Source organism: Pelodiscus sinensis, chromosome 2 (assembly GCF_052426305.1).
Source record: "Pelodiscus sinensis isolate ZL-2025 chromosome 2, ASM5242630v1, whole genome shotgun sequence".
Taxonomy (NCBI): domain Eukaryota; kingdom Metazoa; phylum Chordata; order Testudines; family Trionychidae; genus Pelodiscus; species Pelodiscus sinensis.
In genome coordinates, this window is record NC_143053.1 from 87,772,825 (window position 1) to 87,844,913 (window position 72,089).

Consider the following 72,089-nt stretch of genomic DNA (forward strand, 5'->3'; position numbering starts at 1 on the left):
GATTTTAACTTTAATAACTGAATATTAATATTATAGATGGTGTAGGTACCAATGATCATTCTTAAGGTTGCCTAACACTTCCCATTATAAAGCCTTGTTTTCAGTTGTTTATTGCTTTACCAAACATTAACCATTCAGGTTTTAAGGTTTCATGTGCAACGTTAATTCTGTCATTTCTTACTTTTGGCTGCTTGACTTTGTGCCTTAATGTTTTTCACATACTCTTTTTGCTATAATGTAAAACTTACATAGCAGTAGTAATGAAACATTTCAGCTAAGTTAGACCTTATTGTACTAAGCAATGTACAATTGTATAACAAAGAGCTAACAATCTAAGATACAAGATGTGAGAGGTGATGGAATCAAACAAGCAGGATGACCTGGGCAAAAGAGGGCAATAATTACATATACTAGGATGTGCACAGTTATTCACTGGTCACATTGGGTATGTCTAGACTGTGTTGCTATTTCAAGATACCAGAAGTATCCTGAAATAGCAACGCTGCATCCCAAAATGACAGGTGTGCTATTCTGGTATCCCTGTAACACTTGTCCCATGAGGGTTAAGGTATTTGTCGGAATAGTGTCTTATTTTGAAATCTGGCACTGTGTAGACCACGCCAAATTTCAAAATAAGCTCTTCCAACTTAGACTCAGAATAACCTATGCAATTTGCATAGCGCAAATTACATAGCTTATTCTGACAGAAGGGTGCTGTCTTGATGCACCTAAGACTACGTCTACACTGCACATCAATTTCAAAATAAGCTATTCCAGAATTCTTATTCCAAAATAGCTTATTTCTAAATAGCACGTCTGCACTGCAGGGAAGCCTCAACATTAGTCCGAGGCAGGCTTCCCTAATGTAGACGTGCTATCTCTAATTAGAGCCCCCCGAAGGCACTGGGGAGGAATAACTTAGAATGGCCATGGTGAAGGGCTATTTTGAAATAGCAGCAGTGGAGCGACTACACGCGCCTTATTTAAAAATAGCTATTTTGGAATAAACATTCTTTGTAGAATGAGGTTTACAGATTTTGGAATAAGCTGCCCATTATTTCAAAATTGTTTTGAAATAACGGAATTGCTGTGTAGACTCTCGCATAGTTATTTCAGAATAACAGCCGTTATTCTGAAATAACTTTTGCTGTGTAGACACACCCTCAGAGTGATCATAGACTTCCACATGCTAGCCATAATCAAGTTGTAGTCTACTGTATATCCAGGGCCCTTCATTTTCAATTTTTTTAATGTAATTTTTCTAGTGAATTTCTCAGTATTTATGGCCACCACAATGAAAGTAGGTGAAAATCAGTGCAAAAAGCTATTAATAATTTTTCTGGTTAAATACTGGGGTTTATTTTTGGAGACAGAAAGATAGTGGGGAAATATTCAGTAGTTTCAGGTTTTACATTCCATTCATCAATGTGGTGTGCTGCAAAACTAAAAACAGAACTCAAAACACAATGCCACTTCTGAGTTTAAGAAAAGAATAGATCTCTAATCTCCAAAATATCTCCCTTTTCATTTGAATAAACAGTTTATTGTTGTAGACTTGGAACTATTAGAATATCAATATTTACATTTAATAATTGGGCCACACCATTTACAGAGCACACACTCAACTTTATCTTTTTCTCTTGTTTTTGTTTTTAAACATTTTAATACTTCCTTATGTTCTGAAACCCAGTCTTACACAGATTTTTATTTTCTTCCCATTTGAGCGTGTCAAATCTTTAAGCCATTATCTAACAGCTTGAAATGTATGGTGGACATGTTTGGTGGGCATCGATAAGTTCAGCTCTGCCAGGGATGGACAATAATTTTTGGTGGGAGGCCACTCCAAGATCTTGGAAAGTGGTAAGAGACACACTTTTCTGCACAGGGGGTACGGGGTCTAAGATGGAGGTTGGGTACAGAAGCGTGCATGGAGTAGGAGACTGGGGTGCAGGAGACACTGTGAGGTCTGAGAGGAAGTTTGGTTGAAGGAGGTGGTTGTGAGCTGAGTCAAGGGATTGGGGTAGAGGAAGGGAGTCTGGGAGCAGAAGAGTATTCTGGCCAGGGGGTGGGGCTTTAGGTGGGAGTGCAAGATCTGGTAGGGAGTTTTGACCTGGGGAAGGGGGTATAGAGGGTTTGGATGGTAACCTGGGAGAGGGAGCTGGGGTGCAATAGGGGCAGGGGTACCAGAGGCAGGCTTTGGCTGAGAGGCACTTTCCTAAGTGTCTCCTAGCCAGCAGCCCTGCAGCACCCCTTTTTTGTAAAATGTAGGAAATTGTCATTAAAAATCAGTTTAAACTGAAAACGAAGAGGCTTATGTATACATTATGGAAGATGTGAGTTTTGAGCAGGGTCTTGAAGAAGGATGAGGTGACAGCTTTATGGATTTCATGTGGGACCTCTTCCCAGTCATAAGGGGCAGCATGGGAAAAAGCACGAATGTCTTTACAGGCAGCAGGGGTTGGCAAAATTGGTGGAATAAAGGCAGGAATTGACTTTATAATAAGATATTAGGTCTGATAAGGCAGCCTGAGGCTATTAAGCTTAGGTCTTACTTTCAAAGTCAGGATAAGAAAAGTGTTTTTGATGCAATGGGAAGAAGGGGAAGCAATGAGGGATAATTTAGAGGTGAAAGGCTCTGTAATCCATTCCCAATCCCCCAGACTGTATGGAATCAGTACAGAACTAAGTCTAGGTTATATTACAAGGCATACAATTGAGACCAGCATGGAACTATCAGACTAGTTAATTTCCCATTCTGGTATTCATGGTCCACATTTCTATTTCAGTTATGCACTAGGGTAAATCAAGAGTAACTCCATTATCGTCAATTGATTGACGCCGATTTAAGAGCTTGACCCTGAACCATTAAAATTAATGAGTTTTTCCAGTGACTTAATAGGGAGCAAGATCAAGCCCTAACTGAGATCAGAATCTGGACTTGTTTCACATTAAGAAAGATCATTGAGAACACTTAGTGTATCTAAGAAAATAAAAACAAGTTTCTACATGATTTAGAAAGGTGACACCGAGAATTACAAACATCGGAGCACCTGTCTGAGAAAATTCACCTCTGTGATCTGTTTTGTTTCTGAGAGGGATGCTTGAAGAATGATTTTTTCCCACCCTGGCTTTCTTGCTTCAGACCAGGTTCCACTCTCCTTGCTCATGTTGAGTATTGCTTCCAGTGGGGATCCTCACAGAGCATGGCTTCACTCCTCAGTCGGGTTGCTAGCCCTGCCCATATCAACAGCTCTTTGTATATGCCTAATGCTGACCGGCAAAACTATTGGGCTATGTCTACACTGCTGCGATCTTGCACCAGAAGTATGCAAATGAGGCTAAGCGTGGAATATCACCGAGCCTCATTTGCATATCTAATGAGCCGCCATTTTTGCAGATGAGGCTCTTGCACCAGAAGGCGCATCTACACTGCCCCTTCTTGCGCAAGAAAAACCCTCTTGCGCAATGCCGTGATTCCTGAAAATAATCAGTGTAGCAGCATTGTGCAAGAGGGTATTTCTTGCGCAAGAACAGGCAGTGTAGACAGCTCCTTCTGGCGCAAGAACCTCTTCCGCAAAATGGCGGCTCCTTAGATATGCAAATGAGGCTCAGCGATATTCCACGCTTAGCCTCATTTGCATACTTCTGGTGCAAGATTGCACCAGTGTAGACATAGCCTCACTCTTTGACAGTCTCCTGCTTCCTCCACATTCACTGGCCTGGTTTTATTCTGAGGCAGCCAAAGCCGGAGGGAGAGAAAAAGCAAAGCCATCACAATAGTAAATTTTAAAAAATTTACAGAGATCCTGACAACAGGAAGAATTGATTCTCAGCAACTAATGGTGGTTCCTAAGAAAGCAAAGTTAGATGTTCACTCACTTCAGCCTTCTTGGACAGACGAATATGGATTTGTTCAATATAAAGATCATGCTGTTTGTGCTCTATGTTATGAGAGCGTTGTTGAATGACATTTTCAGACAAAGCATGAGAAACGCTGCAAAGATGAGCTGGACAAAGCTGAGTCAATCAAACAGGTCATTATGAGGTACAAAAAGCAAAGCAGTGTTTTCACTAACTTCTCTGTCAATAAAAATCAAGCTACAGAGAGAAGTTACAAAATTGCACATTGTGGTACAAAACATGGAAAGCCATTTACAAATGGAGATGATATAAAAGAGGCTTTTCTCAGTTGTTCGGATGTTTTGTTCAATGGGTCGCCTAATACAGACATAATTATCTCCAGAATAAAAGACTTGACTTTGTCTGCCAGTTCAGTGGTGAGGAGGAGAAGTGAAATGGCAGAAAACATCAATAAACAGCAGACAGTGGCATTAAAACATGCAGTGGTATTTAGTGTTGCGCTTGATGAATGTGTGGACCTAAATGCAGTACCACGGTTAGCAGTTCTTGTGAGTTACTGTCCTCATACAAAGTTTAAGAAGAGCTATGCTTCCTAAATCCCATGCATGGCAAAGCAACAAGAGGAAGATATAGCGAAGATGTTTATTAATAATTTTGAGGAAAGAGCTATTGATATCACAAAAATATTTTCTGTGACAACTGATGGATCATTGAGGATCAAATTGACCACCCGACGATAAACTTTGATTGTATTATTCACCAAGATAATCTTTGTGCCAAGATTTCTAACTCTGAGTTTAAGAATGACTAGAGTAGCGAAGATTGTGAATTTTCTTGTCGCTTGATCTGCCTTGACACATTGGCAGTTTCAAGCCCTGCTGGAAGAAATGGACAATGAATATAAGGACATTCTGCTTCACAGCGATGTTCATTGGTTAAGCCATGGGAAAGTTTTGACATGCTTTGTGGACTGTCGTGATGCAATCAAGATCTTTTTGTCAGAAAAAGGTCAAAACTACCCCAAATGTTTTTAACTGACATCACCACACAGCTAAACAAACTCAACCTCCATCTGCAGGGTGCAGGCCAAACTGTTATGGGTCTTCTTGAAACATGGAAGGCATTTGTTGCAAAACTTTCCGTTTATTCTCGGGACACAGACACCTTGACTTTAAGATGCTGGAAATAGCAGAAAGAACTATTGAAACATCGCACTGTCCTCATTGCTGAGATTAAAATGTACATGCAAGAATTCTCATCAGAATTTTCCATCTGATTTCAAGATTTCCAATATTTTGCCCTGATGTTTTCCTTTCTGATCAAACCTGACAACTTTGTTGCCAGTGACATGGATTCAACAGGGTTTCAGTGGATGGGTGTTGAGGATTTTGAAATGCAGCTCATTGAGTTGCAATGCTCAGACTTATGGATCTCGAAGTTTAGGGATTTGCATCACACACTTGAGGCTACTGAGTCTGATCACAGGGTCTCCATCATGGCCTGTTGGAATTCCTTGCCTGTGAAATTTGACTGCTTGAAGAAAGTGGCATTTTCACTGCTCTCAGCCTTTGGATCTACATACCACTGTGAATAGATGATATGCTGACATATGAAGACAATTCTTTGTCCATCCCAGAGCTGCTTAACGACTGAACACTCAGACATTTGTGTGCTGCTTAAAGTATCAAACTATGAACACAAGATTGGAGAACTCAGCAAGGCAAAGCAAGGCCAAGGATCATACTAAAAGGTAATATCTGCATCTTTATTTATTTACTAATGAAGCTGCTGTATGTAGGACTATTATGGACTTTTAAAAGTATCACCGGCACTTGGACACATACATAGAGGTGAATAAGTCAAATCTCAGCACTCCACCTCTGAAAGGTTGCTGACCCCTGCTCTAGAAAATAGCAACTACCAGGATCAGTCCACCTAGTCTGATGTCTTGTATCTAGCAACGGCCTATAACAGGTCCTCCAGAATAATGGGAAACTCACCACAAAATATCTTCTCAATTAATGCAGAGGGAGGGACGGGAAATCTTCCTAATCTCCATGTATGATTATATACCGTAGCATGATTTGAGCAAAAATTTTGCACTGCACCTATCGTGTGATGTTTTTAAAAAAAGTCTTTGTGCCACAGTGGTGGGGTTGGATATATCCAGGAAACATTCCAGAGCAGATTATAACAGTCCTAAAGAGGGTCACTTTGGAGTATAAACTACTTAGAAATGTGCCTTGAAGCTGTTGTTCAGAGGTGAAATCTTCCAGGTTATGTTACTTTCTGTAGGAACAAGTAGACAACACTGATTTGCCTTTTGCAGTATTACAGCCTATTTAGGGGTTAGCCAAAAAGCATGAGCAGGATGAAGGGGAAAGACAGAAGAAAGGACAGGAAAGAGAGAAGAAATATTTAAGGGTTTGATACTCCTAAAAAGAAAGTGCCCTCATATGTGTAGATCTGAAGGAAGACATCCCTTAATGGAAGCCATAAAATGAAAGATTTTTTTTAAACTGCTATATGAGAAACAAATGTGCCTTTTTAAAATCCCCCCCCCCCTTTCTGGTGTCAGATATAATGCATCAGTCTTTCACTCTACCACATATAATAAACTATATCTAGCTTTTTACATTCACAAACCTATATTTGCACCAGAAGGAAATCAAATGCCAAGAGGCCTATTTTTAACTGATGATACACAACCTTGTTATGTTCAGTTTTCATGTAATTTACACAGAAAAGATTGCAGATCTCACTTCTTTTGGTAATTTTACATTGAACTGGAATTTATTAACACTGACTACTTAGAGTGAAAAAGGGGATGCTTGTCAATACTAAGTCAGGATGGTGAAGATACTGTGGAGTGGTACAGCCCAGAAAAGGGAGAAAGTAATAAGGTAACAACAAAAAGACCATTAAGCAAACATTTGTTCACAAATGAAACCAAATAATCTTTTCACAAAAGTTCAATGATAGTCGATTTGCTCAGACCAAGGTAACAGTTCCTTGGCAAACAACCTTTCACATACCCAATGTCTTTGTACATCCTTGCTGTAATGTTTCATGCACAAATGTGCTTTCTTTTCATAGCTGATGGTTCTGTGTTAGTCCCAACTTCTAATTTTACAGAAGAAAGGCATTTGTGGCACTTTGTGCAGATATTCCCATCTTCAGTTGTGCCTTCCAACTGGTTCCAAAGTATTCCAAGGCACTGATAAAGTTCATGGTTTTGTTCCACATTCATGTGAAGGGCTTCACAATCACAATTCTGGACTAAAGAACAATGGGTCATCATTGTATAATTATTGTCTTCATCAGCAACTTGGAAAAGAGATGACTAAGAGGGTGGGGGAGGATATGCTAGAGTTCCATAACATCATGGCTAGTGTGGAGAAAGTAAATAAGGAAGTGTTATTTACTCCTTCCCATAGCACAAGAACTAGGGGTCACCTAACAAAATTAATTGGTGGGGGTATGTCTACACTACAGCGCTAATTCGAACTAACTTAATTCGAATTACCGCATCCAGATTTAAAAACTAGTTCGAATTAGCGTTATGCTAATTCGAACTAGCGCGTCCACACTGATTGGACGCAGGGGCGCATTTAAGGGCGGCTGAAACCGGTTCTGGCAGGGCATCAGGTCAGCAGTTGCTTTGTGTGGCTGCTGTCTGAGGCTATCTGAGGCTCATGCTTAAAGGGACCCCCCCTGGACAGCTGGTTCTCAGCTTTTCCGCTTGCTTGCCTACCTCGCCGAGGGACAACAAAGTGTTTTTCTCTGCGCCCATCTGTGTCGGTGGTTCCCTTCGGGGATGCTGCCGCAGGTGGCAACATGGAGCCAGAGCTCGCCCTGCAGTTTCTGGTGCAGTTTGTGGACTTGCTGCTGCAAGCCTGCCAGCAATGGCTGGAGGCAGCCTGGCACCACCTGGTGCACGTCAGCCCTCTGCCTCTCCACCTGGCCTCCCTGGGGGCTGTGGAGGAGCCGCAGCAGTGCCCAGATGCCGGCGTGCCCCGCCGCATCTGGCGTCTGGACACCAGCACCAACTGGTGGGACCGCATCATCCTGGAGAGCTGGGGAGACAGGCAGTGGACCCAGAACTTCAGGATGAAGAGGAACACCTTCCTGGAGCTCTGCGAGTGGCTCGCCCCTGCTCTGCGGAGAAGGGACACTTGCATGAAGCGCGCCATCCCCCTCCAGAAGCGTGTGGCCATCACCCTCTGGAAGCTCTCCACGCCGGACAGCTACCGATCTGTCGGGAACCAGTTCGGAGTGGGGAGATCCACCGTCGGAGCAGTGCTCATGCAGGTACAGCACTCGCCGGCCACTGGGCTGGGGGGGAGGAGGGTTGCAAGGAGGGGATGGGCCGCCCCAGGGAAAATGGGGGAGAGGGGAGGAGGAGGCAAAAGTGCCCCGCACCAGAGAGGTCGATCTGTCCCGGCCGTACTACACACCGCCCGGGGGGGTTGCTTCCGGGAGTGGGGCACGGGGCATTGCCAGGGCACGAACACTCCCAGCCACCCTGGTGCCCCAGTGATTCGCACTTTGCTGTGTCTCTCTGCAGGTGGTCAAGGCCATCAACCGGGTGCTGCTCCGCAGGGTGGTCCCCATCCGTGCCCCGGAACACCAGGCCTCCCGGTACGTGAACCGCAAGGGGTACTTCTCCGTGCTCCTGCAGGCCGTGTGTGACCACGAGGGACAGTTCACGGACATTAACGTGGGCTGGTCCGGCAAGGCAGACGACGCCAGGGTGTACCAGAACTCCTCCGTGTGCCAGAGGCTGCAGGCCAGGACCTTCTTCCCCGACTGCCAAATCAGGGTTGGGGACGTGGACATGCCCGTGTGCCTGGTGGGGGATGTGGCCTACCCCCTACAGCCCTGGCTCATGAAGCCCTACACGGGGCACCTCAACCCATCCCACCAGGCCTTCAATGCCAGGCTGACCAGGGCCTGCATCATCATTGAGGGGGCCTTTGGGCGACTGAAAGCCCGATTTAGATGCCTCCTCACCCGTCTCGACCTAGCAGAGCACAATATCCCTCCCGTGGTGGCAGCATGTTGTGTGCTGCACAATTTGTGCGAAAGCAAGGGGGAGGTTTTCCTACCAGCCTGGATGGCTGAGGCTGAACGCATGGTTGGACACTATGCTCAGCCCTGCACCGCCACTGTCCGGGAAGCCCAGCGGGAGGCCGTCCGGATCTGGGAAGCCCTGCGGGAGAGCTTCCATGTGGAGGAGGAGGACTGAACTCTCCCTGCATGCCCCACTGGAGTCTTCTTCCACCCTCCCTCTCTTCCCCTCCATAACCCTCCTTCCTAATGTCAAATAAAGACACCTTTTTTTGCCAACAAAATTCTCTTTTTATTTTACATAACTGGGGTGGGGGGAGGGAGGAATGAGGGTGGGAGAGAGGAGGGGGAAACCTGGGAGGAGGGAGCTGGAAGTGGAGGAAAGGGAGGAAGGGAAGGGAAAGCTCAGGGTTGGGGGTCCGGCTGGCTCTCCCATCTCGCAGCACTGTGGGTGCGGGGGCGTCGGGGGGGAATGGGTGTGGAGGGTGGGGTAGGAGGGACGGGGGGTGCAGAGGAAGTGGGAGGGGGAGCAGGGGCAGCAGGGGCAGGAGGAGCAGGGGCAGCAGGAGCAGGGGGAGCAGGGGTGGAAGGAGGAGCGAGAGCTGGGGCAGCCGCAGGAGCCGGAGCAGGAGGAGGCAGGAACCTGTTGACCAGGGTCTGGAGGTGGCCTCTGAGGGCACGGCCCTGCTCCTCCAGCGCTTCCAAGCTCCGCTGGTGCAGCCGAAGGTCCTCCTGGACCCAGTGGTCCTAGGTGCGGAGCTGGTGATCCCAGGTGCTGCGGCTGTTGTGAAACAAGAGCAGCGGTCAATTCTCCTTGGGGACAAGGTGGGTGAAACCCAGAGCCCCTCTGCAAGGCCAGGGCACCTGAATGACACCCAGCTCCCACTAGTTCGAATTAAGGGGCTACACACCCCTTAATTCGAACTAGTAAGTTCGAACTAGGCTTAAGCCTCGTAAAATGAGGTTTTCCTAGTTCGAACTAAGCGCTCCGCTACTTCGATTCAAATTCGAACTAGCGGAGCGCTAGTGTAGCGGCTATGAATGTTAGTTCGAACTAACGTCCGTTAGTTCGAACTAACATTGTAGTGTAGACATACCCTCTCAGTCTTGGCCTTCACAACGTCCCTTGGCAAAGAGTTAGGGGACACCCTCCCCAGGGGAGTCTCCTCAGCAAGATAGGGCTCGTGGACACCTCTGGGCCTAGGCTGCTCCAAGATGGGAGCCTCTCGACAGGGTTGGGGAGATGGGAGAAACCTGTGGGGAAAGGTAGCTGGGCCTCCCTGACCTTCTGCCACCAGAAGCTGCCTGGCTGCAGGAAGTGCTCCCAGAATCTGTCCATTGGCCGGAGTTTCAGCGGGGGCAGGATAGGCTTGCATGGACTCAGGTCCTGGTCCTTGAGACATCAGCACCACAGGGCACACAGTTACTGCAGCTTCTCATTAGAGGTGTAGCCCATGATGCCGAGCCCCCTCCCTTGCTCCATCCCGTGCACCCGGGAATCCCGCCTCGTGCTGCTCACTGTGCTCAGCAGCCACACCAGGACTTGTGGCCGCTGGAGGACGCGTAGCAGGGCGAAGGCACTGCTGGCCTTGTCCACACCATAGGTGCCACCACTCTCCATGTTGCTACTGCCCCACTTGAGCCCCTGCATCCCTCGGCCCTGCCCTGAGGGAGGGGCCCAGACCTGGACTGGCTCCGCTGCTGGGTCTGCCCTGCCCGGTTGCTGGGGGAAGGGCTGGGCCAGGGCAGACACCTTCCATCCATTCCAGGAACTCTGGTGGGGGGCCCCAGTAGATGGCAAAAGCCGTTGGGCTCTGCTGAGCTGGGGTATGGGCTGAAACACAACCTTGCCAAGGACAGGGCACTGCAAGGGGTGTTCTCTTGTGGCATCACCATCACACATGCTCCTTGCTGCTTACCAAGCCATGCGCAGGACCAGTGCTAGAAGCAGCTTCTCAATACTTCTGGTATCTTGTGGGAGAGAGAACAGTAGCGTGCAGCCACTTCTAGCTGTGTTTTGAGCCTTGGGGCTTTCTGGGATATTTTGGTGCTATATGGGGACACCGGGAAAAGTGATTTAAAACTGGGAGTGCCCTGGAAAATCCAGGACATATGGTCAGCATATTTATATCTCTTTAAGGCCATTTTACATTGGCAGGTTTGAGTTAAAAGGGCCTTTGGTGTAAATGAAAATCAGGCCCAAATTCTCTAGCCTTTCCCAGAGAGGTAATGAGGTTACACTGTATTCTGGTACAGATGAAGGCAAACACGGAGCTTCCTTTACACCAGGATTTGAATCATGCATACACCCAGAGGCAACTGCCATCTAGACTATGGTGTGTTACTCAGTGTATTTGTTGAAAATGCTTATCTCCTGTCTGGCTCCAACAAGGATGCATACATATCAAGTTGAAGATGCAATTTTTGGAACGGGTGGGAGGAACTGATGGATGAAGCTGTTTTATTTTGAGTTAAAATCAACATTTTGCAGATAAAATACAATTTTTGGCCATGGCAAATGAAAGTGGGAATTCAGAGATCAATAAAATGGAGAATCTTATTGACTTGTAACATAAACATTTGTCATGTACAACAGTAATGCACACGATTAAATACCAGCCAATCCTGAGACTATTTTGTTGGGTCACAGTTATGCTCCCTGTCACAATAACACTTGTTATGTTGCACAGATAACATATCACTCATCTCCCATAAAAAAGTCAGTCCAACAGATATTAATATAGGACATTGTAATTATTGTGCAAAATTAATGAGATTCATCCTCTCCTTTTGACTAGAAGAACACAAAATCCCACTAAAAGGAAACAGATGGAGTGAGTTGTTTTAAGCATTTCCAAAGGAAACTGCAGTAAAGTATAAAACATCACTGTATAAAAGCCGTATGTGTCATGGAGATGTTCTGATATTATTTTCATTTGCCAGCTGTGTGTAAAGTGGGGGCTTATGCCTGTGGCCAATAGGTCTTCCCACATCACAGCACTAACAACAACAAAGCTAGGGAAATATTAGGAAAATGCTAACTTTACCTCCAAATGCACTTGATTTTCCTAAACAAGGAACATGTATTAGGAACCAGTCCAAAGAAGAAGAGTCAAGATTTATAATACTTCATTGAAAAAATAATAGGAAGAAAAACACATTATTAAAGTGGCCCAATCTGCAGCCAGGCTAGCCAATAGGCAAGATATAGTGGCTTACTGCTGCTGGACATCCTCTTCAGCTATGCTTTGCTAACCTCTCCCTTCCACAGGGAGAACATAAACCAGTGTAACTGGACAAAGAGATGCTGTATAATCCAGTGGAGTTTTTGTGGGACTGGAATTCAAGTAACCTGAGTTCTAATACTAGTTCTACCATTGCTTGGGGTAAATTATCACAATTTGTGTTGAAGTAGCCCTCAGCGTCCACTGTACAGATATCCAAAAGCAGTTCTTTCCCCAGAAAATTTAAATTATTCAGTGTTCTGTGCCTTGGTTTCCCTACTATAAAATGGGGAGAATTATACTTAACAAACACCTTTCTTCAGCTGTGGTCAGGGCTTTGGATTTATATTTTATCTGAAAATTGATATCCCCTTGCATCACACTGCGCTGATACTGCCCTGAGGGCACTTCTGAATAAGCATGAAAGATTCATAGCACAGCCATGGCTGGTCCACATTAGCTGACTAGGTCTTGTGGCGTTTGTGCTGCAGGGCTAAAAATGTCCTATGTAGATATTCTCTCTGAAGCTGGAGCCTGAGCTCTGGGACCCTTCACTCTTTGCTGGGTCCCAGCGCTCAGGCTTCTACTCAGGCCTGAGTGTCTGCACAATTTTTCAGCCCCAAGACCAAGCCCAGTAAGCCTGAGTCAGCTGACCCTGGCCAGCTGCAGTTTTTTTATTCCTGTGTAGACATACCTTGAGGGAACAATGATTCCCAGGAAAGAGTGCCATCTATAAAATCATTAAACACCACCCTTGCTTTTCCTTGCCTGATTCCCTATCAAAGTAGCGACCTTATCTTTTCTGGTGAGATCAGATCAGAGCACAGATGGAGGTAATCTGACTGCAAGCTGTTAACCTTCCCTTAAAATAATTGGTGAAGGGGCAACGTTCTTAAAAAATGGAGCACAGGATCTGGCCCAACAGATAAATATAACTGGACCACTTGGAAATAGTGACCATAATGTAATAAACTTTAACATCTCTGTGGTGGGAAAAACACCTCAGCAGCCCAACACTGTGGCATTTAATTTCAGAAACAGAAACTACACGAACACGAGAAGGCCAGTTAAACAGAAATTTAAAGGTACAGTGACAAAAGTAAAATCCCTTCAAGCTGCATGGAAACTTTTCAAAGACACCATAATAGAGGCCCAGCTTAAATATATACCCCAAACTAAAAAACACAGGAAGAGAACAAAAAAAGTGTTACTGTGACTTGACTTAAGCAAGTAAAAGAAGCAGTGAGAGATAAAAAGTCACTGTTTAAAAAGTGGATGTTAAATCCTAGTGAGGAAAATAGACAGGAACATAAATGCTGTCAAATTAAGTGTAAAACTATAATAAGACAAGTCAAAAAGGAGTTTGAAGAACAGCTAGCCAAAAACTCAAAAAGTAATAGCGAAATGTATTTAAGTACATCAGAAGCAGGAAGCCTGCTAAACAACCAGTGGGACCCCTGGGCAATCGAGATGCTAAAGGATCATGGAACTCCTTGCCAGCAGATGTTGTGAAGACCAGGACTTTAACAGGATTTTAAAAAGAACTAGATAAACTCATGGAGGTTAGGTCCATCAATGGCTATTAGACAGGATGGGTAGGAATGGTGTTCCTACCCCTGTTTGTCAGAGGCTGGAAATGGATGACAGGGGAGGGATCACTTGATGATTACCTGTTATGTTCACTCCTTCTGGGGCATCTGGCATTGGCCACTGTCGGAAGACAGGATACTGGCCTAGATAGACCTTTGGTCTGACCCAGTATGGCCGTTCTTATGTTCTTATGACTTTGAATCACACAGTTACACCATTGGGTATGTCTAGACTACAGGGTTTTGTCGACAGATACTGTGGACAAAGCTTCTGTCGACAAAGAGCGTCTAGACTACATCCAGTTCTGTCGACAAAGCAAGCCGCTTTGTTTACATAACAGTGTGGACGCAAAGGACAGTGTAGATGCAATAATGCCTTCTATCGACAGAACTCTGTCGATAAAAGGCGTTATTCCTCGTAGAATGAGGTTTACATACGTCCACAAAACTGCTGAGTTTTGTCGACGTTATGTCGACATAACTCAAAGGCAGTGTGGACGCAGGTATAGTTTTGTCGACAAAAGTCCACTTTTGTCGACAAAACCTTGTAGTCTAGACACACCCATTCAGTGAAACTTTTAAGCTACAAACTTTTAAATGAAGAAATACAGAATTCTTGAAAGTGCAAGGTATTTTCTTAGGTATGAAAAGACAGGTGACATAAATATGCAAGATAAGGGAATACAGCACAGCTGATGTCATATAAATGCTATTATTATAAATATTATGACTGCAACAGTCAAAGGGAAAATCAATGGGAACCATCTCCCGTGGGCCCCTCTTAAAAACACTGGTGTATCAATGATTTATTTTGCATCTGTTCATTGCAGTTATCTGATTTCTCCTCAGTCAGTTGTTAATCTGACACAGACACTAATTCCATTCATTCCATTTCTCTTCATTCTTTCATGTTGATCACTTGATGGAAGAGATATGTGAAGGCAATTCTACTACGATGGTGTTAGAAAAATGTCCTGATATTTTGAAATGAAAAGATGCCACTTTTAAAAATGATTATCTGGGGAGGGAATGTCTGGAGAGAAACTTCTAGTGACCCAAACAAAAAACATCCCTGAACAATGACCCTTTCAAAGGACAGACAGGTTCATTCAATAAATATCTTGTTAATCAAAATCCATCTGCAGTGTTAATAAAATATAGGAGGCCTGTTAAAACTTACCCATTAAGGATTAGCTCTGCAGAGAGGGAATTTGTTTAATACAATGTTGTTTTGCCTTTAACAGGTTTAGATTTTTGTGTGGTGGGGAGGAGGAGGTGGAGAGAAAGAGAAAACTCTCATTCTCTTTTTGTACATTAACAAGGTACCTCGAAGGAGATCAGCCACTGTGGTATTAAAGCCACTGAAATGTCTCCTCGGATCTTTGAGAGCAAGAGGTGTGAAATGAGAAAGCGGATTGGCAATGGGAAACACGCCAAGGTCCTCTCCCTTCAATGGATATCAGCTCCAAGAGTGAGAGGAACAAAACTAGCTCAGATGATCCTCTGTCCTTAAGGTAAATATGTCAAAGTTAACAAATATAACAAATATTTGTTATCTACAATAAGAAATGTATAACCAGTCCTTTGATAAAATAACTCTTGAACAAACATGCTGTAATGTAGCACTAATGAAAAAAAAGGGATTCTCTTGACAGCCTTTTGCAGAGGAGTCTCTTGACAGCCAGCTCTATACCACTTGCTCCCTACCTCTACATAAGGGCTGTGTCTACATTGGCACCCTTTTCCAGAAAAGGGATGCTAATGAGACAAGTCGGAATTGCAAATGCCGCAGGGGATTTAAATATCCCCCGCGGCATTTGCATGAACATGGCTGCTGCTTTTTTCCGGCTCGGGGCTTTGCCGGAGAAAATCGCCAGTCTAGACGTGATCTTTCGGAAAATAAAGCCTTTTCCGGAAGATCCCTTAGTCCTCTTAAAATCAGAAATAAGGGATCTTCTGGAAAAGGCTTTATTTTCTGAAAGATCCCATCTAGACTGGCGCTTTTCTCCGGCAAATCCCCGAGCTGGAAAAAAGCGGCAGCCATATTCATGCAAATGCCGCGGGGGATATTTAAATCCCCTGCGGCATTTGCAATTCCGACTTGTCTCATTAGCATCCCTTTTCCGGAAAAGGGTGCCAATGTAGACACAGACCTTGTGACCAGTGCTCCTTCTAAGCTGCAGGGCAGCACAGATTCACAGATGATTACTCAGCCCCGCCCAGTCAGAGGCTCAGGGCTCTGTGCATGGACTGACTGACTGGGTGGGGCTGATTAATCACCTGTGAAGCTGTGCTGCCAAGCATCTTAGAGGGAACACTGCTTGTGATGGGTTGTAGGGTTAAGGGGATGATGGCTTGTCATTAAGGGTACGTCAAAATTACATGGCTCCATCGATGGAGCCATGTAGATTGGCATACTCGAAAAAGGGAAATGAAGTGGTGATTTAAATAATCGCCACTTCATTTACATCAAAATGGCTGCCGCGCTGTGCTAATCAGCTGTTTGGTGGCACAGGGCGGTAGTCTGGATGCTCCGCTGCCTTGTAGAATGAGGTTTACCAGGGCGGTTGACAAAGGCTTCCCTTGTCGACTGTGGAGCATCCAGACTACCGCGCTCTGCCGCCAAACAGCTGATCGGCACAGCACGGCAGCCATTTTTATGTAAACGAAGTGGCGATTATTTAAATCGCCGCTTCATTTCCCTATATCTAGAAACCTCATCTACATGCCTCCGTCGACAGAGCCATGTAGTCTAGACATACCCTAAGGTACTAGATTGAGTTTCAGAAAATGTCGATTCAATTCCCAACTTTACCACCAACTTTCTGTTTCATCTGGGACAAGCCATGGGAATCAGTCTGTTTCCCATCAGTAAAATTTAGATAATAATACTTCCTTATTACAGTGGTATTCTGAGGACAAATTTATTAAAGACCGTGAGGATCTTAGACACCATAGTGATGAAGCCACATACATTTATAAACAGATAAAATTCTAGAGACTGGAGAGAGCAGGTACAAGACAAGCAACACACTTGTCTTGCATCCCATGCCACTCATTAAAAAAGGCCACGAAACATTCATTACCAGTGACAAGAGCCTAGGTCCTCTCCATGCCCATGAATTTCTTGGCTTCCGTACCATGACTGCCAACAATGGTGCCAGTGGTGGTGATCATTTTTGTGATGGGAAATCTTGTGCAAGATGAACAGTACTGAAGCTACCAGTACAGGCCATTGAATAGCTATTAAGTGGCAATTACTTTTGGTCATTATCAGGCTGAGCTGCATGCACTGAGATTAAAAAACTTTCATAATAAAATGAAATAGAGAAAATCTTTCCAATAACAACCAACTCTTGCACATGCAGGTGAATGTAAATGTGTATAAGAACAGGCACACAAAGCTAAAGGTGGGTGGACTTGATTAGGCATAAAAGTACTGTAGAATTGAATAGTCCAACCAGGATTGTGTACTGACACTAGCATATTGCATAGGTATGTCCTCAGGGTGGCTGGCTCCTGCCGCTGCTTGTGCCACAAAAGTTACACTCTGTTTTTAATATGGTTTTTAGCACTAGAATAGGTATGTCTCTTCAAACTAGAATTCACACATTCAAGCTTTATTGTAGACATACCCTAAAAGAGGGACAGAATTTGTGACAAGCAATTAAGGCCTAATTCTATCACCTCTCTTTGAAATGATTATAATCCGTTCAATGGAAATCAAAGAAAATGTTCAGAGGCTTTAGTCAGTATATAAGCATGGCAGAACCTGGCTCTTAATGGAGTTTTTTATTAACTTAATGACCCTTCAAGATTTACCTTTTCTGCACGGGTCAATTTAATTGACATCTCCTCAACACTTTATTAAAGCATCGGAGATTAAATAAAGGCTGAATTCATTTCCTTGCACTCAACTCAAAGTAATTGTTTATAGTAATCAATTTTTTCCTTGTCCTTCCAGACACATGTTTCTGGTCAGGAGAGCACATTTATAGTACACTGTCATGATTTGATATTATCTCTTTTTTCCAATACACTTACCAGGTGGACATGCTTTTCATTTTGTGCCATTAAAGCTTTTAATGGCCACAGGGCTTTTTTTTAATTAACAGCCATCCATGGCATTTTTTTGGTAAGACTTTAAGAATCTATTAGTGTCTTTCTGTGAAAAATGTTCTCCGTATAACATTTTACTCTGCATTAGTTTATTGAATTTAGTGTGGTCAACCCTTTGTCTGCTGATAGACTAAAGCTGGGTAAGGCCAAAGGAGCAGATTCAGTGTGGGACAGGAGATGCTCCCTAGCTTGCTCAGGAGATGTGAGAAGAGCAGAAGAAGAGCCCTATTTCCATACATATCTGATAATTCAGAAAGGGGAGGACAGAGGTGGATGCCAAAGCTGGAGACAAAACTGACTGGGAGTTAAGAGATCACTCAAATTGGAGTTAGGTGACAAAAATCCTCAGAGGATCTAGGGTTAGGAGTCTAATGATGATGTGAATGAAGTGAAATTTGTTCTGTGGGAACTGAAGAAGAGATAGGAGGATTGGACATTTCAATGAGGAAATGGCTGGGGAGATCAGGATTTGGACTGGCTGGGGAGATCGGGATTTGTTACTGATGCTGCTAAAGGAGCAGCAATCTGTAGCTTAATGGATGGATTACAGCTGATGAGGTAAAAGAGAAGTTGAGCAGGAAGGATTGTGTATGAAGAGTGGCATCCAAAAGCTAAAGGAAGGTGCCAAACTTGGAAGATGAGAAGTAGGAAGTGCCTGAAAGTAAAGAAAGTTGGTCAACTTTCAAGGAGGAACAAAACTCAGTAGCCCAGACCAACATTTGCAGCAGCAACATGTGCAGCAGCACCATACTCTCCAGACCATTGTGTCCATCATACCCCTTCTACCCACCTACTTTCCTCTCTACACCCAGAAAGGCAAATGATGAGCAAAGTAGCCTTCACATTGTTTCTCAGCAGGAATGGCATGCTGCCCAGCTGGGGAATAGGTACACAATTTCCATTGCTTGGAAACTTCCCATGTAAGAGAGGGTATGTCTACACTAGCCCCCTAGTTCGAACTAGGGAGGCTAATGTAGGCATTCGAAGTTGCAAGTGAAGCCCGGGATTTAAATATCCCGGGCTTCATTTGCATCTTCCCGGGCACCTCCATTTTTAAATCCCCCTTAGTCCGAACTCATGCTCGTGGCTACACGCGGCATTGAATAAGTAGTTCGAATTAGGATCTCTAATTCGAACTACCGTTACTCCTCGTGGAACGAGGTGTACCGGTAGTTCGAATTAGAGATCCTAATTCGAACTCCCTGCTCCGTGCCGCGTGTAGCCGTGGGCACAGAGTTCGGACTAAGGGGGATTTAAAAATGACAGCACCCAGGAAGATGCAAATGAAGCCCGGGATATTTAAATCCTAGGCTTAATTTGCAACTTCGAATGCCTACATTAGCCTCCCTAGTTCGAACTAGGGGGCAAGTGTAGACATACCCAGAGTGTATTAGAAGCAGTGCTGTGTAAAAGATCTGCTACCATACAGATTCCCAGCAAAGGACCAGTGAGCATAATAGAAATGAGTTATGTGATAATACAGAACCCTTTTTGTTTAAAATATCATTTAATAATAGATTAGAAACCTGATTAGTTGAATCAGTCAGGCCAGAACAACTAAGTTTGGATAACCAGGAATTAATAGATATTCAGCAGAATAGGAAGACACAAGAGAGTTCCAAGGAAAAGGGACTGAGATATATGAGGAATTGGGTTATCAGGATTCCACTATACTTATATATATGTAGCACATACCAACCAGATAATCCTAGGTGCTTCACAAATACAGAGTAAGTGTCTTTAAACAACTGAGACTAAAGATTACCCTGGGATTTCCCTGCATGTAGAATCAGTTTTGTTTTCCTTGTGTTTTGGGGGTTTAAAATATAATGCTAAGTCCTAGTCAAAATAATTTTATTATCTTTGTTTTAAAACAAAAATTGTATTGCACAGATATATGGTAAAACCTAGGGCTAAATTCCACACTTTGCACAACCGTACTGACTTCAACAGGTTTGCACAGAGAAGAAGCCAGTATAGAACTTTCCCCATTCTGTATGACATATAGGACCAAATTCTGGCATACTCCATGCTCCAGAAAATCAATGCACATATATCTATGCAGTTGCAACAGTACATGACTGAAAATGCCTCATACTACCCAGTTCTGGCGTTGCTTAAAATCACTTGGGAGCCAGTTGTAATTGGCACTTTAGAGATGCCTAAAGGGCATGGTTTGTATTTTATGCCTAGGAGCATGTGTGGATGCCTATGTAAGAAGTCTGACCAAGTCCCAACTCCTACATGAAGCCTCCATGCAATTCAATGCTATTCGGAGTTTGAAATTCAACCCTGCACAGAAGGCGAAGGCTTACATGTCACTTAAATCCACTTAAACACTTAGGTGTTTAAGTGGGACTTAAGTGGTGGATAGGCCTTGAAGGCTTAAGTGGGATTTAAGTAGCACATAAGCTATGTGTTGGCATAAAGGTCAATTTCACATCCAGAGAAAGGAATGTGTACAGGACTTTTTTTCAAATTGTTCACAGCTAGATAGAATCTAGTTGCGTATGAAGAAGCTGGTGTTACAGCTTGTAAACGTGCTGGGGAGGATGATGCCTCTATACAGGGCTAAGCAAGAATATGGCTCATCATAGAACACTATCTAATACATACTATGGTAATACAATATTAAACTACTAATTATTGTATCAGTGCCACTCAATAGCTAAGAATGCAACATCTTCCGCACCTAGCCAATTCTGAAGGCTTCTTATTCTGGTTCTAAAAATCTCTAGTCTGAACGTAGTAAACAAGAGTTTTTTTCGTAACTTAAGAAAATATGGCAAGATTGTGCTTTAAAGTGACACTTGAATAGAAGTTTAGTTTCTAACACAGCACTCCTTAAATAGTTTGTATCCTTAGGTTTTTTTTTTAAATAAGCAGTGAGGGCCTGTTGAAGTTTATAGGAATATTTTTCTTAATATAGAAGAAACTAACTTTTCGACGATCCAAGGAAATGGTGGAACTTGATTGTGCTGTCAGATGCATAAAATAAACCAGCTGGGAAAATAGATAAATGTGTTTTAACTTCTTTCAGTTCACTATTATAAGGGACTCAGGGTAACTACAGTAGATGCATAATTTTCTGACAACAATTCAATTTCCAAGTTGGCTGAGGGGGATGTGTACTGCTCCACATGGGACCTCTCAACCATTGTGCGGGTGGCACCTGATTCTGTCAGAGTATGGGAAAGAAAGGCCCTTTTGCAAAGTCATATGTAACCTGGCCTATATGTCATATATTTTATCCTCTTCTCTTAAAATACTCTTTCTACCACAGGATTGTGCACAAAGTCATCACTCTACTACCTTCTGATCATGAATGTTATTCCCTATGGAACAAAATGCAGGACAATGTAGCACTTTAAAGACTAACAAGATGGTTTATTAGATGATAAGCTTTCGTGGGCCAGACCCACTTCCTCAGATCAAATAGTGGAAGAAAGTAGTCACAACCATATATACCAAAGGATACAATTAAAAAAAATGAACAAATATGAAAAGGACAAATCACATTGCAGAACAGAAGGGGGATGCGGGGGGGTGGGAAGGGGGAGGAAGGAAGGTAAGTGTCTGTGAATTGCTGATATTAAAGGTAGGGAGAGTGGGATGTTTGTGAGTTAATGGTATTACAGGTGATAATTGGGGAAACTGTCTTGGTAATGGGTGAGAAAGTTCAAAGACTTGTTAAGTCCTTGTTGGCAAGTGTCGAATTTTAACATGAATGACAGTTCAGAGGATTCCCTTTCAAGTGCAGATGTAAAAGGTCTTTGTAGCAGAATGCAGGTGGCTAAGTCATTTAGAGAGTGTCCTTTCTGGTTAAAGTGGCAAGAAACTGTTTTCTCTTTGTGATCTTGTCTGATATCTGTTTTGTGGGCATTAATCCTTTGGCGAAGTGTCTGAGATGTTTGTCCAATGTACATAGCAGACGGACACGGCTACATTTCTATCACTATTCCCTATGGAGCTACTCATGCAGCTTGACTGTATTTCCCACTTCTACCACTGCTCAATCAGCAACATTCATCATAATAGCTAGACAAACAGTTACTTGATCTATTTGCCTCCAACTCCATCTTCACCTGTTAGCCTAACCAAGCAAAACGCAGTACTGATAAGGAATTTCAGGTCCATGATCCTTAAGGCACACAGATTTCCTACCTGTTATGTCACAGCAATTACATATCTCGTAATCGTTCACTTTTGCAGATCAAGTGTTAAATAGTAAAATGGCAGAAATCTCCCCCATACCATGTTCAGTTCTAGCACTATCTCTTTTTGATGTGCTGAAGTTCATATGCTGAAGGGAATAGAATGCCAAGTTCTTTGTGGTTTCTCACAGTGGAATCACTTATTGTCTTATATCCATCCTACATTTCCAACCTGGATTTATTTAGCAAATCCACACTTGTATTACGGTAACAGACAGATTTATTTCATTTTTATATTTTTGGGACACTCATCTGAAAAAAATACTGGGATTCTAGGGCGGCACCCTCCTAGCTGTGTGTGCAACACCTAATGTGGGCAGTGTCAGTTACATATAAACATCCAGAAGGAAAATTTGGTCTCAGGTCAACATTTTCTCCAGGACTGACATGAACTCAGACTCCTACTAAAACTGTGGTGTCCAACCAGTTCTGAAGCAGTAGCTACTATAGTGGCTCCTGCTATCGTGAACTAGCCGCACTCAATCGGCCAAATAGCCACATGGCTAGCATGTTGGACACCACAGCACCAAAAGATCAGAGATGATCTTGAATCAAAACCCTTTATCCACACACTTTTGAAATTTGGGCAAGTTTACATACAAATCTGGATCAGAACTTAACAATTCATGCCCTCCAGTGCATGCCCACTCTGTAATCAGTTAAATCAAAAGCTTACATCCAAACAGCATCAAATTTGGCAGAAATTCTGATCTCATCCGAAATTCAAACGCTAAGGCTTGGGCCCACCTCTATAAAGGACTGCAGTCCTGCCTTCATGTGTGGCTGGAATTTTTTCAACCGCACCAATGATTATAAATAAAAGATAACCCACTTGCCAAGCACAGCATGTAAAAAGCATAACAAATTAATCTTTTCTTGCCTTTTGTGCACCTTGCAGCATTGACCTGAATGGAAATGTTTGTTCTTCCTTCAGTAATATATTATGACCTTTCCTCTCACTAACTGAAGTTGTTCAAGGAGAAGAAAAAAAGAAAAGAGCCAATATTATTGCAGGCAGTCCCCGAGTTACGCGGATCCGACTTATGTCCGATCCGCAGTTACGAATGGGGCCCGTCTCCCTGGTCTCCAGCAGACCAGGGAGAGGAAGCAAAGCGGCGGAGCACGCGGGCAGCGGACAGCCCAGACACGTCTGGGCTGTCCGCTGCCCGCATGCTCCTTGGCTTTGCTCTGCTTTGCTCCTCGTCTCCCTGGTCTGCAGACCAGGGGGACGGGGAGCAAAGCCGCGGAACACGCAGGCAGCAGACAGCCCAGACGTGTCTGGGCTGTCCTGCTGCCCCCGTGCTCCACGGCTTTGTTCCGGATGCCTGTGGTACAGCAGCTGGGGCGCTGCCGGTTGGTCCCGTAGCGCCTCTCTGGGCGTTACTGGACCAACCCGGCAGCACCCCAGCTGCTCTGCCCCAGGCGTCCTGATTCAGCCACTGCTGGTCAGTTTCAGCAGCGGCTGAATCAGGACGCCTGGGGCAGAGCAACTTGGGTGCTGCTGGGTTGGTCCAGTAGCGCCGAGGAGCAGCGGCGCTACTGGACCAACCCAGCAGCACCCCAGCTGCTCTGCCCCAGGCGTCCCCAAGTCAGCCGCTGCTGAAACTGACCAGTGGCTGACTACAGGAAGCCCCTGCCCCGGGCTTCCTGGAATCAGCCGCTGATCCGTTTCAGCAGCAGCTGACTTGGGGATGCCTGGGGTTCTTAAGTTGAATCTGTATGTAAGTCAGAACTGGCGTCCAGATTCAGCCGCTGTTGAAACTGATCAGTTTCAGCAGCGGCTGAATCTGAACGCCAGTTCCGACTTACATACAGATTCAACTTAAGAACAAACCTTCAGTCCCTATCTTGTACGTAACCCGGGGACTGCCTGTAATTATAATTAATACATTCTTGCCAACTGATTTTTTTCAAAAGGAAATAATAGACTGTGAAATAATAATCTGTACTAATATAAACCACAATCCACAAATCCTCTTGTTATAAAATTTCCATCCCAAAGGAGAGAAATTAATATATTACTTGCAAATTAATATATGACGTGCTAGTTCAATGTAGCTTTATATTTCTTGACAAAAGAATGCCACTGAAGAAAACCATTAATAGTGAAAACTGTCTGAAAACACCAGCATAATAAATGTGTGTATTAGAGGGGGATCTTAAATTTAACGCCAATCAAAATTATACTAGAATTTTGGTGATCCTTGACAGATGGAGTTGCCTATTGGAGATGGTCAAGGGCAAGTTGTACCATGGTTTTATTGTAATTTTCATTGTATAGGGTAATTTTCTTTTCAAATATAAGTTTAAAAACCTGTATATAATTATTCACACTAAAAGTGATTCTTTGCTTTTCATTTCAGCTTTGCTCCTCAACATTATATCTTCATAGATGCACCCAGCTTTTTCCAAGTCAGTGGGTTCTAGAGATTGTTGCAAAAAGATTGCCTTTCTTATTCACCTTGGCTATGTTTATACTACAAGTTTTTGCCAAAAGAGGCAATGAAAATGAAGCGCTGATTAGCATTTTGTTGCGCTTCATTTGCATAACCTATTCCGAGCTGTACAACAAGCAGTGTGGCTGTGTCCGTTTTGCACAAAACCTCCTTTTTGTGCAAGATCCTTATGCTCTCCCGGATCTTGTGCAAAAACCTCTTGTGCAAAAACAGCTCGGAACAGATTATGCAAATGAAACTCAACAAAATGCTAATCAGCACTTCATTTGCATTGCCACTTCCGGCAAAAGCTCGTAGTGTAGACAAAGCCCTTGTCTCTATCTGCAGCATGAAGACATTGTTCCTGTAAAATGGCTTAAAATACAGGATGTGATTCCCCAGTCGGCAGAAGATTATGAGAGGGTGGACAGATATGGAGCAGATCAGCTGTAGCTGGGAAATAAATCACATATGCACAGACTGAAGCTCAAGAATACTTATAAAACTCTACTCCTCAGTTAGGTAATTTCTTTGATGGGCAAGTGAAATATGATGGCTATGTCTACACTATGAGTTTTCTCGGCAAAAAATATGCTAATGAGGGACTCATTTGCATGAGTTGCGATCTTATTTGCATATATTTTGCCGATGCTTTTTTTGCTAGGATTTTTGCACAAAAATAAGCAGTGTGGACGCTTTCTTTTTGCACAAAAACTACCCGTCTTGCAGGAAAAAGGGTTTTTGCGCAAAAAGAAAACATCCACACTACTTGTTTTTGCACAAAAACCCTAGCGAAAAAACAAATCGGCAGAAAATATGCAAATGAGATCGCGACTCATGCAAATTACTCCCTCGTTAGCATATTTTTTGCAGAGAAAACTTGTAGTGTAGACGTAGTTGATTTGTTTTTCATCATCATCATGAACAAGTAAATGTTTTGCCTGAGCTGGTATATTTTTCTGGCAATTACTATTTAGTATGTATATTGCAGTAATTTCCAAAGGTGCCAATCCAGATGAAGCCCTAAGAACCGTGCCAAAATAAGGGAAGGCCTGGTTCCCTGCTATGCAGAGTTTATAGTCTGAGATTGCAAGGCTGAGCTAATGCACGTCTATAAAACAGGGGAAATGTGGATGCGCAGACAAGGAGCAAGCATAATAATCCACTTGCCATAATTGTGGTAGCTAAAATCTGGGAGAAGCTACTTCATAAAGGATGAATGGTAAAAACAGGAACTTTACATTTTTGTGAGTGTTTTTTATTGGTCTGGTTGAGCCAGATCTTGCACATTTTATTCCAAAGCTTCTAACTTCTAACCCTGACATTTTTAAAGCACCAAACAATAATAGCCAGAGCACTGATTTTGTAGGGAAAGTTTAATAACAAACAGGCAGCTAAGAAGATCTCACAACTCTGAGTTGCAGTACAATTTAATGTAGGCTTATATAACACTAACACAGCATATTGTTTTTGTTTGGTATTACCCTGGACTCTTCCAATATATATGTTCAAACTGAGCCCTCTTGTGTCTGCTAGAGTTCATTACAACACCTTTAATGAAATTAGAAACCCATTTTATTGATCCATAATGTAGATTCGTAGATTTTTTTTAAGTCTAGAAGTGACTATTATAATAATCTACTGCAGCAATAGACAACCTAGGCTAGTGAGTGGGCCACATGAATGGCCCTCCTTCATCTCGATAGACCGCAAGACTTTCATAATCAAGATGGTTTTCAGGGATAGGCTAGTTTTGCTAACTGTGCTTGTTTATAGAATTTGCAGGGTGAATCGTAGAAGTGCTTTGATTGGATAAAGAGGGAGTACACGGCTTTTATAATCAAAGTTGGATATTTTGCTATCAAGGCTTTCAGACAAGAACATAGCGTTAAGTGTGATGACATTAATATGTTTAACACTGCGCCTGTTCTTATGATCCCTGTGATCAATTGTGACGTGCTTAAAGTAAGTGTTTTGGAGATTACCAAGTTTAACTACTGTCTGGGGTGGGGATGTCCTAAAAGCAGCTGAGTTGGTCTGCTGGATTTCTCTCACATACTACTTAACATTTTCCATTTCTGAGCCATTCCCAGCCCTTCTTGTACATGCAGACTGGTAATCGGTCATGTGTCCCATATATTAAACTCCACAGTAGTAAAGCCAAGGTATTTATTTCATCAGAATAAGCCAAACAGAAAGGAAAGGAGAATTATTTAAATATCTGTCACTATAAATATTAGTTTTAAGAAAGCTCATGTAAAATACAAAACTACAACTAAACCAAAAGAAAAAAAAGGTTAAACAGAAATTATAGGAAAGGAAATATAGCATGTTTGCTAATGCTTTATCTGTAGTTCACAAGATATTCGGAGATTACACTACTTATTATTCTGAAGGGTTCAAGCAGGTTATTCTGTTTTAACTGCTGGTTGTCAGTTCTAACGAGCAGCTTATGATATATCGGCAGTTTATCACTACTGTGTCAGACAGACTAAATTCCTAAGAGCCTAGCCTTCACATTCTTGAATGTTGTTAATAAATTCCTGCATCTTGGTAGACAAAAATGTCCTTTGTAATCAACAGTATGCCCATAAGACACAAACTAAGAGATATTTGCTTTACAGCCCAAGCTGCAAATACTCAGTATTTAAAGTACACACTTTAAATGTTCATATTGGCAGCTGGTGCAAACTCAATAAATTTCATAGCCCAAACAGACATTCCTTAGCTAGGACACTTCACCTTCCAGTTAAAATAGTTCCCTACTATGAAAGCTGGCAAAAGACCATGGAAATTAGCTCTGTGCTGTTGATTCAATAAGAAACTGGCTTTCCAACTGAAATCCTGTTTTTCTTTTTTCATCCTTTGGTTACAAACCTTTTCTCACAGCAGCATTGTTCTGTGCCTCACTCTGTGATAGGGCAGAAGCCCTACTCCTCATCTAGGTTTTGGTTTGGATCCAAACTAGAGATGTAAAATCCCGTTTAATCAGTTAACTGGTTAAATGTTATGTTTAACTGGACAGCTGCTTAAACGGGGGCAGGTGAGCTGGAGCACCCCTCCCCCCATTGCAGGAGGGGGCTGCCCCATTCGGGCACCTGTGGTGCACTGCTGCAGCGGGACTGGGCCCTCTGCAGACAGGGGCTGCTTCGGCCTAGCTAGAGTGTTCCCCGCACAGGGCGGGCCCTACCTGGCTGGAGTCCCCTGCCCACCGGTTAACTGGTTAACCATTCACATCCCTAACCTGAACAAGGGCTGGGAGCTTGCAGTCCTTATTTTGCAGCTAGGGCTGGGGATGCTGCTTAGCTCCTGACTTGAGCAGGGGGAAAGGTCTCTGGCTGCTCTCTCCTGCCTCTGCCGCCCCCAAGTGGATTTATTAATGGCTACATTGAACAGGAGCAGTGATTGGCATTTCCTAACGGCAGCACTCCAGGCTCACCCTTGTTCCAGCGAGGCCTGGAGGGGAGAGGCAGATTTTCATTTGAAGAGGCCCAGTCCTCAGTTTCCCAGAGTCGATACATTTTAAACATGCACACAAACACACTCTGTGAATTAGATTGAACTGAACAGGAAACCACACCTGGGCATACACAGGTAATCTTACATCTCCAGAATGAATGCCCCCCACCTTGCCTCTCAGCCTGGCAAATGAAGAGTTTCCTTCGATTTCTCACACTTGCTGTAATTTTTATTGACTCTGAACCTAGCTAACCAAATCCCCGGGGTTGGTTTGTTTGCCCACACTAGGACATCAGGAACGAGCTGACCTTCCACAGATTGCTTCCTTCCCTCGCTCCCTGGCTGGGGCTTGCTTACATCAGAGTTTGTGCAGAAGTAGGCTGCAATTCAGAACTTACAGGCAGCAAGCGAGCTGAGAGAGGCAGATTTGCTAGTCTAGCAGTTCGGGATCTCTCTCCCTTCCTTCCCCTCCCCCTCCCCCCCAGATTGATCAGTGATGCTGGGTTTTCAACTACAGGAAAAGGCGAAGATTGGGAAGAGTGCAGGGTGGCAAAGGAGGCAAAGAGAGGCAGGCAAGGGATGCAAACCCTGCCCCAGCCCTGGGGAGCTTGAACCTTTCTTTTCTGCCTGGTTTTCTTGCCAGTGATTTTTCCCAGTGTCTCTCTCACTCTGGAGCTTGTGAGGCAAAGGGAACATGGTGAGTGCTAGTGATAGAGTCTGCACCTTGCCCTCCCCGCTTTATCCAGCTGCTCCTTTATTATTTAGCCTCATTTCTTTTTTCTTGGTCCCGCGGGTCAGGGACCACTGTGGCTCTGCATTTTAAATGTAGTAAGAGCGGCCAAACTACAGAAGCACAGTGGGGGTAGCTCCTGGACCGGCATGAGCTGGGACAGAGCTCCTTCCCTTATCGACTAATTGCGTAGTCGATACAAATTGTATTGACTACATAATTAATCAGTTACCCGCTTCTTAACATCCTTAGTTCACGATGCTTAAATTGGAATAGTTATGTTGCTTGTAGGGTGGCTAATTTACCCCTCTGAGTGACATAATTTATGTTGACTTAAACTGTAGTGTGGCCATAGCCTGAGTCAGCTGACATGAAGTGTAGACACACTCTGAGGCTACGTCTATACTGCAGCCTTCTTCTGCAAAAGCTTATTCAAATGAAATGTGGAGTAGAATATTGCCGAGCTTCATTTGCATAATTAATTAGCAGACATTTTGCGCAAGAGGCTTTTGCGCAAAAAGGAGCTGTGTAGTCGACTCCGTGCTTCATTTGCATAAGCTTTTGCGGAAGAAGGCTGTAGTATAGACTTAGCCTGAGAGACCCAGAGGTAGGAATAATGACCAGTAACTACCCAGACCCAGTGGTGCTAAGGAGCATTAGATCCAATTGCAACAGACTGATGTCCAATCAGAGAGCAGGGCTGAACCAGTTTGTGACATGCATACCCAGGGGAAAGACAGTTAGGTAGGGAGCAAGTTTTTCTGGTGTGCTAGCAATAACATTGTACAATTAACAAGATCTAACAGAAAATCTAATTGTTTCTACACTAAGTCAAATTGAATGTGTGAGACTATAGTTGTAAAAATTTATTATTCCCTATACTATTGTAGTAAGTGCACATTTTTTAATAGAGTTCCTGGCCATTTTAAAACAAGTTACTTATGTACAAATCAAATTCACATCAAAGATCATAATTGAGCCCTCTGAGATGTAAAATCCTCTGAAAAGCAACAGTTTCTTCTTGTAACTTCTGGGACTATACAATAAAAGTTTCCCAGGAATACCCCTGTTTCATAAAATACTACTATCTTTGGAAATATTTAGCTGGTCATTCCAGTAATGCATAATGAGACAGTGCAGATACGTAATTAAACAGCTTTTATTAACCAGACAACTGAACAGTGTTGGAAAATTAAAAGAAACAATTTGATCCAGAAGTATTTATAGGGGTCATTTTATGCCTACAAAACAGCAACTCTCTTATTTCTTGTTTCTACTAATTCACTTCTGTCACGTTATTGGATTTTAAAGTGAGCAGACAGATCACTGTTGCACCCACGAGTGGTGTTTGCCCCAAATTCTGTACAAAGTAGGCCATGTGAGGTGTCAAATAGAAGCTTATGCTCTACTGAGTCTATGTATGCTACTCATGTACTTGTATGATGTTTGTATGTGAAGTTATGAACATGGGCTCTGTACTTGTACTGTAAATGTTCTCTGTCTAGGAGGGAGCAATGGGCCTGGACTGCCTATTGTGAAGAAGGATTGTTCAGTGAACAGCTGTGCTAACTAGCACTGCTTCATGGATAATGCAGGCTTCTAGATGCATTCCTCAGGTGTCCATTGGAATGTGTCTGGAAGCCTGCAGACTAGCCAGTGCCTCATGGCTGCTTGCATGGGAATCACAGATAGGTCACTAGATCATGTGACCAGCTCCATATTTGGGAAGCACCAGGAATATAAAAGTGCTATGAGGATGTCTCCATTTTGTCTTCAATCTTGCTACTGATTCCAGATGCATCCTTGCTATGGGACAGAGAGCCAGGAAGGATTGCTGACCCATCTTAATATAGCATGTACACCAGAATTCTAAGCTAATAGTTTGTAACATCTCTGCTAAGAACATGCATCAAGAGCTTCGTGATTGATGTATGTAATGTATTCTCCTTAACAATCTTACTCTCAGCCTTTTCTTTCATTAATAAATCTTTAGATTTTAGATTCTAAAGGATTGGCCCAGAGTGCTCTTGTGGGTAAGATCTAAAGTGTAAATTGGCCTGGTACTGTGGCTGGTTCTTTGGGACCGGGAGGATCTGTTCGGAGTTAGTAAACCTTCTCACCTGTGTGTAAGGTCCGGGGTTGATTGCGGCACAGGGAGAGCTGGAGTGTCTGAGGGGCTCGTGAGGCTTCCTGCTGGCCAGATTGGCAGCTGAAGTGCTCTGTGTGACTGGTTTGTGGCCTATTTGGGAAAGGTCTCCAGTCGAGGGCTGTAAGTAGCCCTGGTTTTGAGCAATTCACCCTGAGCTGATGCTCTCACAATGCCCAGTTCCGGCCCGGTCTGTCACAACTTCCCATATAAAAATATTTATTTAAAGGCACAGCAACTAGGAAAAGTCATACTTCTAGGGCCAAATTCTATCCTGTCTGCCAGAACTAGGAAGACGATATCTCTTGGGTCATCCTCTGCTACAAGAATCTTGCCAGTTGCCACTCAGAACCCACTATACACTCCTAGGCTGTGTCTAGACTGGCCACTTTTTCCGGAAAAGCAGCCGCTTTTCTGGAAAAACTTGCCAGCTGTATACACTGGCCGCTTGAATTTCCGCAAAAGCACTGACGATCTCATGTAAGATTGTCAGTGCTTTTGCGGAAATACTATGCTGCTCCCGTTTGGGCAAAAGTCTTTTTCCGAAAAACTTTTGCGCAAAAGGGCCAGTATAGACAGCAGAGATTTATTTTCTGCAAAAAAAGCCCCGATCGTGAAAATGGCGATCGGGGCTTCTTTGCGGAAAAGCGCGTTTAGATTGGCAGGACGCTTTTCCGCAAAAGCACTTTTTGCGGAAAAGCGTCCTGCCAATCTAAACGCGCTTTTCCGAAAATGCTTTTAACGGAAAACTTTTCCATTAAAAACATTTCCGGAAAATCATGCCAGTGTAGACGTAGTCCTAGGGTATATCTAGACTACAGGCTTTTGTTGACAGAAGTTTTGTCGACAGATACTGTCGACAAAGCTTCCGTTGACAAAGAGCGTCTAGACAGCATCCAGTTCTGTCGACAAAGCAAGCCGCTTTGTTGACAATAGCGTAGACACAAAGGACAGTGTAGATGCAATAACGCCTTCTGTCGACAGAACTCTGTTGACAAAAGGCGTTATTCCTCGTAGAATGAGGTTTACTGCCGTCGACAAAACTGCCAAGTTCTGTCGACGTTATGTTGACAGAACTCAGCGGCAGTGTAGACGCAGGTATAGTTTTGTCGACAAAAGTCCACTTTTGTCAACAAAACCCTGTAGTCTAGACACACCCCTAGAGGCTACCAGCTAGTTTTGTGCTTGTAAGAAACTCCCTACTCTTTTGAGGATGTTGTGGGCAGGATGACCCAGCAGCTGGCTGTTTCTTTTAGTGCTCTCTTGAACACTCTGGAGGGAACTGTTCTGCTCTTGCCAGACTATGTACTAACTGACCCATATCATGTGATGGGATATTTTGAATCCTGACCTACTATTTTGTTGCTACATAGTCTTTCTCTCAACGTTTCCTATAGGCTCCTGAAACAGTAATGCTCCTGGTGCAGGTTTGGTGAGTGATCATCTCACTTGGCCTTCCCACATTGTTGTATCCAGTCTATTTCCTTTACTCTGGCATGTGTTTGATGTAGGGAAAGAACCAGGGGAGGAGGGAAGAGGTAATAAAAAGGGCTGAGTATGTGTGGAGCACTTGTCAAGAAGCACACACCTTACAGGAGCCTGGCAGGAGCAGCAGGTAGCCTTGCTATACGTGTCAACTAATGTTGCTAGTTTTAGATTTTCGGAGTGGAGGAGGATATGCTGAGCCAATATGTGGCTTGCTGAGCTTATCTCAGTACAGCAAGGACACCGTACTGCGAGAGACAGTCTGACTCTTAACTTCACCAGTTTGGGGCCTGGTTAGATATTTTTGGTCTTGCCTTTCATAGCCCTGTGCAGTTTACATACTGTGAAGAGAGGGAAAATCTTACATTCAAAATCAACGAGGTGGCTTTTGACATGAAACATTTGGCCCCTTCTCTGCTGTGCCAGGCTTCTGGGGAATGGGCAGGTAGCAGCTAAGCAGCTCCTCTGCCTGTCCTGAAAGGGGAGCTGGAGTGCAACCAGGAAGACCCACCACAAGCCAAGCCTCTTCTTAGAGTCCCTGAAGGGGGGGGGGGCAGAAGACGCAGCTTTGCCCCGCAGCGCTGCGGCACTTAAGCCACGCGACTATACGCCTGTCCCGGAGCTGCGCGCGCAGCTCTCTCCCTTGCTGCACGGATGACTCTGTGCCCCCCCGCCGAGCGTCCGCCTCCGCCAGCCACGTCCCTTTGGGGCACGTTCGGCTCCCCTCCCGCCGCTTCTCGCGCAGGCGCGCTAGCGTATAGCATCAGGTCCCGCCCCCTTCGTACGATACTGAGCTCTCCGGCTTGCCGTAGCCTGTTCCTCTCTGAGGCAGGAGGGGCGGGGACGTGGCGGCGGCGGCGGCTCCTGTCAGGCGCAGACCGGCCCGGTGCGATGGCGGCGCAGAAGATCAACGAGGCGCTAGAGCACATTGCCAAGGCGGAGAAATAGTGAGCGCGGCGCGGGAGGCCGGGGCAGCGAGGAAGCGGCGGGCCTGGCGGTGCCGCTCGCTCCTGGGAGACGCTCGCGGGGGCGGGGCAAGGAGGGAGGCGATTCCAGGCTCCGGGGGCTCTCGAAGCAGCCGTTTCCGCCCGGTTCCTCTTCGCTCCGGGCTGTCGTCCCCTCCCCCCCCCCCCCCCCCCGCGCGGCCGGGCGCCTTGGGAGCTGAGCCCCGCGCGCTTCCGCGGAGAGAACTACAGCTCCCAGAATGCCGCGCGCGCGGTGCGGCGGTTCCCGGGAGCCTGGCCGCGGGGAAGGGTGTTGGGGGGGGGAGGAACGAACCTTTGCGGCGCAGCCTGAGGCTCGGATCCTGTTTCCCTGGGGCCAGTCGCCTGGCGTCTCCCGCCTGGTAACCCAGCCTGTTGTGCGCGCAAACCCGGTGAGAGCGGGGCCCGGGGCAGATAGCGCGGGCCGAAGGTCCCCCCCCGCGCTGTAGAGCGAGGCAGTGACGGGCCCCTCCGCTGGGTTCACACCTCGGGGAAGCCTCCCCCACTGCCCGGGAATCTGAGACCCAGGCTAGGAGGCTGAGCGAAAGAAAAGAGACGCGGAGTGGCGCTTCCGAGGCAGGTGAATGAGAGAAATGAGATGAAGGAGAAATGCATCAGAAATAGACTGGAAAGGAAACTTGGGACTGGATTTTGCTCAAGCAGTTTTAAGTGAACATGTCCTCACAGCAAACTTATTTTGAAAGCCAAGCGTTTACACATAACTGCTTTTGTTGCTTGTTCATGTATACAATAATGGCACCAGAAGGCCACCAACTAATAGTACTGTTATGCTGAGAACAGTATAGTATAAATCAGGGGTGGGCAATAATTTGTAAAAGGGGGCCACCCTGGAAGGTGCAGAGCCAGGAGACTTCTTGTGCTCCTTCCCCGGATGGCCTGGGGTGGGAGGGTGTGAGAAGTCTTCCCCCTCCATCTCCTGCCCTGCCTCCTAGAGAGAAATGCTAGCTGTTTTAAAACAGCTGGTGGTTTCCCTTTAGGCGCCCAGTAGAAGGTGACCTTGTGCACTCTCCCTGCCCCCAGGCCAATCAGGGCCTGGGGGTGGGGAAGCATGTGAAGTCTACTTGCCCCCGCTAGAGCGCATGGCAGCTATAGAGACACAGCTGGTGTGTCTCTCTAGCAGCCGCACTCCCCTGGCAGGACAGGGACAGGACATGAAAGACTTTGCTTGCTCCCCGCCCCCAGACCCTACTTGGCCTGGGGGCAGGGAATATGCAAAGCTTCTCGACAAAGGTGTGCGGCAGCTAGAGATAAATGTGGTTGTTTTAAAACAGCTGGTGCGTGTCTCTAGCTGCTGTCTGCTCTTGTGGGGGCGAGGAAACTGCATGCTCCTCCATCCCCAGGCCCTGGTTGGTCTGAGGAAGGGGGAGCGGCAGGGGGCCCGCAGAAAGCCCTTTGCCCATCCTGGTATAAATGCATTCAATGTAATCATTGCTCCAAAAGACATTATGATTTAAGTGCCAAGAGAGACAAAATATTGTAGACCAATGGTTTTTTACCGGTGGGTCCCTTGGAGTTTGCAGACTGTTTAAGATTTCCAAAGGACTTCACATCTCCATTCAAATCTTTTTCCGGGGTCTTCAAATGAGAGAGAGTTGAAAACCATTGCTGTAGGCTAGGAATACGGAGGCAGGAACACAGGGGGGCAGAGGGGAGCCAACTTTTAAGATGGTTCCCTGCGTGTACTAGCTCCCACAAAGCTGATGGCACCTTCTCCTTCCCCTCCCTTCCACTGTTGCCTCTGTGTCAGAGGCAGCAATACAGGGAGAGGGCAGGCACTGGCTTCCTGCCTGTCCCCGATGCTGCTGTTGATACAGAAGCAGTAGGACGAGGGGGGGCTTTGTACATAGCCATGAAGTTAACCTATGAGCCTAATTGGTTAACAGTTTAAACATTAACACCATCACATCCCTTCTGTTGACAGGCAACATAAACTATCAAATACAGCATGTTACAGTAAAACTCCAGTGGTCCGGCATCCAGTGGTCCAGCATTCCTGATGGTCTGGCACCATCTGGAACCCGGAAGTGCTGGACAATTGGAGCTGCTCTGCCCCCAGCTTCCCCAATTCAGCCGCTGCTGAAACTGACTAGCGGCTGACTCTGGGAAGCCTGGGGCAGAGCAGCTGGGGTACTGCCGGGTGTGGTCCCGCAGTGCCAAGGGGTGCATCCCCCCTACTCCACCCCAGACCCTTCATAGCTCTCTCCCTTTCCAATAGTCCGGCATATCTGATAATCCGGCACCCCCTAGGTCCTAAAGGTGCCGGATTATCGGAAGTTTACTGTAGTTAGCTTTTAATGCCAAAACCTATACACTGAAGCAAATAGCAATAGTGGAGCAAAGTAAAAATATTTTCATTCCAAACTGCCCATGCATCAGAAATAAAAGTCTTATCTTGAAAAGAGAGGGTGAAGTTACAGAATGTCCAGAAATGTCTAAGTACCTGGTCAGAGTATGATCAGATGGGGCAGTGAGGCCCAACTATTTGGTCCTTGCTTATTCACCCATAGTGTCTAGCAGTCCTCTCCTCTTTCTCTGTATCTCACATGGATGGGTGAGGATGGTGTCCATTGAAGCTGTCAAAGAGGGTGGGAGCAGGGCTGGCTCTAGGCTTTTTGCCACCCCAAGCAAAATAAATTTTAGCTATGCCCCTCCCCCCCATTTTTTTTTGTCTGGGGAGGTTGCATGCGCAAATGCAGTTTGTGCGGCTTTCTGGGGGTGCGTGCGTGCGCAATGCAGCTTGTGAGGCTTCCTGGGGGGTGGGAGGTATGCTCTGGAGGGGAGTCCAAACCCCAGGGTATTTTCATCTCCTAGGAGAGCTCCAGGGACTCCCCATGAGAGGACAATGGGGGCTGTGTCTACATTGGCAAGATTTACGCTTTTGCACAAAATCTTGCCACCTGTCTGCACTGGCCACGAGTATTTGCGCAAGAACACTGACGTTCTACTGTATGAAATCAGTGCTTCTTGCACAAATACTCTGATGCTCCTGCTTAGGGATAAGTCCTCTTGCGCAAGTGTTCTTGCGCAAGAGGCTGGTGTAGACAGGTAACATCAATTTCTTGCGCAAGAAAGCCCGATGGCTAAAATGGCCATCGGAGCTTTCTTGCGCAAGAGAGCGTCTACACTGGCACGGATGTTTTTGCGCAAAGGCACATGCCAGTATAGACACTCTCTTACTCAAATACTCTAACGCAAAATCTCTTGTGTTTAGAGTATTTGCGCTAAATCTTGCCAATCTAGACATAGCTCGGGAGGGCAGGTTCATCCAAAGCAAGTCAGTTAAAGACTTCCGAAGCATGCAACTGTTCACATCACCTCGTGCTAGAGTCCAGGTCCCACTCCTCACTCTGCAAAGGGATTTTATTATTAGAAGCCTTATAATCAGACTCCAACCCCAATACATAAGCTGTCCAACTCTTGGGGTGTGTCTTAACTACATGGCTCCGTTGATGGAACCCTCAGCAGAGGGAAATTAAGTCGCGATTTAAATAATCTCATTTAACTAATCACGAGGCATACCTGCGCCGGTCGACAAAGGCTTCCTTGTCGACAGCGTCGCGTCCACACTGCCCTGATTTGCCGACAAACAGCTGATCATCAGCTGGACGGCAGAGCGCGGCAGCCATTTAAATTTAAATGAAGCCGCGATTATTTAAATCGCGGCTTCATTTCCCTCTGTCGATCAGCCTAATGTACATGGCTCCATGGCTGGTGTCCATGGACAAGAATCAGCCTCGCTATACAAGACAGTTCAAAAGGACTAAGAGAACTTTTGTTTCAACTCCCCAGCTCAACTTTCTAGAACAAGACAGGCACCAGACAACAAAACCCCACTAGCCTAGGACCTATTCCATGAGTGCAGCCCTGTGTTTTCTCCTTCAGGGAAGGACCAAACAGCCTCTGAAGCAGGGTGGATTGATTTAAATAGCTTTGATTTAAATATCTAATTTTAATCATGATTTAAACCGGCAAGCAGAAAACCTTGGTTTAAATAAGCAATTAATCATTTAAATTATACTTTTAAAATATTTTCCTAAGGGATGGTTGAGTCTTATTAATTAGCAACCTTTAAAACATGTTGATTTACAACTAAATATAACCTTTTTGCCAAATGTGGTGCTTCTATTTACTAACCAGGAGAATATACCCAGTGCAGCTACCAACTAAATAAATGCCCAAATAATTGTGTAATTTACATGTAATCAGATTCTTAATTTTTACATTTTTATTCTATTACAAATGGTGTATAATAGGAACACCTTAGGAGATTACCCCATTTATTATTTGCTAAGTAGTGGCTACTTTTTAAAAAACATATGATTTGCACCTACTTCTGTCTGGATGGAAATTCAATTTAAAATAAAACCAGCATTTAATTTTTGTATGAAATAAAACTACCTTAAATGTGAAGGACACATAACAAGTATACAAACACGTTTTGCATCTAAAATTCATTTATTAAACAAAGGAAATATCCTTAGTGAATTTAACAGATCTAATCTAGTCATCATATTCTTCAAGATGTTACAACGCTCTCGTAACCATTTTTTTACTGAGAGAAGAGGAAAACAAGTTTTTCTGCTTCGTCAACTCTCGGTTTTGCAACGGTGAATGACCTAATCATTGAATCGAACTAGCTGATTAAACCAAAGTAATAAAAACATTCTCTCTTCACCTGCAAAAGAAGCTACTGCTGATGTAAACACTGGTTCTGGGTGCTACACAGCAACTTACACTAGTGAACTGGTAGAATTTCTTTAAAAGTTGACAGGAGACATGTTCTATTTACTTTTTAAAATTACTTCATAAGTTATTTAAATAGGTTATGATAAACTTAGGCCATAACAATTTTTAATTTAATTGTAAAGGTATATTATTTAAAACAAAACCTGTTTAAATGGGATCACAATTCTAATTTGAATAAAGCTCTCTAGTCCCAGACAGGAAGGCACTTGGGGATATGGGCACTGGGAACACCAGAGTTCTCTTTCCACAGCCAAAGTGGGAGGGAGAATCACCTGGGTCCCAGACAGGGGTTAGGTGGTCAGGGGGCTGGATTTGTGGCGGGGCGGGAAGAGAAGGGTTCAGGGCCCAGAGAATGGGGTGGTGGTGGGGGAATGTTTAGAGGCCCAGACAGGAGATGGGGATCCAGGTGGGCAGCAGAGAGGTGGGGTGAGGGTGGAGGTGAGGGGGAGAAGAGGAGAAGGGGTCCCAGCAGGGTTGTAGTGGGCCAGGAGGTGCTGCGGGGTTGCTGGGCAGAGGCCGAGCCGGAGGAAGAGAAGAGTGAGCGGAGATGGATGGGGGTCGCGGGACAGTGGGCAGGGGCACACAGGCGGGGGAGAGGGACAGCTGGGCAAGGGGGGTTCACAGGCAGGGAAGTTGCAGGGGAAAGAACAAAGCTCCTGGGGCCAAAGCTCCTGGGGCCAGAAACAGGCTCCGAGCAGCCAGGCACGAGACTCCCAGCTCGGGGCGGCTTCCGTGGGGCTCCCTGACTGCTTCTTCTCTGGCCAGAATGTCGCCTCTGGCAATGTGCCACCCCAAGCACCTGCTTGTTTTGCTGGTGCTTAGAGCCAGCCCTGGGTGGGAGGCAATGACCCCTTGCAAGCCTGTCTCCTCTTCCTCCTTCATTGCTTCTTCTTAAAACAACAGCAACAAAATCATATATGTTGACAGCAGGAAGAAGAGTTTATTTTAAACTTTCATTCATTGTTGATAGGTTTTTTTATTTTGCATTTCAGCCTGAAAACTGGATTCTTAAAGTGGAAACCAGACTATGATAGTGCAGCTACTGAATATGCAAAGGCAGGTACGTGTGATTATATATATCAGATTGCATTTCATAGATTTAAATATTCCAGTAATTTAATTTTAAATATTTAAAATGTCATTTTAAGACATTGTCTGTAAATGTATAGGTGACTATGAGGACAGTGAGTAAAATAATAATATCTTTTTAATTTTACATTTCAAACTGTGCTTAGGGATTTAAATAGTTATTTGAAGTGATTAGAACTAATAGAATGTAAACTGAATCTTGGTCCAGATTATAATTTCAGATATCTTGCATGCAAATTTCAGTTGAACACAGAGTTAATGGACTTTTGAGTAAAATTTTAGAACTCCTATTGTGAGGAATAGTTAGACTCTTTCTCTTTTCTTTTTGTAAGTAGGGGATTGATTTGGAGTCTGTGTGTCCATGCAATAGGATTCCCTATTGTCTTCAGTGAGAGGTCCTTGCAAGGCATAGCTATAGAATTGGACTTTGAGTGTGGAAGGGAAACTTCTAATGCCGCTTAGAAGTAAATAGCAGAAACTTCTGCAGCTGTGACTTTGAGTTTATTTATTCTTTGTCCTCTTTTTAGACTACAGGTTGGACCTCCCTGGTGCGGCACCCTCAGGACCTAACTGGTCCTGGATAAGGGATTTTGCCAGACCAGAGGAGGTCATTTCTGGCCTCCCTGCCACAAGCCCTGGTCCAGCCGCTGGCCTCCTGGTCAATTCCTCTCTTTCGCTGGCCCCTTCTGCTCCGTTAGCCCTTGTTGCCTCTGAACACTGGGTTCTTGGTGCCATGCCGGGCAGACCCACCATCTCTGTGCATCAGGCTCTCACTGCAGGGACCAGCTCCTGCTGCCACGCTGGGCAGCCCCGCTGCCTCTGCATGCCAGGCTTCTGCTGCCCTATTGGATAGCCCCACTATTGCGTGTGGGACTCTCACTGCCCTGCTGCTACACATCAGGCTCCTGCTTCCCTGCCACCCTGCAGGGCTCCCGGGTGCTAGCTCTCCACCGGGGCTCTCTGGTTCTGCAACACATGTGGTCCTTCTGAACCAGAGAGTCCTGGTTAAGAGTTTCAACTTGAAATCCTTGTTTTTTGTAAGTCATCAATAGCAACTGGAAAAAAAGTGTGTGTGTGGTTTTTTTTTTGTTTGTTTTTGTTTTTTAATTGTGCTGTCCACTTAAACTGAATCTGCTGTGACTTTTAAAATCCTTTTAGTACCCCTTAGCTGGTTTTTAGTGAGGAGTTTTTATATTGTACTATACCCAGAACTAATTATGAAAGTTGGTATTTATTGCAGATGCACTTTGTTGTTGATAGGGATCTTGATTTAGAAGGGAAATTGAAATGAGGCATCACTTCTAATGTTTTAGAACCTTAAAATAAGAAACGTTTTAACATTATTAGTGATCAGTGAATGGAAAGAATATTAAAGGTCAAGGATGCAGCTGAGAAGAGGGACTGATTATTGTGACAAGCCAATTAGACTACATCTTTTAGAGGGAGACAGTACTAATAATCTAAGAGCGATTCTTATGTGCCTTGATATAAGGTATAATAAATTAATAAATAATTTAATTACTTTCTTTGAGGCATATTTTTAAAGATTTTTAGAAGTGTCTGTGCAGCTGATGCCCATTTGAAAATCTAACTACATCTGCATTTTAGATGGCTAAAATATTTTTTAAAAATCTGGTCACTTGTGTCTTTAACAGTAGATGGAAAAAAGGAAAATGTCATAATTTAAGATTTTTTTTTAATTCTTCTTTGCAGGTGTTGCTTTTAAAAATGCCAAACAGTTTGACCAGGCAAAGGATGCCTATTTGAGGGAAGCTGAAGCACATGTGTGTAATAAGGCGTATCTTTTCACTGATGGTTTCAGTATTCAAAGAATTGAATAAGTGTTTAGCAATCGGAACTGGGCTGAGGGAGTGGGTGGTGTAGAAAGATGTAAGAGACAAACAGACTAAATATTAAAAGATTTCTTTTAGCTAACTTCTAAATTGTTTTAAAAGTATGTTTCCATGGGGGCTTGTTCTACTGAATGAAAAACAAGAAGGTTTATGGAGTAGGAACCATCTTCTTGTTCTGCTTGACCAGTCTTTAGCACCGTGGGGTTGGTCTGTGATTGTGATGGTCAGGCACTTAGCATTAGCTATTATTTATTGTATTAGCAGATTCTAGTGCTTGCTTTCTATTCCTGGATTTAGTCCCTGGATTTGTTGGAGGTGTGTTTTTTCCTTCTGCAAGTAGGTGACTTAGAAGGGATCTCCTCCTTGTTAATTAGTAACATGGCTTTTAAATTGAAGAAATGTACTTTAGGGAATAACTTCTTTATTTAATCATTTCGATGGTTTTTGCCACACAGTGCCTAGAAATGTATGATATACATTAAAAGATTAACTGACATAACAGTAACACAATGTAATAACCCCCAAAATTCTTCAAATAGTTGAGTGTAATCTAGTTTCTTCAGCATTTTCATATTTGGATATGTTGAATTTTGCTTGGCCCTTACTTTTAACTAAAACAAAATTAACATGAACACTTATCAGATTAGTTTTAGAACTGTATAAATGTTATATTTGGGATTCTTATTTAGATGATAATTCACTTTGTTTAATCTTTCAGTAAATTATTTTTATATATATATATATATATATATATATATATATAAATTGCCTATCATTTTTATGTTGTGTATCCTTAATTTTGGCTCCGTTGCATCCAGTCTCTTTCATGCTGCCAAGTAAGTCTAAATTCCTCAGTTAATTTTACTTGGTTCCTGGTATGCTATAGATTGCTAAAGATGGTCCATTTAAAAGATGCATAACTCAGGGATAAGTCTGCTTTCACTGACATAAATGGCAAAAGTTTAGATTAATTTCACTGGTTCATGATTAGACTTAAGTGGCTTTATCCTAGAACGTTTCTGAGACTCTGCAAATCCCATTGAAATAAATGGAAGTTATGACTTTTCAGTACCTCTCAGGATTAGTTTCAGCATCTCTTGGATTAATCATCAGTAGGATATTACTCAGGATCTGCATATTTCATTTTGAGTTTTGATGTATGAAAAGGTAATAATTTGCTTTATCTTCACACACTTGAAATTTCTTTAGTGTCTCTAATCACCAGAATGATGCTTTAGAATTAAGAAGGTTAATATTATATTAGTAATGTGTATGTTTTTTTTTTTAAGAAATGTCTTATGTCACTGTGTAGTAAAAACACAATAGGACCTCTTTTATTCTCCCATTCCTCTAACTCGTGGCAAATAGTGAAAAGATTGTCTGATTAGTTTGAAGCAGTGGTGGAAAATTTTCCATGCCCAGTATCTGTTATAGAAGCAGGGAATGCATCTTTTTGGTTTTGGTTGAGAAACAATGCTTTTTAATGCTTTGACTATGGCCAAAAGCACTTCATCCATAGAAGACAGCACTGTCACAATCTCAGGGTTACTGCACCTGTATCCCCCTTTGTTGCCCAGTCTGGGGGTGCCTAGTCAGATCTCAGGAAACTGTCCATCATCTGTCTCATGGTGGGGACCCATGTCACATACCCATGAACAACTTTCTACCGTACACTGTTATAATCCCAACAAGCCAGCCTGCCAAAAGGCCAGCATCAGTACTATGCTTTCTCTCATGCATACAGCTAGGGATGTGAAGGACTAGTCGACAGGCTAGTTGACTAGTCACTTCCCTCTCCCCCCGCCCCCCCGCCCCCGTCCCTCTTGCTGCCTCTATCAGACTCCTGGGGCCAGACTCTGGGTTCCATGTGGCGCTGCCACTTTGAAATGTTGTGTGCAGCCCAGGGCAAGCTGGAGTGTCGCAAGGCTGCACGCAGCATTTCGAAGTGTTAGCGCTGCATGAAGCCCGGGATCAGCTGGTAACACCCCACAAACCCTGGGCCTCCGTGTGGCGCTGCCACTTTGAAATGCTGCGAGGAGCTTGACGCCGGGCTCCCTGCAACGTCTCAAACTGGCAACGCCGCATGGAGTCTGGGATCAGCAGAGGAGTCCCCAGCTGACCCCAGGCTCCACGCAGCACTTTTGCCTTTGAAGTGTAGCAACAGCCTTAGGGATGGAGGCAGAGGTGCCCTGTTGACTAATTGAATAGTGAATGCAAAATACATAGACTATTTGATTAGTTGATGACTTGCAATTTAACATCCCTACATACAACAGGTGTATGCCAGCCGTTACAAGTTGCCACATAGCTTTCTCAGCAGGATACATTTATTTTTAGGACAAAAAGCATACAGAGAAAACATTTAAAAAAATGGGGGGGGGGAGCCTTACATGTACACTAAATATATCAGAAATCACCCATCAGTAGTATGGAGCTCTGGTAGGCCGTTCTTCCAACACTTCAGCAGGATTTCAGTTCCATTGGATAAAAATGTGACTCTTTGCTGAGTCAGAAAGAAGGACTATTATAAACACAGCCTTTTATATCAAAGTCCTTTCTTTGTTTCTGAGCCTCTGGAAAACCCAGCTCGAATCAGTATATGCAAACTCTTGCTGAGGGTGGTTTGCCCTTTGAGTTGTTTGAAGTATCAGTAACTGGGCCTTAATTGTCTACTGTTTTTAGTTCCAGAAGTGGTATTGTAGTTGCTTCTCCATGGAGTTGAATGCAATTATACATAAATTGTTCATAAACTTACTACAATGCTCCCCAGAGATACCACCTGGGGTTGCAATATCTGTCATTCTCACGTAAGTGAGAAACTTTTTTTTAAATAAAAGCTATGTATGAAATGTGTGTCACTAAGCATAATCACTTCAGTGATAATACTTGATTCACCTTTAAGACATGTTGCTTAAACTTAATGAAATAACACTGAGTAAACCTAACTTCCTTTTTTTTTTTTTTTTTTTTTTTTTTTGCAGAGCTTATGAACAAGCAGGAATGATGTTAAAGGTACTTATTTAACTGGTCACTTGTTTTCAACAAAATACATAAATAATGAGTCTGTGGACAGTTATATTTGAAAATAAATGCAATTTTCATGCAGTGTTCGTTTAATGTGGTACTAGCACTTTCATTGTTGACATTTTTTTTTCCTCCCAAGAATTTTAAATAATTCAACATTCTTTTATCGTTGAAACTTGCAAAATCAAAATCTGGAAGTTTTGAATTTAGTATGTATTTCAAAGAGTGTAATTAATATACTTCATTGGATCAGCAGATCTTTTTTACTTCCAATAAATAATATTGGGTCTTGTCCTCTACTAAGGCTACGCCCCATAAGAGTCAGGAACTTGGATTTGAATTTGATATTCCTTCCTTCTCTTATGAAGGGAGGAGAGTTTGTCTCTGTAGAATGATCAGGTCTGTACTATACTCATCTCTACTTTCAAAGCTCCACAAAGTCAGAGAGCTATCCATGTGAGAACAATCCTATACTGCCTTCCTGAGTTCTTCCATGATATTCTCCCACTAGAACTGTCCTCCGTTTCTGAGTGACATAAAATGGCTAATGATGACAAGGTCATTGTTAACTTCTTAGTTCCTGGGAGTTAGCAGGATTGATAGTGTTGTCAGGAGCAGCCAGTTACTTGTTCTCTTTCACTGTGGTATCTGACTTCCGTAGAAGTAGTTCCGCTAGGCTGAGGGGCAGAGAGGCGTCACTACCATTTCATAGCTCTGCTTCCACTCTACAGATTTTTGGCATGTTGTCTACAGTGTAGACAGTATGAGGAAAAGAAAGAATTCTTGTAAATGTTTGTAAGAGGAAAAATAGTTCCTGTGGGTGGTATAGGTATATATTTGGATTGATGATTTCTTATATAAAAGCTGCTGACTAACTTTTCAGCACAGGAGCAGCAAACACTTGAAAGTTGTGCTATCACTGACCAACATTCTTGATGTATCTTCTTTACATAGTCCAAAATCATTAGCTTTTTCTAACATTGTGGAATATTCTGCATGGCACATAATATTTATTTCACATCAGTTGAGAATTGCCATAAGATCAGTAAACATAGTAAGATACTTTACGTAGACCACCCTTAAAAGGTGAGACTTACTGGTTATAGTTAACTGGTGGAAGCTGAAGCAGCCCAGTGAGCCTCAACTAGTTTAATTGGTTAACCAATTAAATATAAAATTATGTTTATCCGATTAACCAATTAAACAGGATTTTACATCCCTGTTATTTACCTCATGATCCTTTGCTAAACTTACATATTGTAGTTCCCAGTGACAGCTCCCATAACTCTTAGCCCTCCTGCTTTAGCTCAACATAAATCTTAGTCAATAGGAATTGTTTTTTAATATAATTTGTCAGACTCCCGATAGTGACTAATGCAATAAGCACTTGATAACTATGCAGCTTCCTGAATGGGTTTAACCAGTAATTGAAAAAAATGTAGGGGATAGAAAATAAAAATAAGGTAATTGACTACCATAGCCAGTTGTGACCTTGTAACTCAGATGTTGATCAGTTTAAAAGATTTTCAGAGAATTATTTCAGAGTTCAAATCAAGTCCTATAAAAAGTTTGTATATATGTCCACTTCTGATGACGTGCCTTCCTAAATTGTAAAGTTTCGCTACCTGGAAACCAATTTATTCCAACTCGACAAAGAGGAAAAAAAGGCTAACTGCTCTGGTTTTGTACTCCACTGAGCGAGTACTTAGTTATTTCATCATGTAGCTAATCCTGAAAACATCATCAGCCAGCTTTTCTGATTCATCATAGATATGTGTAGGGCAAAGCAGGAGGGGTCTCTTGTTTGCATGTTTGTATTGTGGTGTTGTGTATATTTTCCCTGGCACTGAACTGTACAAATACAATACAGAATCCTTTTATTTAGTTTGTTATAGTAGCTTAGTTTCTGACACTGTGATTCTTCCAACTTTTCTTACAGGAAATGCAGAAACTTCCTGAAGCAATTCAGCTGATTGAGAAGGCCAGTATGATGTACCTGGAGAATGGGACACCTGACACAGCAGCTATTGCACTGGAACGGGCTGGAAAGTAAGCCTGCAGTGTTGACAGCTAGGACAAATCATTGGTGCTATCTTTCTATAGACTTCTAGCTGAATCTTTTAATAGGTGAAAACTTTATTATGAGAGCTGAAGAATAATAATGCTGGCTTGCATTTATTATAGGCTTATAGAAAGTGTGAACCCGGAAAAGGCTGTACAGCTTTATCAGCAGACAGCATCGGTGTTTGAAGTAAGTACTACCATTTTAATTTGAACACTGAAAAAATAAATATTGGCAAGGAAATAAAGAGCGAATGGAAGGAAGAAATGCTCAAGGTCAGTTAGCCTCCCAATAACTGCACACAGATAGCTATAACATGAAGTTGAGTTCTGTGCTCTGTTTTGTTCTCTATCACAGTAGTGGGTGAATAACATTGCACAGGAAGTCTCAGCTCATACTCAGATATTTAAAAGATGTAGAGTCCAGCTTTGCTCTTTCCCTACCAGTACTCTATCTCCCACTTTACAGGAGCTAAACTTCATCTCCTAACCAGTTTCCTTCCACTTCTTGGCTGGTCTAGAGTAGGGATGTGATAATGTACACAGTTAAACGGATGAGCTCAGGCTTCCTTCATGATTACACGCAAGTGCCCCCCCCCCTCGCTGCAACTGCTGCCTCTGTATCAGAGGCAGCAGAAAACAGGTGGAGATCAGTGCTCATGGGGATTCAGCTTTTAAGCAGGCTTCCCATGAGCACTGGCTCCTGGGGAACCTCCTTCCCCCCTGCGCTGCTACTTGTGATACCTCTGGTGCTCACGGGGAGCAGCTTAAAAGCGGGTTAGAATTAAGTTGGATTGAGTTAAAGCCACAAATGTGTAAAACTTTTGTCCTACTCTTTTAGAATGAAGAACGTTTACAGCAGGCTGTAGAATTACTTGGGAAGGCCTCACGACTTTTAGTGAGAGGACGCAGGTATTACTCTATACTCTGTATAACCTATGTTTCTTCTGATTATAATTGAAATCTTTACTCCTGAGTTTCACTGAATCTACGTACTGACTCTTCAGAAGTCGCTACTGGGGAAACAAGATTATGCCAATGACTGTGAAGACTGGGGGCATATCTACACTACCCACTAGATCGATAGGCAGAAATTGATGCAGAATGTGTGCATGTCACTTTTATTGTATCTAAACACGATACATCAACTTTTGAACGCTTTCCCGTCCAATCCAGTACTCCACCAGGACAAGAATTGTAGGTGGAGTTGAGTGGAGAGCGACTGTCATCAATTCACTGCAGTGAAGTTGCTGATGTTGCGTAACTTAGATTGATGGCCCATGGTAGTGTAGACCAGGCCTAGGATCCAGTTTGAGTTTCTGCTTACTATATATGAGTGCTGAGCAGCTCATCAGTAGTTTTCTTATTTTTGGTGCTATAAAATTTTCAATGTTCCTCGAATAATTATGTATTACTGAGTACCTGCTGTGCTTCGTCTGTAACATTTTTCATCAGTATGAATTATTTCCCATACTGCTGCTGTATAATAAGCACTTAATAGTCTATCTAATTTACAAATGGAAGATCTAAAGTAGAGGAATGAACAACCAAAGCAACCTCTGTGCGGATGTCTGATTCTGAATTAAGGGTGGAGAGATTGATCTTGAATAAACAGGGTGATCTGTTTTTTCTAATACTTTTGTTTGGTTGTACTAAACTTTACTATGAGTTAGCATAAACATGTTAACTACAGCCTATAGCTCACTATAATGCTGTTTGAGTCTATGTTCTAATTATATTTTATCAAACATTGAGTGTGTGCCATAATTGCAAGCAACAATGGTGATCTAAAGGGAAACTAGAAAACCCTTTTTACCGAGGCAGACGGGCTGTCAGCTGAGATGTGTACATTAATGTTTCTAAGGCTAGCTTGATTGTCATACTAATTTATAGGGGCGCACAGTATCTGATGTCACTCGGGGTTTGGCATGTCAAGTAACTTAAATATAATTAAACTGGAAACCAATTGTTATGAAGTGTATTTTGTTGTGTTTTCATTGTTGAATTATCAGTGACAATAGCAGACTGAGATATTTGTGTGAGCAAAATCAGGACAGTCCTAATTTTGCAGATATCATTGATTCTGTTTCAGAAGGGTAGCAGTCTAAAATATCAAAATTCTTTGATTGTTTTATGAGTTTGGGTGAAAGAAATTTTGGTAGGGAAATAAGTATGATCGCCAATAATTATGTGAGTAATATTGAATGATTTAGCTGCTATTTGAAGTCCTTAATGCATTCAGTTATAGTAATTAATAATTTGCATACATACTCCAAATAACTATTTTGAAGTTAGTGATTTATACTGGATAAATGTAACTTGTACCTCTATTAGGGTATGTCTACACTTGCACCCTAGTTCGAACTAGGGATGCGAATGCAGGCATTCGAAATAGTCAATGAAGTGGGGAGTTAAATATCCCGTGCTTCATTAGCATGATCTTGCTGGCGCATTACTCCAAATGCCAGCTGATTCGAAAGTGAAAGTGCACGCCAGGACGCGTTAGTTCGAACCAAACCCCTTCGTTCGAACGCGTCCTGGCGTGCACTTTCACTTTCGAATCAGCTGGCATTTGGAGTAATGCGCCAGCGAGATCATGCTAATGAAGCGCGGGATATTTAAATCACCGCTTCATTGACTATTTTGAATGCCTGCATTTGCATCCCTAGTTCAAACTAGAGTGCCAATGTAAACATACCCTTAGAGTGGCTAATTTTAAATCATGTTTCTTGGTTCCATGCATTTTTCAAAACTAAAGCACTCTTCTATGCTTAAAAAAGGAATATAGTAGACCATAACAGTAGCATTTGTAATAGGGATGTGAAGGACTAGTTGACTATCCAGTAAGCAAATGCCCAGTGTCAGGCTTCTCACGGCATTTTAGAGTGGCAGCACTGTGTGAAGCCTGGGATCAGCTGGGGCCTTTCCAGCTGACCTAGGCTTCACGTGACGCTTTTGCCTTTGAATGGTAGCAACGGCCCTAGAGCTGTTGCTACACTTCAAAGGTGGAGGTGCGCTCTCGACAAATCGAATACTCGATGCAAAATTCATCAACTATTTGATTAGTCAATTAGTCGATATTTAACATCCTTAGTTCATAAGTTCTCTTAAATGGCATGGCTTTTGCACCAATGTTACAAAAGACTAGCAAGTATTTTGATAAATATGTACATATATGAAAAATTTTTAAAATGCCTCTTGAGAGTATTAGGCAGGGTTATTGTCATATTTTGCAACCAGAAATCACCTTTTCTTTTTCTTTTTTTCTTTTTATTTTCTGAAAAGACCCAGAAAGCTTTTATTAAAAATATTTGTGATCACATTGCAAATGTATTTATTCCTCAGGCATATAAAGGATGGAAAATTTGGACAGTCCTGCTAAATTTTATTTCACTAAATTTATATGTAGATTAAGGTGAGTGTGGTTATAACAAACAGCAGTCTTGTCATTTGCAAATGTGGTTTAAAATATATCATTTAGATACGGAGAGAGAGAGAGAGTTTTATGAAAAAAATCAGGGTAGTGCCAAACTTTCTCAGATAAATTGATGTTTCAGTAGCTGACATTTGTCCCTTCCAGTCAGCGAAGAACCGGTTTTCCAGTTTGACGCTGATACTGTGCTGCTAAAGATGTTAGCTTTTGGATGAGATGTATCATGAATGTCCTGAGTGCATCTGTCCTCCAGAGTTCCAGTGTGAGCTCTTGGGTCATTATCCTTGATGTACTTCTTACCTAAATATTATTGAGCAAGGATCATTGTAGGGAACAGAAGTGCACAAAGCTCACAAGTAAGCATTCCATTTCCTTTCTATTTTGCATTATTTTTATTTACACCCGTGGGGTGGTGAACATCCTGGTGGAATCCAGCAATATTTAAACTAGAGATGTCAACCTGTAGTCAACTACATGTTTAACTGATACTCCTGGGCTTATCAGTTAATCCTATTGATTACATGCACTCCCCTGCTTGCTTGGAGGGGCAGCCGGCTCTGTGGAGCCAGCTTATCGGCTCCAACTTATCCCCCCACTCCATGCTGCTGCCTTCATCAGAGGCAGCAAGGGTGGGATGGCAGGAGCCAGCTTTTAAACCGGCTCCCCACGAGCACCAGATGCTGTGCAGCTACCTCCCCTACCTCTGATAGGGGAGGCAGCAGTGTGGAGGGTGACTGGGGCAGGCGGGAGCTGGTATATGCAGGAAGACAGGTGGGAGGAGGTGGGGGACAGAGGCTGTTCTGTGAGATGCCAGTGCAGCATCTATCCTCAGGGAGCCTCCTTTTCCCCTTCCTCCCCCCAGTGGATAGGGATTGTTGGTACCCTGCGCTGCTGTCTCTTGTAGGGCTGGTGTGCACTGGCTGCCGGCCCCGCCCCCAGGGACTATCAAATAATCGTGTAACTGCTAAGATTTGATGCAGTTACATACTTATTAAATTAATCGATATCTAACATTCCTAATTTAAACACTAGATTAGACCAAACCTCAGCTCTTCACAGGAGTGTGCCCTATCTGCGTGTCTCTTGCAATTTTGGGTATTCCCAATTCATGAAGATTAGTGTTTTTAATTTTAACAAAGTAATGTACCCTGGATTGTGGCTTCCTTGAATGAGTTGAGTTGATTTCAAAGATTACACCTTTTGTTTTCACATAAGTCTGGCATCTGGCAATGACAGGGATGGAAATGCTTGAAAAGTACAGTACATAAATTTATTGGTACTCTCATTAATATAAAACTAAACTTCACTAATGTGTAGCACTGGATTGCTTTCACACTGAAGCACTGGTTTCTGGATTTCTTTTTAGTATTTTACCTGGTAACTCAAAAATCACTAAGAGGATTTTTGAAAGTTACATATATATATATTTTTTAACCTTCGCAGTGTTACACTCATGTTCTCAAGATTGGAGACCAAATTAAAACTGATGGTTCAATGTTTAGATTACTACAGTTCTGAATACCAGTGGATTAAATAAAAAAAGTGACTTCTTTCAGTGTGGAGAAAAAAATTGATTAGAAGATGCAAGTATTAACTTTTTTTAATAGCCTGCAGGTGGACTACTGAAATACTTTTACAGCTGCTGCGCCTTCTTTACCACCTACAAAAAATAAAATGTGTACATCATAAAGATCTCATCACTGTAGTTTCTCTACACTAGTTTCTCACATTTCCATTTGTTTTTGTTCATGTTTTTTTAGATTAGATGAGGCTGCATTATCTCTTCAGAAGGAGAAAAGTATTTATAAAGAAGTTGAAAATTATCCAACATGTTACAAGGTAAATACCTGAGTGAATTTCTGTTTTATAAAATAGAAATGCAGAGGGGGAAACTGATCAGCCTGTGAGTCTGCAGCTACCTGTAAGTGAATGACACTGTGCTTTGAGGTCTAGCATAAATTTCTTGCTAGATGAACACCTTCCAGATGGATTGCCCCTCCTTTCACCCATCCCCTTAACTTTCTTGCGTCCGTACAATAGTCTTGAAAAAGCTGAAGATAGCTCTAAAGCCATTCTGATTTTGTGACAGCTTTCTGATAAACTTACTGAAAATGTTAAAAGATAAAATCTGTGTACTTGAACCTGCAAATACAGTTAAATAATTCCTTTGGGCTTTGTGGGATGGGAGAAATGTTAATTTGTTTTCTAAATGTGTGTTTTTGGGAGGAGGAGATATTTTGAATGCATTAACTTTTTGAATGCATTAACTTTTTGAATTAATGCATTATTTTGAATGCATTAACTTATTTTCTGACTGCTTACCTTGAGCAAAAAAGTAGTTTTTCAAAATTCTTGTTAGAATAATTTTGTCTTCAGTTCTGAATTTGTAAACCAAGATTCAGATAAAACAGAATTAGGACATTCTGATTTTCCTCTACTTTTTTTAAATGGGACAGATCCACAGCTGGTGCAGATAACTTTTTTTTTTCAGTTGGGAATGAGGGTCAGGGAAATGTGTAGAGCAATTTTGCCATTGGTTTTGGCATATCTTGTTACATCTATCCTGAACAAGGTACAGGACTTACGGTATTCAATTAATAATAGAAGTAAAACAGTAAGCAAATTTAAGATAGTGATCAGTCATTTGTTTTATTTTAGAAAACTATTGCTCAAGTCTTAGTTCATCTTCATAGACATGACTATGTTGCTGCAGAAAGATGTGTCAGGGAAAGTTACAGGTACGCATATATTTGCCACATTGTTTTCAAACTTAAATTTGCTTATGGTAAAGATTAATTCATATCAATCTTTATTAAAGAGCTGTATCACAATGCTATATTTCCACAGTTTTTAAGCCTTTACTCAGTGTTTATGGAATAACAATGCAGTGTTCTTTGAAAGGCTCCCATTTGAAAAATGTTTTTAAATTGTCAGATTGTTATTAATATACCATTGATTGAATAGCAAGACATGCATAATCTTAAAATAAACAGTGAACATATTTATATTGATTTGCTATTTGTTTAAAAATTGAAGAGCTAGAAAAACGTTAAGTTAATTTATCTCCCCTTTTTTGTTCCTCCTTCCCATATGATCTGTTTGCTTTGCTTTAGTAAAAGCTGAATAAACAATACAGGATTCTTGCTGTTCCTCCCCAAAATTAATCCTTTTAAGTACTGCCTCATTTAGTATCTGAAATAGGTAGAGAATAGCTTTTATAACTATGTTCAGTACTGATAAGGGACTTTTTGATTGCCTTCAATTGAATTTATGATCTGTTGCCATTTTCTTGCCACTTTTTATCTTGAAATTAGAATTTTGAAAATGCACAATTTCTGAAGACAGGCTAAAATGGCCCTTATCTAATTAAGTCTCACATGCCTAATTCCAAATGTGTGATTCTAAACATGCACCATGAAAGAAGCATATAATCACTAGTTAATAGAAACTTATGAAATTTAAGGTACTTCTACCTTTTGGGACAGTAATTTCTGTCTAGTCTCAAGAAGGTGACTAACTATTAAAAATATTGAGATTTGTTTATAATTTGAATGGTTAAATGATCATCTACTCAAAAATACATTTTTCTTGCCATTAGACATTTTTGTTCAGCCTGGGTTTTGAGACTTATTTAAGCAACAGCGTAACATTTTATAATTTTATAAACTCAAGCCTTACAGCTGCTTGTTCCTCTGTTCTTAATCAGCGTCACATAAACATAGAAGAACTTTGTGCGGTGAGAGGATAAGAGTTGAATGTTTTAAATTAATTTTGTGTTTCATTTAGTATACCAGGATTCAATGGGAGTGAAGATTGTACAGCACTAGAACAGCTTCTAGAAGGATATGACAACCAGGACCAGGATCAAGTTTCTGATGTCTGTAATTCACCTCTCTTCAAGTACATGGACAATGATGTAAGTTAGCATTTCATATGCATTTTCTTAAACACTTTTTCTGGGAGAAAAAAATGGAGCTACTCTGTTTGTCCTGGATTTGTTCCTCCCAGCATCTCATACAGTCTACTTTACTGCTCACGACTTACAAATTTCCACATTTCTCTCATCTGGAAGCTTTAGATCGGGGTGGGCAATAATTTTTTACCAGGGGCCACTTCAAAAATTTTTGAAGTGGCCCCTGGCCACTCCGAAAGGGGCAGGGCCTAAACAGGAAGGGGCAGGGCGACCCCACCCCCAGACCATGATTGGTCTGGGGGTGGGGGAGCCCTTTTGTCCCCCTTCCCACTAGGCGCCCATGCTCTAGAAGAGGCTTGGCATGCTCCACCACCCCCAAGGCAAAGCCCTTTCCCTGTGCGATCAGTGCATGGCGCTACTCCTGGCAGGGCGAGAGGAGGCTTTGTGCGTTCCCCCGCCTCCAGGCAATTCAGGCTTGGGGGCAGGAGAGTGTGAAAAGCCTTCTCCCCTCTGACTCTGCCTTGTGAGCAGTGCACAGCGCATTGGAGCACCACGTGCTGTAAGCAGGGCGGGGACAGAGCAGAGAAGGCTTCATTCGCTCCCTCGCTCCCAGGCCCTAATTGGCCTGGGGGCGGGGGAGCAGCAGGGTGCCCCCCGGATCCAGCCCGCGGAGGCCCTTTTGCCCACCTCTGGTTTAGATGAATGAGTTGCTTCTTATGGTATTAGTAGGGCTGTTTGAAAAATTGACTGGAATATTGTTGAATAGCACTTGAGTTTGCAACAAGGGCTGAAAACTCTTCTCTCAATGTGTCCGCTCAGAAAAACTATACTGTTCGTGCAAATCCATTTTAGCTAGAAATCAGTGGGTTGGCACTAAGACAAGATGGCAAGAGAAGTTGCAAGCACTGCTTAGTTCTCGAGCGGTACTGTAAGTTTTCAGTAAATTACTATGACCATTTTCTGTTTTACAAAAAGATGTCTTGGTTTTTTCCTTTCAAGAAAATAATTGCTGTTTAAACAAAACTCATAAACAAAAAAGAACCAATCCTGCATATTTGCAAATTGTGGAAAGAAGACTTAAGACAGAAAGGCAGTAATGGAAATTTTTGATCATCCTAGTATACGTGTTCTAACCATATTCATTAATTTTCACCTAATAAATTAATCTTGATTGAAAAAAGCTTGTCAGCTAATTATGTGGTGGTTAATGGATTTAAATATACAGTGCTGCACATTTAAAAAAAAAAAAAAAACCCAACATTGACGAGACATGCTTATCTTAAACTTCTAGTCAATTGTTCTGTGCAATGTGGCAATGATTATTATATAAAGAAGCAGAATTCATAATACATGTTGAATCACTTTAGCATAGAGAGAATAGTATATGCAGTTGGTCTTTTTATGCTATTGGAACAGAATGCTCCAAAATAATGGATTGTTGCCATTTTAAATGTAGTGAATAGCCTGAAGCAAATCCTGCTCACCTTGCTTAGGTATGTAGTCTCACTTACTTCAGTTTGACTCTTTCTTGAAAAAAGCAAGTGGGATTTAGCCCTATGACAACATGGACACTAATCTGTCGTCTTGTTGTCGTCTTCAGTATGCCAAGCTTGGTCTTAGCTTGGCTGTCCCTGGAGGAGGAACAAAGAAGAAATCACCAGTTACTGCACAGGAGAAAGCAGGATCAACTGCAGGTGGTTCCCATGCTGATGAGGAAGATGACGATTATTCTGGTGGACTGTGCTAGTTATAAATGTGTTTACTGTTAAATATCAGACTTGCTGTTTGTGGATGTTGAGCATATCCAAAGGTACCAAAATTACCAGTGCTTCATTGCAATCATGATATTGGAATGCTAATATTGACAGCTTTTGGGTACTATTACAAAAAGCATGACTGCCCACAACTTGTTGAAGCATTTCTGGATTTCATTCCCTATTACGGTAAGAACTTCCTGAGTACACTGCCTTCCGCTGACTGATATATTTGAGTACTATTGTGATTTCTTTAAAAGCATATGGGTTAAAAGAATCTAAATCCGTTTGGAGAGAGATATTGAAACAACGGGAGTTTCAGATCATGGGATTCTAGCATATTTTGACTGGCTCTTCTGGTTCTCTATAACATGTTTGTGATTTCTTTCCACTTTGGCAGTTTTAAAGGTCATTCATCTTGATGTAATTTTTAGCACGTTGCATATCTGAATAAAGATGATGGACTCTACCAGATCAGATATTTACACAAATTTAAACCTCTGGGGTGTGGACTATACCATTTATTTTGAAAGCATTTTTATCCTATAGTGAGATTTGTTTTAAACACCTTATTTTTATAAGCATTATCCAAGAAGTATAAAAGGGTGTAAAAGGGTATGGAACATATTAAGACAACTGGTATGAAGCTGCCTTGCAAGTTTCTTCAGATACCCTCATTATTTTGTCATTATTTTTTCATCTAAAGAGACAATATTGTCAAGAGGTCTTTGGCCACATACATGTACACAATTTGAGATGCTGTTTGAAATTACATATTGCAAAGGAGAAATAAGCTGCTAATAATTAATTTTATAAAGAAAAGACGGAAGACAGATGTACTGTTTGCTGAGTTTTAAAGCCTCTGAGTGTAAGAAAGCAATTTTGTAATCACTCAAAACACCATTCTTCAAAAATGTGAGGAGTTTGTGAATTTGGAATAGGCAGTACTCCTACAATTATTTAAAGCATAATGTATCTAGTAAGTGGTCTGTTTTGCATTTTGTAGTTTTGGCAAAGTTCCCATTAGTAATCTGGCAAAGTTATTTGAAGCACGTAAATGTAAATCAGCACAAAGGTCCAGTGTATATTCTTCAGGATCAGACTAAATTTGACTACTTCAGTTTGACCAGACCATGACCATAGAGTTCAATTCTGCAGAATTTTTTTACAGAAGAACCCATGAAGATCTACTATACTATGGGATGAAGTCATTCACATCTGAGGGGGATTCATGAAATACATGGCGCACCATGACTCCTAAATTGCAGCGAGGATTAGAGAAGCAAGGTATAAGCACTAATACTGTCACTTTTACCATGTTAAACCATCAAATTATTTCAGAAATTTTGAGAATTCTTGGAACAATTCTGTTTAAGTATGCAAGTGTGAAAAGGCTCCTTTGGATGGATGATATGTGATTTAGGAACGTAGTAAAAAGTTGTGCAAACTTTGAATATGTGCTATATTGGTCATACAAGGCTAGTGTGACGTACACCAGAACCTCATTGATACTTTTATTCTCTTATGCAAGGATAGAAGTTTTTAAAAATGGTTCTGGGCCCAAATTGTATAATAGACTGAAGCTTATGTCTTAAATCTGAAATTGTTTAAAAATAACCTTTTAGTGCTGTGCTTTTCCCATGTGTTCTTTGTCACGTTTATACTGGAAACATATATATTGGAAATTTGCTTGCACTCCTTGACTTCTATAAAATATAAAAAATAAAATTTGGCAAATGTGAGTGGTGCAAAACCTCAGAAGATCTGTGACTTGAACTTTTAACAGTACTAACAATTGTAACTTTGGGAGTAGCTTATTCAAATGAACTCAATAACTTCTGACTCCTTGACTGTTCATGGACATACAGTATTCTCTAGAACAGGGAAGCTTCTAGGATATCCTCGACATTCACAGTACTTCCGTGTGAAAACTTATAGATTACAATGGGAATTTAAGACTACTTGTTAATACATAACCTGGGATATTTGAGAGGGAGAAGAAAATTAGGGATTCTTGTGTGCCTGTATATGTTAGTAAGACAAAAAGTACTGCAGTTTTGTTTAAACTACCCCAGTGATAAAACACTAACACGTTGTGTAAAATAAGGAAACAAGTCTATGCATCCACTTTTGGGAAAAAAGCACTTTTGTAGCATCTGTTTTTGTGATGTTCAAAACAATATTAGACACTAATCACTAATTTTCCAAGTATCATGGTGAGATTTTAGCTAGATAATTCCCTCCATGTTGGTAGGGGATTTTAAACTAAAACTCATGTACTGATTAAACAAAGTTAAGGGCAAAAAAATCTTTGTACTATGCAAACAAAACTCCCATTAAAATCAAAGGGACTTGTATGCATAAAAGAAAATAATTTTAATATTTGATTGCAATGTTTTCAAGATTGAAATATGAAAAGATAGCTATGATTGAAAACAATTTTATGTAATCTATTTCCCCCATTTTAGGTAATGAAAGTGTATTAGGAATGTTACTGCCTTTAGTAAATGTGTAATTATAAACAGATATCTGTATATTACATATTTAATGTTTGTTTCTTTTCAAAATAATTGGTACATTTTGTAATTTATTACTTAAAAACAAGTTAGTGAAAATGTACTGTTTTGCAGCAAGAAAATGTATTTCAAAAAATGATGCCAACTATTTAAAAACAAAGTTTGCATGAAGATGCTGAAATATAATCCATTGTACATGAAGTCAGATGATTTGTAAATTACCTTTAATATGACTGAATTTGTATGTCCAGATGCAATGTAAAGTGGTCATATAATGTGAAACTGTGCTTTATCCAATGTCCAAACCTGTGATGTGCAATAGAATATGAAGAATATTTGTAACAGCTCTTCAGATGCTGCCTCTTTTGAAAGAGGTTATGTGTTTCATCAATATAGAAATAAAACTTGAAATTACAAACATAGCTTTTTTTCTGTGGTTGTAATCAGCTGGATTTACCAATTTCAGTATTGAATTCCTTTGTTGGACAATTGGAAGAAACCATTTCTTCTAAAGAATACACAATTGCAGCACATATCATAATGCTGCATGAAAGATGGTAAATGAATTACAGCATCAAATTCCCTGAGGGTACGTCTACACTATGGAGAAGATCAACCCTCCGGAGGTTTATCTAGCATTCGATTTAGCGAGCCTCGTGTTGCCCCCCACCCAAAATCAAACCCTGAAGGCAGCCCCCACTGGCGTCCTGAACTCCACATTCTTTGAGTGAGGGAAGCTGATAAGAGCATGTCTTCCTGTTGGCCTCCTGCAATGTAGACGCTGTGGTTGCTCAGCTGAATCCAGCTACACATTTTGCATAGCTGGATGGTGTACCGTAAGACGACCTGCCTGGTCTAGTGTAGACCGAGGCTTAGAGTTGTAATAATATAAGGTAACATCCAACTATGACTTTATGCCAGAGGTTCAGGGTTACAAAGTCAACATCCCAGGAGCTACGATGAGACCTATATAGTCAGGGACTCTGGATTGAACACGCAGTTTCCATAAATACTACCTGTCTTCTCTCAAATTAACTCTTTTTGTGATAAAAGGATGACAACTGCTCCTTGCTGTCGTGTGAATTACTCAGTGCAAAGCATTCCTGCACTACTATTGAAGAGGAAGGGCTTTTTCTACCAGAGCTGTAACACTGTCATGAGAATTTATGGGGGAGATTTCTTCTTGAACCCTCTTGAATATGGAATGTGAACAAAGCCCTTTTCATAGAATATTTCACATCTTGAAAGCCTTTAAGGTGCTAGAAAACTTCACCATGACCTTTTAGAAAACTGTTTTGTGATGGTTTAAAAAAAAAATAACTTTGCTGGCATAAAAAGGATTGAAGCACCTTTGACACTAAACGTTCTGTGTAGCATGTTAATCATCCCTCTGGTGCTGTGAACACACAATAGCACAGAGTTTTTAAAAGCAAAGCTTTTTAAAAAACATTAAAGAGGTTTATACTGTAATAACTAATGCCAGTCAGGAAATGAGTAAGAATATTGGAAAAGTACAGGAAAAAACATGGTAAAAAATGTTAGCAGTTGTCCAAAAGAACTTGACTTTAAGGCCAGAGTGAGAAATTATGATTATCTAGTTGTCCTCCTAAATAACGTGCTCCACTGAATGTCTAGCAGTAATTCCTCAGTGGAGGGAATTTTTATTCCCAGCTACACAGATAACTACTAAACTAGAACATTTGAGGCATAATTTTCAGAAAAACAATGACTTGCTTTATGGCCAGCAGCACTATCTACTTTACACATGGCCAATTTAAGTTGGTTTACAAAAACTTACAAGTAAATAGAGGAATTATAGACGTACATCTGTAGCAAATAGGACAGTAAAATTTTGGCTAAGATTTTGGTTCAAAGATCAGAAACCAGTTTTTCCCTCTGTTTATATACCTGAACCAGAAGGGCTTTGTTCAAAGATCACATATCAGCCTTAGTTTCATGGAGATATCTGTTGGCTATTTATTACTTCTCCTGTGATCAAAAAATCTGCTTTTTCTGGATCCTATATAAATCTGGCTTGGCTGCCTAGTTTAGATTAGATTGGTACTAGCTTCTTAAATTGCTTTTTAGTTACAAAAGCTTGTCATAACTAATAGACTTATTTCCTCATTCTGAGTTAGATTGAATTGCTAGATGGTTATTTGTTCATTGGTTATTTGTTAGCATTGGTCAGGGCTTCAGAAAAGACATCTCAAAACATTCTCATGCCTGGATTAAGAACAGGTCAACAGGAATACCAGGCCATATTTTATGCTAGTGACACTTAATATTAAAGTATACAACCCTGTGGTGGCAATACATAATCTATTGCTTATCCTCTTGTCGGGTTATAAAATTAACTATAATAAATCAGAAAGAGGAGTAACCTGGAGCCTGTTTCAGATATTGAAGTGGTTGCCAAAAAACAAAAACAAAAACAACTCTATTCGTTTTCCTCTGGGGTAAAATTAATATAAAAACAAACATACTCCATGTGAATTTTGTATATTCTGAGATTACTGTGTTACAGCAATTCATCAGCAATTTATTCCCTTTAACATATTTTAAAAATAGAGATTTGGTTTTAAATACTGTGCCGAAATATCATTAGTTAACCTGTACATCTAGTGACAAATGGGTTTCTAATTTTTTGAATGTTAAAATTTACTGTTATTCATCTTGAGGCATGCTTCCCACTGGTATCAGGACATCATGAATGAGTTCCCAGTGGGGATTCATCTCAAGGAAGACTTTCCCTTCCTTCTTCTGCAGTCTAATATCTACATATGATAGATTTTCAAAAGCTGCTTTAGATTCTTCTTCAAGTGCTTGCTCATGTCCATTCTGATTGGGTGTACGCACACCGCGTGCACGGATTCCGGAGCTTTTTTCCTTTAGCAGTATCCATAGGGCCAGCAGGGAGCCCCCTGGAGTGGCGTCGGTATACCGGTGCATATATACCCCTGCTGGCCCCTCCACCCCCTCAGTTCCTTCTTACCGCCCGGGACGGTAGCTGGAGCATGCTTTCAGGCTGTTAGCCTATCTCTTAGCAGCTGTATTCCTTATCTCTTGTATTATAGTTCTAGTTGAAGTTTTATCTAGTTAAGTAGTTAAGTGCTGTAAATATTTAGTTAGATAGGGGAGCACATGCCCGTGAGGGGAGGGCATGCCAGGGCCCCAGGGCTTTAAACCTATGCCCTGAGGAGATCCCCACTCCGACTGCCTAAAGTGTCTGGGTGAGGCCCATCGAGCTAAAAGCTGCTCTATCTGTAAGAGCTTTAAGCCCCAGACCAAAAAGGAGAGGGACTCCCGGCTAAAACTCCTACTAATGGAATCGGCACTGCAGCCTCAGGGCAAGGAGCGGCCTCACTCTGTCCACAGCGCACCCGCGTCAGCCAAGCATCGTCCTGAGACTGACAAGGCACCGAGGCACAGATCGCAGTCCCCGGTGCCGAGGGCCTCCAAGAGCTCGAGGGGACGCTCGGCAGAGAGGAGTGCCCAGAAGGTGGGGCACCTCTCTTCTAAGGCCTCCAAAAAGAGGTGCAGCCCAGACAAGGGCAAGAGCCCGGGGCAGTCCACGGGGATAGGAGAGGTCCATCGTCCCTCCACCCCAGAAACCTTCGAGGCGGCCCGGGACCTCATCCAGATGGCCGTGGACGAAGGAGAGGGCCCGATGCTGTAGGAGCGGACCGCGCCGGCATCGGCCTCAAGTGCCCCCCAGCAGGCTACGGCCGGGTCATGGGACCCTCTGGGTGAAGGGCAGGCCTCAGCCCAGCAGCAGCTTTTCCTGGTGCCGGGAAGAGCGCCGGCACCAACCCCGGGCCCCTTCCTGGCAGCAGCGGCACCAGGAGTGAGCGCGCTTGCGGCGCCGGCGGCACCGGCACTGGTGCAGGGACCGGTGCCGCAGACGGGCCCTTGGGCGGTGCAGGGCCCCGCACCGTACTACACGCCGACCGCGGTGCCACAGCCAGCGCCCTGCACGGCACCAACGCTGATGCCTCTCCCGGCACTGATCCCTGCTCACACCATGGTAGTGCCAACCCAGCAGCAGGCCGCGGTGCCGCAGCACGTGGCGGCACCGGCGGGTTACTTACCGACCTATCAGATGCAGCTGGGCATGGTACCGCTACAGCAAGGACCTCCGCTTATGCACCCACCGGCACTGCGTGCGGTGCACAGGGGCAAGCCATCGGCCATGGAAGCACAGCAAAAGGTGCAGGCTTCATCGGCGCCTCCGTGGTCGGCATCGGAGTACTCTTCGGAGTCTGAGGCCGAATCGGTGGCATCGGCCAGGTCATCATACAGGTCACGATCCTGCCATAGGTCTCGCTCATCGGTCAGATCATCTCACCGGGAACCAGTGGACCAGCAGCAGTGGCAAGGGCAACCTCAGTGGTCATTCTGGACGCCCTGGGCATACCATCAGGCCCAGGGTCCTCCCCCTACGGTGCCGGTGGCAGGGTCGTCCCGTAGGAGCAGCACCCCATCTGCCACCCCTTTGACAGCCCCTCCGCCTGGAGACAGCTCGTCCATGGTGGCGATGCCAAGACCTTCGGTAATCGGTCAAGGGCAGGAGGCTATGTCCCAGCCGGGCTCAGTTTATATGGACATCTTGGCCCAAGGGGAACCAGAGGCACAGCTCGTTGAGGAGGAGGCAGTCCCGTCGAGAGTTCTCGTCATCTTCGCCGGACGAGGCCCTGGCCGACCCCGCGCCCCAACCCCCGTCAATGGACTCCAGGGCGCACCAGGAGCTGCTCCGAAGGCTGGCGGTCAACCTTGCGGTCCAGCACGAGGAGGTCCACAAGGACCAAGATCCTATGGTGGACATCATAGCGGCAGCGGGCCCTGGCCGAGTGGCGCTCCCACTGAATAAAACGGTGGACAAACTGTCAAACTCTGCGGCAGACACCGGCTTCCATTGCGCCGACCCAAAAGGGAGTCGAGAGAAGGTACTACGTACCCCAAGCAGGGCACGAGCATCTTTTTAACCACCCGGCACCGGGATCCATAGTGGTACAGGCCGCAGGGCAGAAGGAGCGCCAAGGACCCCCAGGTCCTACACCGAAGGCGAAGGAGCCCAAGAAATTGGACCTGCTTGGCCGGAAGGCCTACGCCACGGGGGGCCTCCAGCTACGTATAGCTAACCAGCAACTAATGCTGGGACATTACGCCTTTAACACGTGGGCATCAATGCAGAAATTTGCCAGCCAGCTTCCCACTGAATCCCGCCAGGAGTTCGGGGCCCTGACGGAAGAGGGGAAGGCAGTGGCGCGTACCTCTCTCCAGGCGGCCTTGGACGCGGCCGATTCGGCAGCCCGCACTATGGCTACAGGGGTGGTCATGAGGCACAGTGCGTGGTTGCAGGTGTCTGGCATCCCGCCCGAGGTGCAGACCACTATTCAGGACCTACCTTTTGAGGGGCCGGGCTTGTTTTCAGAGCAGACTGATTCCAAGCTTCATAGCTTGAAGGACTCAAGAGCGACATTGAAGTCGCTAGGCATACATACCCTGGCACCTCAGAGGCACTCCCTCCAGGCTAGACCCTATCCCCGACGGGGGCAAAACAATGATAAGGGTTGCAGGAGGGGCCGGTACAATAGCCGCCCTGACCTCTTTAGAGGCAGGCGTAGGGGCCCTCAGTCAGACTCCGAGAGGCTCAGGACCGTCACCCGGTCACCAAACTAAGCCCTCATTTTGAAGGTACGCCAGAGAGCAGAGTACCAGTCGCACTTACCTGCCCACTCTTTGGGGACCGTCTTTCCCTCTTTTACCAGGAATGGATAAAGATCACGTCGGACCGTTGGGTCCTAGACCTGGTAAAGCAGGGATATACTATCCCCTTCCTTTCCTGCCCTGCCTCCCACCCCCCTCCCCTTCCCTCTTCAGGGACCCTTCTCATGAGACACTCCTTCGGCAGGAGGTGTCCAACCTGTTGACGCTAGGGGCCATAGAAAGAGTGCCCCCAGACATGAAAGGAAAGGGTTTCTACTCCCGCTACTTCCTAGTACCCAAGGCGAAAGGGGGCATGCGTCCCATATTAGACCTCCAAAACCTGAACACCTTTATAAGGAAAGCAAAGTTCAGGATGGTGATGCTAGTTTGCATCATCCCATCGCTCAGAAAGGGGGACTGGTATGCTGCTCTCGACTTGAAAGATGCGTACTTCCATATTTCAATTTTTCCAAGTCACAGAAAATTCCTACGGTTCGTGGTGGGACAGGACCACTTCCAGTTTACAGTCCTCCCATTTGGACAGTGTACAGCCCCGAGAGTCTTTACCAAATGACAGTGGTAGCCACGTATGACAGTGGTAGCCACGTTTCTGTGGCGGCACAGGGTCCAAGTGTTTCCATATCTGGATGATTGGCTGATAAGGGGCAAGTCTCAAGAACAGGTATTGGATCATGTCTCACGGGCTAGGGCTTTGTTCGAGAGCCTCGGCCTCCTCATAAATGATGCCAAATCATTGCTAGATCCCACGCAAGTCATAGACTTTGTGGGGGCCCATCTGGACTCGCCTTTGGGCAAGGCATCTCTACCGAGAGACAGATTCATGGCTATCCACTCGCTGGTAGTGGGGCTGCAGGAGTTCCCAACTACGACAGCGAGGACCTGTATGAGGCTCCTAGGCCACATGGCGGCGTGCACTTACGTGGTCCAACACGCCAGGCTGCGCATGCGCCCATTGCAGGGGTGGCTCAGGGTAGCGCACAACCCCTTGAGGTCGCCGCTAGATGCAGTAGTGACTATTCCTCAGGACATTCTTCATTCGCTGGACTGGTAGAAGGACGAGGGCACGGTGTGTGCGGGGGTCCAATTCACCAAAGCGTCCCCGTCAGTGCAGCTGGATGCTTCGGACGTGGGATGGGGCACTCACCTGGGCACCCTCAGGATGCAAGGTACGTGGTCAACAGAGGAGGTTCACCTCCATATAAATATCAAGGAACTGCTGGCGGTCAGGTTGACCTGCAGGGCGTTCCTTCCCCACTTGCGGAACAGAGTGGTGGCGGTGCTGACTACGGCCATGTTTTATATCAACAAGCAGAGTGGGGCGCGTTCCTCTCCCCTGTGCTGGGAAGCCCTAGATCTATGGGAATTGTGTATAGCCCACGGTATTTACCTGGAGGCATCTCACCTTCCGGGAACCAGGAACGGGCTAGCGGACAGGTTCAGCCGTTCGATCCAGGCACACGAGTGGGTGCTAAGGTGGGACGTATTTCACGGGGTCTTCCAAAGGTGGGGGTCTCCCCGCCTGGACCTGTTTGCAACTCTGAGCAACGCCAAGTGCAGGGAGTACTGTTCGTACATGGGACACGGTCTGGGCTCTTGGGGCGATGCGCTGCAGATCAGCTGGCCCAGGGGCCTACTCTATGCCTTCCCCCCGTTCCCTCTGATCCACGACACACTCCTCAGAGTGCAGAGGTTCAGGGCCCAGATCATCCTGATAGCGCCAGTGTGGCCTCAACAGTACTGGTTCACCGCCCTGCTGGATCTGACCATGGAGGGCCCGCTCAGGCTACCCCTCGTGCCGGATCTAATCACTCAGAGCTGCGAGGCCGGGGTAGCACTCCACCCGAGCCTACCATCTCTGCACCTAGCAGCGTGGCTCCTCAGTGGCTCTCAGTGACAGAGCGAGCCTGCTCCAGAGCAGTCCAGGAGGTCCTCCTAGAAAGCAGAAAGCCGTCCACTAGGGCCCTTTACGAGGCTAAGTGGAAGAGGTTTACCTCATGGCTGGAGGGCAGGACGCTCGCTCCAGGTGAAGGGGCGGTTCCGACTGTCTTGGAATACCTTCTCCACCTGCGGAAACAGGGCCTGGCCACAGCCTCCCTAAGGGTATACCTGGTGGCCATAGCGGCTTTCCACGCCGGGGGGGCCAAAGGTCTATCTTTGCCAATCCCTTGGTTAAAAGATTTCTGAAGGGAATTGACAGAATGATGCCATACAAGAGACCTCCGGTCCCGACTTGGGACCTTAACCTGGTCCTGACTGCCCTTATGAAGCCCCCGTTTGAGCCTCTGGCTTCATGCTCTTTGAAGCACCTGTCCTATAAGGTAGCTTTCCTCGTGGCCATTACCTCGGCCAGGAGGGTGTCAGAGCTTAGGGCTCTCACCTCAGAACCACCCTACACGGTGTTTTTTAAAGATAAGGTGAGATTGCATCCACACCCGGGGTTTCTTCCCAAGGTTGTCTCGCACTTCCATATGTCCCAGGATATTTACCTGCCAGTGTTTTACCCCAAGCCACACGCGTCGCCCAGGGAACAGGCTTTGCACTGCTTGGATGTTAGGAGGGCATTGGCTTTTTATATAGATAGGACACGAGAGTTCCGTAAGTCAACTCAATTGTTTATTTCAGTGGCGGAAAGAATGTGTGGGCAGCCAGTCTCGGCGCAGCGTATATCCTCGTGGATTACTTCCTGTATTCGACTGTGCTACGAGGGCGCGGGTAGATCACCGCCACGCATAACTGCACATTCCACGAGCCCAGGCAACATCGGCGGTGTTCCTGGCCTGCGTGCCGATCTTGGAAATCTGCAGGGCAGCAACCTGGTAATCGGTGCACACTTTTGCAGAGCATTATGCAATTATGCAACTGGCCAGGGAGGATGCTGCCGTCGGGAGGGCAGTTCTGTGCTCTGCAGAATGATAAGGGAGTAGTTAGTCACCTTCCAACCCCACCTCCGGAGGGGGGACACGGCTAGGGACTCACCTAATCAGAATGGACATGAGCAAGCACTCGAAGAAGAAGAGGTTACTTACCTCGTAACTGTAGTCCATTCTGCATCCCACCCACCTCCCCGTGTCGGAAGGAGCTGGCAAGAAGGAACTGAGGGGGTGGAGGGGCCAGCAGGGGTATATATGCACCGGTATACCGGTGCCACTCCAGGGGGCTCCCTGCTGGCCCTATGGATATTGCTAAGGGAAAAAAGCTCCGGAATCCGTGCACGCGGCGCACATACACCTAATCAGAATGGACATGAGCAACACATCTCGAAGAACTACAGTTACGAGTAACCTCTTCTTGCCTGCTATATGTATTACCAGAATGATGTGGCTGTATTTATCAGTTTGGTTTAAATTCTAGCCCCCCACTTCAGAGATTTAGAGTTACTCCTGCACTCGTCATCTGAGTGATAGCCAAGACTGGGTAAAATACTGGATTCTCACTTTCTCTAAACTGCTACACAATACCCTTTAGACCAGAGCTACTCAACTTTGGAATCCACAATGATACTCACAGCATATGCCGAGGGCCGCAACTTAAGTGTGGTTGTATGTACATGCAAATATATATGCAAATAGCTTTTTTCACACTGACAGGTATGAATACAAAGATTAAGGCAAGACTACACAATACACTTTTAACATGGTTTTGCTTGTGCTTTGTTTTCATCTTATTTTAATTGTACTTTTAGACTACGCAGTTGTACTTTGGATCCAGGGAGTAGCCGAGTTAGTCTATACAGGATAAACTTAAAAAACAACGAATAGTCTGGTAGCACTTTAAAGACTAACAAAATATCTGTGCAAATCCGGTTGTATCTTGGGGCTTAACTGCATACAATAGATTGAGAAATGTGTCTGGGATGGAAACTGTAGGCATGAAGTGTAGCGATCGGTGGATTTCCAGTATAGCATGGTGGAAATTTGTCCATTATTTAATTGTACTGTAGTGTCCAAGAAGTGGATTTCCTGTGTGGGCTAGTCCAGGCTGAGGCTGATGGTGGGGTGGAAGTTGTTGAAATCCTTGTGAAATTAATTCTTCAAGAGTCTCTTTTCTGTGGGTCCATATGATGTTCTGTGGGATTGGAGCACTACTATGTCATCACTAGGTGGTGCTGCAGAGTTAGGAATCAGTGTCAACTTAATATAATGATGTGTGCAAGTGTTGAAAGACACTGTTGCTTTCCAGCTGGGTTACAGCTCAGTTTTTAATTTCCTATGGTGAAGTGTTAATATAGCAACAAAGATACGCCTGGGGGACCTGTTGTGGATGTCTTGTGAATCAAGTGCTGCATCCTTGACCAGACCAATGGTACCTTTTTTTTTGTTCTGTGGATAGCATCGTAAGAGAGATTTCCTGTGTATCTTGTCTTCCATGCTGCCTCTTGGCTTCCTGTCTTTGAGCAGTTTTGTATGTTGGTTGTATCAATTGGATTACTGCACAACTGAATCAAGATATTTCATTGTTCACTATACCATAGTCATGGTGGCAGGATTGTAAGTAATTTCTACAGATAATATTCCCACTGAGCTGTAGGGATTATCTACCACATGACCTGAATTTTATACTTTACAAAAATTTAATTTTATGTGTTTATGTTGGAGGCTCAACCCAGATAAAACACCAGATCCTTAGTCCTAATTGCGCTATACTTTGGCAGAGAACCCAGTAGTGGAGGGAAGAGACAGTGGCTGCAAGCTACCATTTCTTCTTGCCTAATCCTGGGCCTGGCTATTGGCTGAAATCTCCCCCCCCCCTCCCCCCGCATTTTGGAATGACTAAAGGGTTACTGTAAACCACTTTTGTAACCACTCTGCCCACTGGTGATGTTCAGAGTTCGTTGCACTCCAGCTATGCTGCAACATGACCCTGATGTTTAAGTTGGTACTGTGAGGTTGGCTACTCCAGCTTCATGTCCACCCCGGTGACTCTTCCCTGCTGGCAGGGTAGTCCCAAACTGACTGCTTAGGGTAGGTCTCCATTTCCACTACCCCACTGGAGCAGCTGGGAGAATTGTCTGCTAATCTTCCTTTGTAAACTTTCTGTATTCTTATGAATCTGATCATAAGAGAAAAGACCCAGCCTATGACATCTTTCTGGGTCAATATTGAGCAGAATCCATTCTTAGATCTCTCTTCCCGTCCAGGAAGGCTGTACTGGTGATGGGAAACTGGGGTAGCTGCTATGTCTACACAACAAAGAGTTATGCCACCATGTGTGCATGATACATACATATAGCCACACAAACAAAAAATCTCAGGTTGTGACATTTCAAGAATTGTGTCGTTCCTTTGTCACCAGCAGACCACAATTCAGGAATTGAAGATGAAAATCCTGCAGCAGGATTCGGGAATATTTTTTGTACAGCTGGCAACTTTCTAACCAGGGATTTCTCTGCTGCATTTCTCTACTGTCCCAGAATAACTGTGTTAGTAATAGTCTAGCAAAGAACTCATAAAATCTACAGATGGACAGTGCTCCATGTGTTCTGTACATGCCAAGTGTCTTATTTTATTGACAAAAACTGTCCAGAATTTCTCTGGCACCAGTCTTCTGACAGTGAATGGGATCCAAATTGAACAGCTAGAAAGAATGAATTATGGTTCTCCCATGCTACACTGAACCTCAGAGCACACATTTTGGCATGTAAGGACAGAGTGGTTACCTTAAGTGGATTTTGAAGGTGCATTCTTAAGGCAGATGTGCAGGAATAGTAAGGCAAAGCAAAATATTTTAAGGCCTTGATAACGGAGCTATTTGGTAAGCAAAACTTCAGAGCATAGAGTGGGGGTATTCTACTTATATTATGGTAATTTTAGTATTTTTCTGTCCAGATTGGTTTTAAATTTATAGTTCTCTTTCTGGCGTAGGTCCAAAGAATTTCACTGAATATTATCACCAATCTGTAACCTTAGGGGGCAAAATCAGTCCAGATTTCAGAGGGGTTAGATTTAGAAACACCATGGAACAAAGAGGATCTCAGAAAGTGGGGGGATAATTCTTAATGAGTCATTCAATCAGCTTTGATTTTGCCTTCTACAGTGTCAGCTCCAAAATGAGGATTTGTGGCCCTATTATTTTGAAAGAGCAAAATTGTTGCAAGTATTATCAAGTTCTCCCAGTCTGCTTTTTATCTGCCGGCAACTCTGTTGCCACACATTTTTGTGAGAGACTTCACCTTTGGGTCTTACTTAGACAGAAACAGCAGAGGAGTTAGGATGATATATAATTGAAATATGAACAGGTGTATCATTGTTGCTACCACTGTTACACAAATGCAACAAATATTATACAAAGTATGTCATGTAAAGTATCAATAGAAAAGTTAGTCTATCAAAACTAATACCCAATTATACATGTGTCATTTTTGTATAGAAAGTTATGAATATTGACTATGTACCTGGATTCCAAATGTGTCTGTTCATGGGGTAACACCCAGCAGATAAAAATCTACATTGAAGCCAAACAGTTTTGTGTTGATGGCCCATCAGAGGCAATTGATTCTCATAGTGGGTCACAGAAGAAACTCATGCCAGCCATATGGCTCTTCCTGTAGCTGCCTTAGTCTCCTAGGGTATGTCTGCACTACAGCACTAATTCGAACTAACTTAATTCGAATTAGTTAATTCAAACTAAGCTAATTTAAATTAGTGCATCTAGACCTAAAAACTAGTTCAAATTAGCATTTTGCTAATTCGAACTAGCATGTCCACATTGAGTGGACCCTGAACCGAGGTTAAGGCTGGCTGGAAGCAGTGCCGGCAGGGCATCAGATTAGGATTTAGAGCGTGGAGCTGCTGTCTCAGGCTAGCCGAGGGCTGTGCTTAAAGGGACCCGACCCCCACCCCGGACAGACAGTTCTCAGGGGTTTCCCGCTCGCTTGTCTAACTCAATGAGGGACAGCAAAGCAGTCCTGGCTTGGAGTGCCTTGAATGCCCACGCTCGGCACATCACAGCACTCGGCCATCAGCCCGGCTGCACTTGCCACAGGCTGCCATCCGGAGGGGGTGTCAATCGGGGGGCTGCAGGAGAGCTTACACCCCAAGGAGCCTGCAGAGCCACCCCAGTTCTCCCCATCGGGGGCTCGTACCCCATTCCTCCCTCACCTCCTTCCACTTAACCCTCCCTAGCCCCTCTTCCTGATGTACAAAATAAAGGACACGTGTGTTCAAAAATAGAAACTCTCTTTATTGAACAAATCTCGGGGAGACTGGGAAAAGGAGGTGGCAGAGGGGAAGAGAGAGGGTGGGAGAGGGGAGGAGGAAACCTGGGAGGAGGGAGCTGGAAGGGGGAAGCCAGGGGAAGGAGGAGGAGGGGAAGTATCAAACTATGGTACGCCATATCTTCAGTACTGTGTACAGATATGATCTCCTCACCCCAGAAAAGATATTTTGGCCTTGGAAAAGGTTCAGAAAAGGGCAACTAAAATGATCAGGGGTTTGGAACAGGTCCCATATCAAGAGAGGCTAAAGAGACTGGGACTTTTCATCTTAGAAAAGAGGAGACTGAGGGGGGATATGATAGAGGTCTATAAAAGCATGAGTGGGGTGGAGAGGGTGCATAAAGAAAAGTTCTTCATTAGTTCCCATAATAGAAGGACTAGAGGACACCAAATGAAATGAATGGGTAGCAGGCTTCAAACTAATAACAGAAAATTCTTCTTCACAAAGCAAATAGTCAACCTGTGGAACTCCTTGATGCAGGAGGCTGTGAAGGCTAGAACTATAACAGAGTTTAAAGAGAAGTTAGATAAATTCATGGAGGTTGGGTCCATAAAGTGGTATTAGCCAGGGGGTAGAAATGGTGTCCCTGGACTCTATTTGTGGAAGGCTGGAGATGGATGGCATGAGACAAATGGCTTGGTCATTGTCTTCAGTCCATCCCCTCCAGGGTACCTAGTGTTGGCCGCTGTCGGCAGACAGGCTACTGGGCTAGATGGACCTTTGGTCTGACCCAGTACGGCCATTCTTATGTTTTTATGTTCTAAGCTCAGGGTCGGGGTCTCACTCGACCACCTTGATTTTCATGCAAACCTGCTCCTGGGTGGCCAGGCTGGCAGCTATCCTGCCCTAGACAGCCACTTTCCTGTGCCTAGTGCGGAGGTCACAGACGTTGGAGGCTTCCCCCCAAACCTTGATGAGGTCCACGATCTCCGCACTAGACCAGGTGGGCACCCGCCTCTTGCGGCCCCGGGCAGGCTCCTGGGAGCCGCCAGCCTGGTCCCGGGAAGAGGCGGAGGGCTGGGTGGCAGCGGGTGGCTGGCTCGTGCCGTTCCAGGTGCAGTGTCTGCTGTCTGGGTGCTGGCAGGCTTGCACCTGGCACGGGCACTGTAGCCAGACTGTGCCCCTTTAAGGACTCCGGGGCCGGAAGGGGGGCAGATGAGTTTCCCTGGTGGTGCGCAGAGTGGCCACCAGGGAAAGCTGGGGAGGGCTAGCCTCCCACTAGTTCGAATTAAGTGGCTACATAGCCCTTAATTCAAACTACTTAAGTCAAACTAGGCGTTAGTCCTCATAGAATGAGGTTTACCTAGTTCGAATTAAGCGCTCCGCTAGTTCAAATTAAGTTCGAACTAGCGGTTTGCCTGTGTAGCGCCTATGAAAGTTAATTCGAACTAATGGCTGTTAGTTCGAATTAACTTTGTAG

At 43.8% G+C, this 72,089-nt stretch overlaps 2 protein-coding genes across 2 annotated transcripts; both read left to right on the top strand.

Annotated features, from left to right (window-relative positions):
• The first annotated feature begins 33,121 nt into the window (after window positions 1-33,121).
• NAPG (NSF attachment protein gamma) lies at window positions 33,122-58,147 on the top strand. Its single transcript, XM_075920983.2, has 12 exons — window positions 33,122-33,279; window positions 39,075-39,142; window positions 40,885-40,969; window positions 41,843-41,860; window positions 44,006-44,036; window positions 45,988-46,097; window positions 46,233-46,299; window positions 46,951-47,021; window positions 51,303-51,381; window positions 52,201-52,280; window positions 53,329-53,458; window positions 55,056-58,147. The coding sequence occupies exons 1-12, from the start codon at window positions 33,224-33,226 to the stop codon at window positions 55,200-55,202; spliced, it is 942 nt and encodes a 313-aa protein (XP_075777098.1). The 5' UTR covers window positions 33,122-33,223; the 3' UTR covers window positions 55,203-58,147.
• Window positions 58,148-64,811: 6,664 nt separating this feature from the next.
• Window positions 64,812-66,493, top strand: LOC149525302 (uncharacterized). Its single transcript, XM_089776003.1, is given in 2 exon segments — window positions 64,812-65,589; window positions 65,592-66,493. Coding segments are annotated over 2 exon segments (1,566 nt in total). The 3' UTR covers window positions 66,380-66,493.
• Window positions 66,494-72,089: the final 5,596 nt, after the last annotated feature.

Excerpts from the sequence above, each read along its gene's own strand:
- NAPG (XM_075920983.2), top strand. The coding sequence starts at position 33,224 with ATGGCGGCGCAGAAGATCAACGAGGCGCTAGAGCACATTGCCAAGGCG. Across the intron at positions 33,280-39,074 it reads ATTGCCAAGGCGGAGAAATA|CCTGAAAACTGGATTCTTAA; the intron begins GTGAGCGCGGCG and ends TTTGCATTTCAG. Across the intron at positions 51,382-52,200 it reads ATTATCCAACATGTTACAAG|AAAACTATTGCTCAAGTCTT; the intron begins GTAAATACCTGA and ends GTTTTATTTTAG.